Here is a 72,089-nt window from a genome sequence, read left to right as displayed (position 1 = left end):
TATCCCTGCTGGTCTTCACTCTTCGCTGGTTTAAGCTGTAATACTCGACCCCGAGCCCACCGGCTCCCCGCCTTATATAGCAACTCCCCCCTGAGGGGTGGGGCCGTGGGGGATCACAGCGCCGTCACAGGCCCCCAGGGCTAACCGTTGCGGACGTGGATGTAGGCACCCTTATATGTGCGGGCGCAAACACCCCCTGTGTGTTTGTTTGCCCTCCCATAACACCCCTACATCACCCCCCCCCTGTACAGCCCGCAGCCGTCCCGGCTGCAACAAAATTCAACAATAAAAGATGAAAACCCCCCAAAACCGTGTGTGCCTCGCATTAATAACAGCAACAACAACACCGAAAAAAAGACAACGTACCCCCAATAAATACCCCATCCCATAAAGAAACCAACATATATACAATACAAGTGTAGTACCGTCGAACACAGGTCGACACCCGGGGTTGAGGCACACTGATGTTTATTATAACTTCACACTCGGCACAGGGCAACGTATACTGGAGGGGGTAGCGGCCCCCTCACCCGGATAACTGGGGACACACCGCTGGCTATCCCTAACCTACCCCCGAGTCCTCCACTAACGGGCTAGGGGAGGCTATCTGGCCCGACACTGGCGAGTCGGGCTACGGTACCTGGAGTCCCAGAGTGCTGACTCTGGTTCACAGGACCCCGCCACTGGCTCTGACCTGCGTGGCCCTTACAAGGGCGGCGTTCCAGGGGAGACCAGGGCTCTCACTAGGCAGGTCTTCAGTATTCAAGAGTCACCACCACATTCTGCCTCGAGCCCTCCGGCTCATCCCCTTATATCTCGAACCCCTCCCCCCCGCTGGGGTACCATCTGCGGACGTCGGTGCGAGCACCCTCCCGTGTGCTCACTAAGCCCCGCCCACTGTGCTAGTTTCTCATAGGATCCCATACATATCACCCCTACACATCTCTCCTCCATAAGACCCCTACATCACCCCCCCCCTGTACAGCTCGCAGCCGTCCCGGCTGCAACATTGACAATAAAAGTTAAACCCCTCTCCATCCCCCAGCGTGTGCCTCATTTTTTTTTCAACAATAACGCAACGAGAAGAACAACAGGAAGGAAAAATAACCCGACGAACCCGACGAACCCCGCCCGAATAAATACGAAATCCGTAATACGAGCGTATATACACGTGTTTCTTAACCTGGAATCCCCCCCAGCACACCCAGAACACCCAGAACACACACACACAGCACGCCCAACAATCGTACAATGCAACGTGCCGGGAACACAGCACGGACGCCCCACACCGTGAGCACAACATGCGAATGAACATCGGAAAAGAGAAACCAAAAGAAATACCCCCATCAAAAATATTTTTTTTTTTCTAATTTCCTCACAAGAGTTTTCGCATTTTTGCGCGCGTCCTCGCCGCAGGCCCGTCACACGGGACAGGCCCGACCGGCAGGTCGTCGGCCGGCAGGTGTTCATCACCGAGTGAGTCTGTTGCTGACGTCGCAAGACCCTCAGCATTTCCTGTGGGGGTCGTCGGGCGTGAGCCCGTCACTCCCGGTGCACCTGTGGGTGGTACCGCCGGCAGCACGTTAGGCGAGAGAACCGGAGAAGACCTCCCTGAGTCGGACGCCCCCCCACATGTTTGGCCACGCGCGTGTGTAGTGGGACCTCGCACCGCAACGAAGGGTTTTAGCCTGGAGGGGTGTACAAACCACCGGCGCCTCCCCCATTGAATGCGCACGCACTGAGGTCTCAGGACCTCAACCACCTCGACGGGACCCCGCCATGGTCGCAGCAGTTTAGAGGAGGACGCGAGCGGTACCTGGGGACAGTGCAACCATGCCCTGTCCCCCGGCTTCCACTGTAGCACATGCGCGCGAGCCATTCTGAGGCGCTCATTAGCCCTCTGCCGCCTGTCAGAATTTTGCATGGCAGCATCCCGCGCTTCCGTTAATCTTTCCAGGTTGAATTTAACATGTTCGGCCAATTGAGTTTTTCCCTGAGGTGCTGGGATCTGCAGCTGGGCCTGAACAGGTGGCTCCGGTTCGCGGCCATACATAAGGAAAAAGGGGGAAAATCCCGTCGCAGCATGGGGGGCCAACCGGTATGCTGACAGGACCCCCTGGATTTTCAAATCCCAATCTGTCTGTGAGTCAGAAACGTGCTGCGACAACATCGACGTGATGGTACGATGCAACCGCTCGACCATCCCGTCGGTTTGTGGGTGATATGGAGAGGTGCGAATCTTTTTAGTGCCAAGGATCTCACAGACCTGTTTGAGCAATTTGCTTGAAAATTTTTTACCCTGGTCGGTCAGCAGCCGCTCGGGAGCACCTTTGTCAAGGACATAGCCCTGGACAAAGGCCTCCACGATGGCTGCCGCCGACTGGTTGGCCAGGGGCCAGGCCATAGGCCAGCGCGTGAAATATTCAACACCGGTTAGCAAATACCTATTTCCCCTGGGGGTGGCGGGGAACGGTCCTAGAATGTCCAGCGCGACGAGTTCGTTTACCCGGGAAACCCTGATAGATTTCAGGGGCGGGTTCGACTCCTTCGCTGGTGGTTTGCGCTGCGCACACTTAGGGCACGATCCTAATAGATCCCCGACATCCCTCGTCATGCCCGGCCAAAAGAAATCAAGTTGGAGCAAGGCCAGGGTCTTTTGGGTACCCAGGTGGAGGAGGCGCTCGTGAGCGGCCCACACCACCCTACCCCGTAACCCCGAAGGGACCACTAGCCGGTGTCTACGGGATTTCCCGTCCCAATGCATTAACAACCCACCGAGCATTTCCCATGCGTCGGCATCACCCCTCCCCCGCCCCCGGTCCCTGACGCGGCGGCGCAACGCAAGGAGGGAAGTATCTTCCATTTGCAACCGACCCCATTCCGTAGCAGGCAACCCCAACAGGGAATCAGAACCCTGTTGTGCGATGGAATTTGTCATTGGTGCTACGTCGTCAGTAGCCGCCAAGACCGGGACAGGCAATTCAGCAGGATGCCTGCACCGACCCGACCCCAGGAGGCATGCGCATTCGGGGGTGGTCGGCATGCGTGACAGGGCGTCCGCGTTGGTGTGGCGAACGCCCTTACGGTACGTGGTCTGAAAATCAAAATCCTGGAGAACCTCCAGCCATCGAGACAATTGACCCGATGGTTGTTGGACTCGCAGGGCGTACTGTAGCGCCGCATGGTCTGTACGGACGGTGAAACACTGTCCGTACAGATATGGCCGGTACTGCTGGATGAAGTAGACAATTGCCAGCAGTTCCCGACGCGTCACACAATATCGTTGCTCCGCTGGAGACAACACTCGGCTTCCGTACGCGACCACCCGTTCCACGCCATCAACCACCTGGGATAGCACGCCCCCAATACCTGTGTTGCTCGCGTCGGTATCGAGCACAAAGGGCTTCGAAAAATCGGGATAAACCAGGGGAGGGGCATTAACCAGAGCGTCCCGAAGTGAGCGGAACGCAGCCTCCTCCTCCTGTCCCCAATGGAAGCGGACCCCCTTTGACGTCAAAGCGTGCAGGGGCTTAGCAATGGTGGCAAAGTCCGCGACAAAGCGTCGGTAGTATGACGCAAAACCAACAAAGCTCCTGACCTCTCCCACCGAGGTGGGAGTCGGCCAGGAGCTGACACACTGCGTTTTGGCGGGATCGGTAGCAATACCCGAGCGCCCTACGATGTGCCCCAAATAACGTACCGATTCGCGCAACAAATGACACTTTTGTGGTTTAAATTTCAAATTAGCAGCCCGCATTTTGAGGAAAACGGCCCGTAACCTCTGGAGATGCTCATCAAATGTTCTGCTAAAGACGATAACGTCGTCCAAATAGATTAAACACGAATCCCACTGCAATCCAGCCAAAACCAATTCCATCAATCGCTGGAAAGTCGCCGGCGCCGAGTGTAATCCCATCGGCAACCGGTTAAATTGGAAGAGACCATGTGGCGTACGGAATGCGGTTTTAGGCTTAGATTCATCGTCCAGAGGAAGCTGCCAGAATCCCGAAAGCAAATCCAATGTGGAGAAGAATCGCGCCCCCGCCAAGGCGTCGAGCGATTCATCAATACAGGGAAGCGGGTATGCGTCAGCAAGGGAAATTTTGTTGAGGCGGCGAAAGTCGACGCAAAACCGCAACGATCCATCCTGTTTCTTTACCAGAACGATCGGTGCTCCCCACGGGCTGGTAGAGGGAGAAATGATATCGGCGGCTAACATGTCATCAACAGCCGATTTGACATGGTCCTTCTCGGCGGGACTCAGCCGGAAGGGATTTTGGCGTATGGGCGCGCTGTCACCAGTATCAATATGGTGACGCAGCAAATGGGTGCAGCCCAGATCGAATTTGTTTTGACTAAACACATCGGCAAATTCGCGCAATAGTGTCCTAAGTTTTTGACGCTCTACATCCGACAGGTCCGTCGATCCCGCACAAAGCGCCTCAAGCCACCCTTCATCGGTGTCCGAATGTGGAGTCGGCAGAGTGGCAGCGTGTACGTGATTTGCAACAGACTCCTCACAGGGCACCGGCGTTGCGTGAGCAAGCACGGTCCCTTGGGGAATGACCACGGCCTGCGACCCCACATTGAGGACCGCGATGAAGGGGTCCCCGTCCCCCCTTACAATGGTCTGAGCGGGCACCAAATGCGGCTCGCTAACCCCAGCCCTAGATGGCCCCAGCAGGACACCCTGGTCCCCAACACCCTTAGCGAAGGGCCTACGAAGCTTAAGGGGCACCAACATTTGTGCCCCCGGCGGCACTCGAACCGTTTGAACTACCAACGCGGGTACCGCCGCGAACGCCGAGCGATCCGTAGTAGGGGAAGGCAAAAACGCCATCCGTCGTCCCGACGGGAGTTCAATGCAACCCTGATTAATCATAATCCGAATCGGCATTTTGCCCAAGAAATCCGTCCCCAGCAGGCACGGAACCGCCAGCGAGGAGGAAACAAAAATAGGGCCGGACAATTTAATATCACCGATCGAAATTTGCGCGCGAATCTGACCCATGATACCCAGTGAGCCCCCGTTAGCAGCGTAGAATGGGACATCAACCGGTAGCAAGGGACGACTTTGGACAGGGAGAATGTTGTATATTAGTTCCGAAATGATGGTCGCCGACGCACCTGTATCGACGAGGATACGCACTTCGACCCCGTCAATATACCCTACTACGGCCGACGACCCCGACGGCGCAGCCAGAACGCGATGGGCCAACACGGACCACTGTGCGGGTTCGAATTGGGTCCCCATAGTGGTTCGTGTTGGCCCCGCGGTATGCAATGTTGGTCCCCCGTTCGTTGCGGTGTGTACATGTGTAACGGGTGTGTGCTTCGGCCAAACATGTGGGGTGCCGCGACTTGCCGGGTCATGTCGGTGGAGCTTGGGAGGAGGAGGCCCGTCGTCCCGGCGAGGCGTCGTCCCCCGCTGTCGAGGGGAGCGGCACCCCAAGGCGACGTGGCCCCGGACGCCGCAGTTATAGCAGCGCGGGAGCGTAGGCGGTGAAGACAGGCGGTCGGAGCGGACCGACCCATCCCGGTCCGCCCGTGCTCCCATCCGCTGCTGCTGTCGGAAGTCGGCGGCGTAGACCTCCTCCGTCGGTGGGGTGACGGCAGCCACCGTACGCCCGGCCGCTGCCCTGCTGGCCTTCCTTCGCTGCGACAGGAGGTTAGCGTGGAGGAGCCGCGCCGCTTGGAGGGAATCCATCTCTGCGTCCTCCTGCGCAACGATAGCGACATCCAGGTCGTCCGCCAGCAGAAGGATCTTCTCGGAGACCATGGCATCCACGCCTTGGTCATCCATGCGAGGGAAGGCCGTCTTGGCCAGCGCCAGAAGGCTCGTACGGTAGGCGAGGGGCGACTCCTTCGCACCCCGCTGGCGATCGTAGAATCGCTGCCTACACTCCGCCGAAGGCCCGTAGACCCCAGCCAGCAATTGCAGCGCCGTCTGAAGAGTAAAGCGCTTGTCCCTCGATGCGGACGTAAGAGCGGCGAGGGCGTCGCCGTCAAGGAGCGCTGGTAGCGCGCAGAGGGCTTCGTCATCTGACCACCCCGCCATTTCTTGATGCGCGAGGAAGCGCCGCTGAAATCCCCCCCAGTCGCCCTCCTCAGCCACGAACTCCTTCAGCGGGGGCAGCCTTTGGTGTAGCGCAGCGGCCGCCGTGGCGGCCCGCACTTTGCTGTCCCTGCAACTCGGCTGAGCGTCAGCACGAACGGCAGATGTAATCGCCTGTCGCGCAGATAGTGACGCTCCGTCCGAAGGTGGTGACGTGGCAGCCCCGGTAGAGCCGACGTGGGACCCCAGGTTGAGGTTGGCCACGCCCTCGGCAGCTGCTGCAGCGATGGTGGGATTTTCAAAAGTGGCGTCGGTAGAAATGGCGGGAAGGCGCAACGGCCGTTGGCCGTCCTCGCCCCGCGGTGGTCCCGCAGCCCCCAGCCGAGTAATGGTCTCGAGTGTGGCGGCAGCGGCGTATAGCAGCTCTGCCAACCTCGCGTGCGCCAGCCGAAGTCCGTCGGGCAGCGACTCCCCTTCCTCCCGGTGCCCCGGTAAGGATGCATTCTGTACCGGCTGCTCGTTGCCCCCATCAGCCGTCTCTGGTACCGCCATTTCCGCGGTGTCCTCCGCCTCTTGCACCCCGGACCGAGCCGTTCGGCGCGTGTCCATGTTCGTTATTTACTTCTGACGCCAGATGTAGTACCGTCGAACACAGGTCGACACCCGGGGTTGAGGCACACTGATGTTTATTATAACTTCACACTCGGCACAGGGCAACGTATACTGGAGGGGGTAGCGGCCCCCTCACCCGGATAACTGGGGACACACCGCTGGCTATCCCTAACCTACCCCCGAGTCCTCCACTAACGGGCTAGGGGAGGCTATCTGGCCCGACACTGGCGAGTCGGGCTACGGTACCTGGAGTCCCAGAGTGCTGACTCTGGTTCACAGGACCCCGCCACTGGCTCTGACCTGCGCGGCCCTTACAAGGGCGGCGTTCCAGGGGAGACCAGGGCTCTCACTAGGCAGGTCTTCAGTCTTCAAGAGTCACCACCACATTCTGCCTCGAGCCCTCCGGCTCATCCCCTTATATCTCGAACCCCTCCCCCCCGCTGGGGTACCATCTGCGGACGTCGGTGCGAGCACCCTCCCGTGTGCTCACTAAGCCCCGCCCACTGTGCTAGTTTCTCATAGGATCCCATACATATCACCCCTACACATCTCTCCTCCGTAAGACCCCTACACAAGTCTTCCCACCCTGAACGGATTTCCCCCGTGACCACAGCAAGGGCCGCACAAGAGGCCGGCCTCACAAAAGTCGGCGCGTTTTGGCGCGCGTTCTTGCAGCGGGACCGTCACAAGGGGCAACCCCGGTCGGCCCAGCAGTGGGTGTCAACAGTTCGGGTGCGAGAGCGTCTGGCTTCGCGGACGAGCGACCCCCGACCCCCCCGGGAGGGGTTGGCGGTTGCGAGCGCGTCAGTCCCGGTGCACCTGGAAGTGGAAGAGTCAGTGGTAAATCAGGCGCATGCAGTGAAGTCGGACTACGGGAGTCAGTGGACACCTGACATGTTCGGCCATGTGTGTGTGGAGTAGGAACATGGGGCACAACGAACGGTTTCAACCGCGAGGGGTGCACGAACCAAAGTCGCTTCCTCCACTGAATACGGACACATTGTCGCCGCAAGACCTGCACCACTTCCACGGGCCCCCTCCACGGCCGCAACAGTTTCGACGAGGTTGCCAGTGGAACTTGGGGACAGTGCAACCACGCTTTGTCGCCCGGTTTCCACCGGTGCACATGTACCCGGCCCAGCTTGAGCCTTTCATTCGCCTTTTGGCGGAGGTCTGAATTTTGGATGGCCGCCTCCCGCGCCTCTGCCAATTTAGAGATGTTGAACTTGACATGGTCGGCTAATTTGGATTTAGCATGCAGCGTGGAGACCCGCAGCTTGTTCGCGACAGGCGGTTCAGCCTCACGACCATACATTAAGAAGAAGGGCGAAAATCCAGTCACCGCATGAGGAGCCATCCTGTAGGCTGCCAAAACCCCCGGGATATGAAGGTCCCAATCGGTCTGGGAATTAGACACCTGGTGAGACAGCATGGACGTGATAGTCTGATGTAGACGCTCCACCATCCCATCAGTTTGCGGGTGATATGGGGAGGTACGAATCTTTTATATACCCAGGAGCTCGCACACCTTGTGGAGAAGTTTACCAGATACATTTTTCCCTTGGTCGGTCAGCAGCCGCTCCGGAGTGCCCTTGTCGAGGATGTAGCCCTGGACAAAGACCTCAGCGATGGCTGCTGCCGACTGGTTGACGAGGGGCCAGGCCATAGGCCATCGCGTAAAATATTCAACGCCAACCAATAGGTACTTATTACCCCTAGGTGTAGTAGGGAATGGACCCAAAATATCAAGTGCGACGAGTTCGTTAACCCGGGTAACCTTAATAGACTGCAGCGGTGGGTTGGACCCCTTTGCTGGTGGCTTCCATTGCGCGCACTGAGTACAGGACCCTAGGAGATCATCCACGTCCCTTACCATGCCCGGCCAAGAAAAATCCAGCTGGAGCATGGCAAGGGTTTTGTGAGTCCCCAGGTGCAGGAGCCACTCGTGAGCAGCCCACACCACCCTACCCCTCAGTGTGGAAGGCACCACCAGCCTGTGGCGGCGGGATCTCCCATCCCAATGCATCAGGAGACCCTGGTACAACCCCCATGAGTCGATATTCGGCGCACCCAGAACAGATCCCCCTATGCGACGGCGCAACGTGAGGAGGGAAGTGTCCTCCATTTGGAGGCGCCCCCACTCTGCAATGGACAACCCCAGCAAGGAATCCCTCCCCTCTTGCTCAATAGGACCCGCAATTGAAGGTGTATGAGCGGCGGCAGCAAGGACCAAATTAGAGTTCTCATTCGGAGGTCTGCAACGCCCCGAACCCAGGAGGCAAGCGCAATCGGAAGTGGGCAGCAAACGCGTTCGTGTGGTGAACACTCTTCCGATATGTAGTCTCGAAATCGAAATCTTGAAGAATCTCCAACCATCGAGATAATTGTCCCGAAGGCTGTTGAACCTGCAAGGCGTACTGTAATGCCGCATGATCTGTGCGGACGGTGAAGTGGCGACCGTACAGATATGGGTGATATTGTTGAATGAAGAAAACGATTGCCAATAGTTCTCGACGGGTGACACAGTACAGTACCTTTGCTCCGCCGGAGGCAAAACTCTACTGCCATATGCCACAACATTCTCTACGCCCCCAACAACCTGGGAAAGCACACCACCAATGCCCGTGTTGCTTGCGTCCGTATCGCGCAAGAAGGGTTGCGAAAAATCGGGATAACTTAATGGCGGGGCCCCCACTAGGGCATCCAGGAGGGAGTGAAAAGCAGACTCCTCCTCCTGGCCCCAGTGAAACTTGACCCCCTTCGATGTTAAGGCATGTAAGGGCTTAGCGATCATTGCGAAATCGGCGACAAACCGCCGGTAATACGACGCGAATCCAATGAAATTCCTGACCACCCCCACCAAGGTGGGAGTCGGCCTGGACCTGACACATTGTGTTTTGGCGGGATCTGTGGAAATACCTGACCATCCGACAATGTGACCCAAATACCGCACCGATTCGCGGAGCAAGTGACATTTTTGCGGCTTGAATTTCAAATTAGCAGCACGCATCTTGAGAAAAACAGCCCACAACCTCTGGAGGTGTTCCTCGAATGTTTTACTAAAGACGGTGATATCGTCTAGGTAAATCAGACAAGTATCCCATTGCAAGCCAGCAAGAACCAATTCCATTAAGCGCTGGAAGTTGCTGGAGCTGAGTGGAGCCCTATCGGCAAGCGGTTAAATTGGAATAGGCCGTGCGGCGTTCGGAAAGCCGTTTTTGGTTTAGATTCATCATCCAAAGGGAGCTGCCAGAACCCTGACAGCAAATACAATGTGGAGAAGAACCGTGCCCCAGCCAGGGCGTCAAGAGATTCATCCATCCGAGGGAGCGGGTATGCATCGGCCATCGAGATTTTGTTTAGGTGACGAAAATCGACACAGAATCGCAAAGAGCCATCGTGTTTTTTAATTAACACGATGGGTGCACCCTAAGGGCTGGTAGAAGGGGATATAATGTCTGCAGCTAGCATGTCATCTACAGCCGATTTGACATGATCCTTTTCGGCGGGACTCAACCGAAAAGGATTTTGGCGGATTGGCGTGCTGTCACCAGTGTCAATATGGTGTCGCAGTAGTTTAGTACAGCCAATATCATATTTGTGTTGACTAAAACATCGGAAAAATCGCGCAAAAGGGTTCGTAATTTGGCACGCTGTGAGTCGGACAGGTCCGATGATCCCGCACAAAGCACATCCAGCCACCCCTCATCACGGTCCAAATGCAGCTGCGATGGCGGAGCGGTGCTCGCCTGCCCAATGACTGGTTCCTCACAAGGTACCGGCGTTGCGTGTGCAAGCACGGTCCCTTGAGGAACCACAGCTGTTCGCAAGCCAACATTGAGGATTGCGATGAAGGGGTCCTTGTTCCCTTTAACAATCATCTGGGCCGCTATCAAATCGGGTCCATTGACCCCGGCCCTAGATGGTCCCAACAAAACACCCTGATCCTCAATCCCCTTAGCGAAGGGTCGACGCAGCCGAAGAGGCACGAGCATTTGAGCCCCCGGCGGTACGTGCACCATTCGCGTAACGAGCGCCTGTACCGTCGCAAATGCCATACGCACAGTAGCGGGGGAGGACAGGAACATCATACGTCGGCCCGAAGGGAGTTCGATGCATCCCTGGTCGATCAGTATTCTAATTGGCATTTGGCCAAAAAGTCCGTCCCCCACAGGCACGGGACTGCCAGAGAGGAGGAAACTAACACTGGCCCGGATAATTTGATGTCCCGAATACACATTTCTGCGCGGATCGGGCCAATAATGCCCAACGAGCCCCCGTTGGCAGCATAACACGGAACATCAACCTGGAGCAGAGGGCGGCTTTGAACGGGAAAAATGTTGTAAATTAAATCGGACACAATTGTTGCCGATGCTCCCGTATCAACCAAGACCCGTAACTCTACCCCATCGATATGTCCCACAACGACCGATGACCCCGCCGACTCGGCAACAACGCGGTGGGCCAACTCAGACCACTAGCCTGGTTGGAACGCCCTCCCCATCGCGGCACAGTTCGACACAACGACAGCCGATTTTCAAAACCCGTTCGTTGCATCACGTGAGTGAGTAGCAGGTGTGTGCGTAGGCCAAACATGTGGGGTGCCACGACTTGCCGGAGTTCGCTGCGGAGCCTTGGGAAGAGGAGCGTCGTCCGGCCGAAGTGTTGAACCGCGCTGCCGAGGAGCCCGGCATCCAGTTGTAGCACCGTGTGAGCGCCCCAGTCGGCTTGGGCTGATCCTGGTGGCTCGGCCCATCCCGAGCTGGTCGGTCACCGGATCTCCACTCCGTCAGGCGACCCACAGCGCAGACCTTTGCCGATGAGAGGGTGGTTGCAGCCACGGTGTGCCCGGCCGCCGCCTTGCTAGCTTTACGACGTTGGGACAGCAGGTTAGCATGGATGTGCCGTGCGGCCCGCAGGGAACACATCTCCTTGTCGTCCTGCGCCAAGACGACGATGTTGAAATCGTCAGCCAGCAACAAGATTTTCTCCGCCACCATAGCGTCCACTCCCTCTTCATCCATCCGTGGGAGGGCCGTCTTCGCCAGGGCCAGGAGAGCCGTGCGCTACGCCAGGGGCGATTCCTTCGTGCCCGGTTGTCGGTCGTAAAATAGTTGTCTGCAGTCGGAAGGTGGTCCGTAGACTGTAGGCAGGAGTTGAAGCGCCGACTGCAGTGTAGCGCGCGCCGATCTCGGCGCCGTAGTGAGGGTGGCGAGAGCGTCGCTGTCCAGCATCGCCGGGAGCGCGCGTAGCACCTCGTCATCCGTCCATCGTGACATTTCTTGGTGGGCGAAGAACCGTCTTTCAAACGCTCCCCAGTCGCCGTCGTCCGCCACAAACTCCTTCAGGACCGGCAACCGCTGCTGGAACGTGGACTCCGCCGCCGAAGATCGCCAGCCGCCATTCCCGCCATCCTGTACAGTATTTGAGGGAATGGCGGACGCCAACGGCGGTCGCACTGCTGGTGACGCGCTGCCGTTGATTGGCGCTCGCCACAGTCGGCTGTTTTTGATGACGCGGCGGCCGCTGAACGGAGGCAGCAGTGATCGGCCCTCGTTGATGACGTGGCGGCCACTGGTTGGTGACCATCGGCCACCTGATGTGCCCGGGCCCCGCCCTCAGCACTCACTGTACTGATGGCGGCAAATTCAACTTCCAGCCCCGTCGATATGGCAGGAACTGGCGTTGAGTGTCGCCCGTCGTCGCACCGTGCTGCTCCTCCAACCCCCAGGTGAGTAATTTCCTCTAGCGTGGCGGCTGTCGCATATAGTAGCTCCGCCAGGCGGGAGTGAGCCACCCGCGGCCCGTCAGCCCGTCAGCCGACGGTCCCCACCCGTCCGGCTGCTGTGGTGGTGGTGGACTCGGCAGCGGTTGCACGGGCTCGCCCTCGGCGAGTTCAGGCTCCGAGTCAGCCGAGGTGTCTTCCTCTCCAAGTACCCCAGTACGGGTCGTCCATCTTGTATCCATTGGTAACTTTTAGAAGACCACTTCTGACTACAGTTGTAGTGAGTTCAAGGTGACGTAGACGACGTAGTCGGAGGCACACTTATTTATTCAACCAAAGGGCAGAACACAATACTTGAAAGGGGTAACGGCCCCTTCACCCGTCTAACAGGGAGACACCCTTAGCACTAGCCCAGCTAGTCTGCTCCCAGCTTCTCCACTAGAGAGCTAGGGGAGGCTAGCTGATCCAGCTCTGGCCAAGCTAGGATCTCGGCACCCTTAGCCAACCAGACCGGCTCTTACAAGAGCATCGGCTCTGGGCTCTCAGGGCCGTGCCGCTGGCTTGCCCTGGTCGGTCCTAAGAAGGACAACGAGCCAGGGGAGTACCAGGGCCTATTCCTGCTGGTCTTCACTCTTCACTGGTTTAAGCTGTAATACTCGACCCCAAGCCCACCGGCTCCCCGCCTTATATAGCAACTCCCCCCCGAGGGGTGGGGCCGTGGGGGATCACAGCGCCGTCACAGCCCCCCAGGGCTAACCGTTGCGCACGTGGATGTAGGCACGTGGATGTAGGCACCCTTACGCGTGTGGGCGCAAACACCCCTTGTGTGTTTGTTTGCCCTCCCGTAACACCCCTACATAGCCAAGGAGATCTTCAGTGATAGGGAATCGCAGTTCAGGGTTGAAATGATGTTGGAGGTTTGCAGACTTTTGTCTGTAAAACAATTGCATACCACCCCATACAACCCCAAAATGTAACAGGTTGGTAGAGAGATTCAATGGGACACTAAAAGCTATGCTGAGACGAATGGCAAATGAGCAGTCACCTAGCTGGGACAGATATCTGCCTGCGCTGCTCGCCGCATATAGAGACACACTGCATGACGTCATACAACAAGCTAATGTTGAAGTGGATAGGGTCATATGTAGTCACTGATAAAGTTGGATTGGCTGACTACCGAATCAATGTTGAGGGTGCAGAATACTTGTACCATGTCAATATGCAAAAAAGTACGTGGAAATAGCAAACCCAAAGGCGAGAAAGAATGGAAATGTGAGAGGACTTGAAACCGAGGGTGAACCAATTGCAATAGCAATGGCAGGGAACATCCAATTGGCATATGAGGCTGAGAGTGGAGTGGAGTCACAGATTGGCTTGATGCCATTACCAAAGAATAAAGAGGAAAATTCGGCTGATGTTAAAATTAATCCCGAGTTGAGTCTTGAACAGCAGGAAGAAGTGAGGACACTTCTGCTGGCATATCAGGGTATTGCAAACAACCAAACCAGGAAGCACAGACCTAGCAACCTTCCAGTTAAATTTTGATTTAAAGCTTTCGTGACTGCAGGGATTCATATTCTTGGTTCTTTCGGTAAAGTCATGTAGAAGGGAAATAAGATTATTATTTTATTTTATTATTTCCCTTCTACGTGACTTTACCAAAAGAACCAAAAATATAACCTTCCATTTGGCAGTAACAGATCGGACACCCACTTTACAGGGGCCTTGCCCTGTACCACTCGCGGTAAAGGAGCAGGTCGAGTCAGAGATAGCCTCAATGAAAAAAATGTGGGTGATTGAACATTCTAACTTCCAATATGCAAGTGCAGTGGTTTGTGTGGGAAAACCAGGTGGGTCTATATGGTGTTGTGTAGACTATCGTCGACATAATAAAATAGCAGTTAGGGATGCAGAACCTATCTCCAACCAGGAGGTCCTATTTTCACAGTTGACAGGGTCACAGTACTTCACAAGGCTTGATTTAATGAAGGGATACTGGCAAAATCCCATCGACCCAAGCGATCGACGTAAATCGGCCTTCACAACCTATGATGGCCTATATCAATGGTGGACAATGCCATTTGGGTTGTGGTAAATGCTCCAGCGGCGTTCAGGGGGATGATGAGGCACCTACTGAAGGGGATCCCACAGGCTGTCAACTATATGGATGACATTGTAATCCACACACAACACCTAAAGGAGCTGGAGAGAGTCTTCCATAGACGTACAACAAGGCCAATAAAGTGTGAGGTTGGGATGACAGCAATCGACTGTCGGAGACATGAGTAAGAACGTGACATAGACGAAGCAGCGCCAGTGTACCATGTGTGGTGAGCCAATGGAGCATTGATTTCCCCATGGTGAGATGATGTCACATGGTATAATTATTTCCGAAAGGAAAATATAATGGGGAGGGTGTGGTCCACCTGTACAGGGAAAGGGAGTAATAGAAAATTATAAAAGCGTGCAGCAAACAAGGTGGGAGGGTTGACGGTTAGGGTTAATGGTTAGGGTCAGGGGTTAGGGTTAGAGATTAATATTTCAGGTTATAAATTGGACAAAGTTCTCCCTACAATCAATGGCGAAGCCCAGAAAGAGTTTGTTAAAAACAGAGATTCAGCTGACAATGTCAGGAGTCTGGTCTACCTCAAACGACAACCTGGACACTAACGCCTTTACCTTGGATGGGGAAAAGGTATTTGACAGGGTCAAATATGGGCCTTCCTGTTATGGGTGATGGACGAATTCGGCTTTTTTTCCCTCAACACGTGCAAACTCCTGTATGCTAATCCAACAGCCTCATTAGTTATAAATGTGTAGAGGTGGTACGTGCTGACGGGGAGGATCGTGAGACAGCGCGTAGTGGGTGGCTACATCACGGTCCGCAGGCAGGTGTCCACATCGCGGTCTGCATAGGCCCCGCCCCCTGGCGCGGAGGGCTATGTAAGGCGATGCGCAGCAGCGCTCGGGGAGTCGTCAACCAGTGAAGACAGAAGACGGAGCAAGAGATAGGGCCCTGAGACCCCTAGTCCCGCTGCCCTTGTAAGGGCCAGGACTCTGTGCGGCTCAGAGGCGAGACCTTGGGATTCACGGCCTGACGTCCTTGTAAGGGCCGGGCTGTGTGACCCAGAGGTCGAGACCCGTACCCTGGCTAGGACGGGTCCGATAGCCTCCCCTAGGAAGCACGTAGCCGAAGGGCCTGGGAACGTAGCCGAGTTAGGCACGCGTAGCATAGGCTGTATCTCGGCTGTACCTGTTACTGTTGTATTAGTGTTAATAAATAAGTGCTGCCCCGTCAACTCGTCTCCCGCCGTAATTGAGATATTACAACTGGCGTCAGAAGTGAAACTGTCTTCAAAATATGGATACTAGGAAGACTAATCGTACTCACGAGCGAGACCGGGAAGACGACCACGACGTACCGGGCCAGCAAGCTTCGGGAGGAGAGGAAGAGGAGATGCCGACACCGCAACACCTTTCGGGGACGCCCGACGCTCTGCTCGGGTCCGACACCGGACTCCAGGAAGCGCACTCTCGCCTGGCGGAGCTTCTACTTGCCGCGGCTTCCATTTTGGCGGAAATCACCGCATCTGGAGGAGGAAGGACGACGGCGAGCGTGGAGGAGGGAGACCGGGCGCAGGCTTGCGCCAGCACTGCCCCGCACGCCGAAGATTCCCGCCAGAATACGCTTCGCGCCTCGAATATTGAAAATGGTGCCATTTTTACAGATCGTCCGTCGATTGGCGGGAATCGCGACCACCATATGACCGGGGACCTCCACTCTTCGCCACCCGCATCATCGGTGCGCGCCAAAAGTCGCCACGAACCACCCATAGACGGGGCCGCCATTTCTCACAACGACGGCGCAGTGCGGGAAAATCATCTATCGGAAGACGACCAGGTGTTTCAACAGCGACTTCCTGCGTTGACGGCCTTCAAAGCTGAGGGGGGTGACTGGGGAGCCTTCCAGCGGAGATTCCTCGCCCATCAGGAAATGTCAGGGTGGTCTGACGCTACGGCGCTACGTGCGCTACCAGCGACGCTGGACGACGACGCGCTCGCGGCCTTCAGATCCACCCCAAGATCGGGCCGCTCCACACTCCAAGCCGTGCTACGCCTCATGGCCAGGGTGTATGGGCCACCCTCGGCCTGCCGCCACCAATTCTACGAGCGACGGAAAGGTGACACGGAAACTCCACTCGCCTACCGCACAGCGCTGCTTGCCCTCGCGGACGCCGCCTTTCCCCGCATGGATGAGGAGGGGAAGGACGCGATGGTGACGGAACAACTGCTGGCATTGGCTCAGGACCTGGGGGTCCCTATCAACATGGCGGACCAGGTAGACATTTGTTCCTTGCGGGTTGCTACGAGTATCCATGCACACGAGGTCCTGAAACGGAAGTGGACGGTCGTCTGTGCATCAGCCGCGGTTTCAACACCTACCTCGGCGGACGGCGACCCCCAAGTCGTTCTACCTCGGGAAGAGGCCTTCGCCATGGTGAGACTGGGGGACTGGAGGTCTGGAGGTCGTTCGCCCCTGCGATCGGCCCGCAAGCGTGAGCAACCGAAACCTGCGATGTCTCTCATCATGTGTTACAACTGCGGCCTTCGCGGCCACGTTGCGTCCGGGTGCCGGGCTCCGCGTCAGCGCACCACGGGACCTCGTCTCGACGACGACCAAGGCCCAAAGTCATCCCAGCTACCCCCGGCAAGTCGCGGCACTACACATGCTCGGTCCACATACACGTCGCACGCGGGTCGCCGCTTCGCGGCGGAGGGAACACGCATGGGGGCCGGGGATTCAGTTCGGCGAGGGGGGTTTGTACAGGGGCTGGGAGCGGTCCAATGGTCTGAGTTGGCCCACAGGATAGTGGCTGCGTCGGCCGGGTCGTCCGTAGTTACGGGGTTTATAGACGGAGTTGAGGTCCGGGTGCTGGTTGACACGGGCGCGTCGGCAACTATCATTTCAGACCTTATTTATAACATTCTCCCCGTCCAATGTTGACCCCTGCTCCCGGTAGACGTGCCATGTTATGCGGCGAACGGGGGCTCCTTGGGTATTGTCGGGCAGATTCGGGCGACCATTTGCATCGGGTATATTAAATTGGCGGGACCTGTTTTGGTCTCTTCTTCTCTGGCGGTTCCATGTTTATTGGGCACAGACTTTTTGGCTAAAATGCCGAGTAAAATTCTCGTCGATCAGGGTTGTATCGAGCTCCCATCGTGTCGCCGTATAACATTTTTATCGAGCCCTATGAAACTGCGCATGGTTTGTGCGACGGTCCAAGCGCTGGCAACCCAGACAGTGCACGTACCCCCGGGATCGCAGATGCTGGTACCCCTTCGGTTACGGAAACCCTTGGGGGTGGATACGGCGGGGCAGGGCGTGCTGTTGGGTCCGTCGAACAAAGCTGTTGGGGGTCTGGACTTGGCGGTGGCTCAGACGATGGTACGGGCGGACAGGGATCCATTCGTCATGGTTTTGAATGCGGGGTCGCGGCCAGCCGTCATTCCACAGGGCACCGTGCTTGCTCACGCGGCGCCGGTGCCCGTGGATGAGCAGCTCATTGCGCATGTTGATTCCACTCCGGGTCCGCATCTTCAATCGGGGGAAGATCAACAGTGGTTGGACTCATTGTGTGCGGGCTCCAGTAACCTGTCCAGTGTGCAATTGGGGGCGCTGCGCGCCCTGCTACTCGAATTTTCTGACGTGTTCAGCAAACATAAATATGATATTGGGTGCACTGACCTGTTACGCCACCACATTGAGACGGGTGATGCGGCCCCAATTCGGCAAAATCCTTTCCGGTTAAGCCCAGCCGAGAAGGAACATGTGCAATCGGCTGTTAATGACATGCTGACCGCCGACATCATTTCGCCCTCATCCAGTCCATGGGGAGCTCCCATCGTGCTTGTTAAAAAGCAGGACGGATCCTTGTGGTTTTGTGTTGATTTCCGCCGCCTTAATAAGATCTCGGTGGCTGACGCGTATCCGCTCCCCAGAATGGATGAATCTCTAGATGCCTTAGCGGGGGCACGTTTTTTTTCAACGCTAGACCTGCTATCGGGATTCTGGCAATTGCCCCTCGATGAGGAGTCCAAACCAAAGACCGCCTTCCGCACACCGGTAGGCCTATTTCAGTTTAATCGGTTGCCCATGGGACTTCATTCTGCTCCCGCGACGTTCCAGAGGCTAATGGAATTGGTTTTGTCGGGCCTCCAATGGGATACCTGCTTGATTTACCTTGATGACGTCATCGTTTTCAGTCGAACTGTTGAGGGGGGTGTTCCTCAGAATGTGATCTGCTAAATTAAAGTTTAAACCGGGAAAATGCCACCTACTTCGGGAATCGGTACGGTACTTGGGAATCATTGTGGGCCGTTCGGGGATCTCCACCGATCCCGCTAAGACACACTGTGTCAGTTCATGGCCGACGCCCACTTCAGTTACTGAGGTCCGCAGTTTCATTGGATTTGCCTCCTACTACCGCTGCTTCGTTGAGCACTTTGCCACCATAGCCAAACCCCTGCATGCTTTGACAGCGAAAGGGGTGAGGTTTCGCTGGGGGCCGGAGGAGGAGGCCGCGTTTTGTTCCCTTCGGAATGCCTTGGTGAGTGCTCCACCCTTGTGTTACCCTGATTTCGCCAAACCATTCCTGCTTGACACGGATGCCAGTAACACGGGTATTGGGGGGGTGCTCTCACAGGTGATTGGGGGAGTCGAACGGGTGGTCGCCTACGGTAGCAGGGTTTTGTCGCCAGCGGAACAGCGCTACTGTGTGACCCGTCGCGAGTTGCTAGCTATCGGTTTTTTTATCCAGCAAGTCAGACCGTATCTCTATGGCCGTCATTTTACTGTCCGTACGGACCACGCGGCGCTGCAATACGCGTTGCGTGTTGCCCAACCCTCGGGTCAATTATCACGATGGTTGGAGGTCCTCCAGGACTACCAATTCACGACCACTTACCGTAAGGGATTGCGCCACACCAACGCGGATGCCCTGTCGCGGTTGTCGCCTCGCTCGGAATGTGCATGTCTTCTGGGATCGGCGCGTTGTAAACCCCCTGTCGCCGTCCCCGCGGGAGTTTTGTTCGCCACCGCCGACGCGCCACGGGTCGACGTTTCCGCTGCTCCGACGAGCGGGGACTCGTTACTCGCATTGCCTCTTATTGAGTGGGGCCAACTCCAAATGGCCGACAGCTCCCTTCTCACATTGCGTCGTAAGGCAAAGGGTCCCGAGGGAGGGGAAAAGGAGGCCGGCTCCTGGGTGGTCAAACAGTGCCGTCTGCTATGCGGGGTAGAGTCGTTCTGGCCGCTCACGAACGGCTCTTGCATTTGGGAGTTCATAAAATGCTCGCCCTGCTCCAGCGGGACTACTATTGGCCGGGTATGGGGAGTGATGTGGCGAACATACTCAAGGGGTGTGTGGGGTGCGCTCAACGAAAACCGCCGCCCATTGCGGCTAATCCACCGCTACAGTCTATTCAAGTCTCACGCATGAACGAACTCGTTGCGCTGGATATCTTGGGGCCCTTTCCGGTAACGCCTAGGGGTAACAAGTACCTGCTGGTTGGCGTGGAATACTTCACTCGATGGCCCATGGCGTGGCCGCTCGCCAACCAGTCGGCGGCGGCCGTGGCGGACGCTTTTGTCCAGGGCTATGTCTTGGACAAGGGTGCCCCCGAATGCTTGCTGACCGACCAGGGAAAACATTTTTCGGGCGTTTTGTTACGTGAGGTGTGCGACCTTTGGGGTACAAAAAAAGTGCGTACCTCCCCGTACCACCCACAGACTGATGGGATGGTGGAGCGACTCCACAGAACGATTACTTCCATGTTATGCCAACAGGTGTGCGAGGCTCAGGTTGATTGGGACTTGCAGGTCCCTGGTGTCCTCGCCGTGTACAGGATGGCCCCCCACGCGGCGACAGGGTTTTCCCCATTTTATCTCATGTACGGTCGGGAGGCTGATCCGCCCATGGATGCCCAGCTGGGGATTTCCGAACCCCGTGCTAAATCCAAATTGGCCGACCATATCAAATTTAACATTGCCAAGCTGGCCGAGGCGCGGGAAGCGGCAAGGCTAAATTCGAGGTCCCGCCAGATTGCTAACGAGCGGTTGCGTGCACGGAGGGTGTACATGTACGAATGGAAACCGGGCGATAGGGCCTGGCTGCACTGCCCGCATGCGCCGTTGGCTACATCCCCGAAACTGCTGAGGCCATGGCGGGGACCCGTTGAAGTCGTGCGTGTTGCACGACCCCAGTGCATTCAAATAAAGTGGGGAAAACGCCGTTGGTACGTTCACCCCTCCCGGCTGAAACCTTTCGCGGCGCCACAGGGCCTTCCTTCATGTCGTAATGACTGAGCATGTGATGTGGCCGTCGACTCGGGGAGGGGAATGTCTCCGCCTGATCCTCACATGTCTCCGCCTGATCCGCTCCCAGGTGTCTCGGAACTGACGGCTGCTGACCGTCGGCAACCGGATCCCCGAGGCACGCGCGGATCACAGAAGCCTGCTCCGTGCCTTCCTGGACTGCCGGAGCCGTCTGACGGTCAAACACGTCCTGTGCCGTACGACGGGCCGGCCAGGCGGACCCGTGCTAGGTCGCGCCGCTTTTCCTGACTGGGGGGGGAGGAGGCAGTCCCGCTGGGTCACCTCGTCACAGCGTTCCCCTTCCGTCCGTTCTAATGTTCCGTTCGAGGGGCGAGCAGGGGTCGAGGGGACATCGCGGTCCGCATAGGCCCCGCCCCCTGGCACGGAGGGCTATGTAAGGCGATGCGCAGCAGCGCTCGGGGAGTCGTCAACCAGTGAAGACAGAAGACGGAGCAAGAGATAGGGCCCTGAGACCCCTAGTCCCGCTGCCCTTGTGTGGCTCAGAGGCGAGACCTTGGGATTCACGGCCTGACGTCCTTGTAAGGGCCGGGCTGTGACCCAGAGGTCGAGTACCCTGGCTAGGACGGGTCCGATAGCCTCCCCTAGGAAGCACGTAGCCGAAGGGCCTGGGAACGTAGCCGAGTTAGGCACGCGTAGCGTAGGCTGTATCTCGGCTGTACCTGTTACTGTTGTATTAGTGTTAATAAATAAGTGCTGCCCCATCAACTCGTCTCCCGCCGTAATTGAGATATTACAAATGTACCAATGAAGCAGCATCTTCCAACTTTGCACGAAGCAAAGGCACAAGGCAGGGTTGCACTCTTTAGACCATTGTTTTTTACTTTGGCCATGGAGGCATTTACAGAGAGTGTTAGGATACGTCAGTGGATGCCAGGAGTAGGATATTGCGCAGTAGAAAATAAAATCAACCTCTACACAGACGATGACCTTTTCACGTTTACAAACACGGAAGTCTCAATCCCCGTTCTTTTGGCCCGAGTTAGGGAGTATGGTGGAGCTTCGCGATACAGTACAAATGTGTAGTGACATCGTTGGATGTGACTGTGTGAAGCCAGCCTGGGAAAGGCACAGCGCGCAATGTATTGACATTGCTGACACCACTTGAATGTGGATGCATTGATAGATGGCACCACGCTCTGCGTGCAGTGCCAGCCCCTACGTGATAGAAGGCAAGAGTGCCGGGCACGGAACGGGTTGCAAGGGGCCATGGCACTCTGGTTTACCCCGGAGGACACGTGACCGGAGGTATCTACCCAGGGACCCCCAAAGGGGGGGCTGGGGTGATCACGTGTCCAGGTGGAGATCCTTCTCGAGGTTTGGAGGTGGGCGTGGCTAGGGGCGGAGCGAGCCCCGCCACGGAGCATATAAGCTGGTTCCCCCAGTGAGACCGGCTGCTGTTGTCATCCTGAAGAATCGACGTTCCACGTCCGACGTCCAAGAAGAGTCATCAACACGTGGACCTGGATCCAGGCTGGGTCCCGTCCATTGTCGATACTACGAGTGTAATTAGTGTAGTTAGCCTGGTGGACCACTGCCATAGGTTGTTATCTGGTGAATGGGCAGTTGCCTCTTCGTGATAGTGTGTTAACGTGTTAATGTTAATAAATGTGTTGCCTCCAAGAGTGCGTCTGCGAGTCAGTTTGAACCCAAATGTAACTAAGTCGAAATTAATGCCCCAATCACCGATATCCTCTAAATCTCCAGAGGCCTAGTTGCCCTTCAAGTGGTCTCCATCTCACATCAAATATCTCAGCGTCATGGTCCCTTCCTCACTGGCATTGCTCTTCCAGTAGAATTCCCTACCTCTCCCTGCTCCAGGAGATTGGTGCCTCTTTAGTGGCATGGGCAGATGTCCCACTCTCTCTTCATGGCAGGACACAATATCCTGATTCTCCATAAACTGTTATATCACTTAAGAATGATCGCTTCCCGCATCCTGAGGCCTTTTTCAAAGCACTTTATTCCCAAATTTACTAATTTATCTGGAATTACAAACTGGCACTGATTGGTTAGCCATCTCTTTCACTCCCAGAAAAGGAAGGTGGTTTGGCTCTCCCGAATTTACTGCACTACTATAGAGTGGTAGCCCTTCAGAATATCAAATGCTGGCTGGACCCTACGAAAGTTGTTATCTCCAAACGGTGGGAAGAGGATTCTGTAAGACCCTGGGGGATTAAACCGGTGTTGATGGTCTGTTCAACTATGGGAATTTACCGGGATGGGCGTAACCCCTTCCCCACTCCCTCATCATAGAAGATCACCACTCGCAGAATTTGTTCTCCCCTCGGTTCAGTGATCAGCGCTTTGCATTATGCTTGCGTTGAGTTGTAATAAAAACAATGAAAAGTTATATTTTACATTCAAAATAATTCCCGTTTCATGTCTGGGCTGGTGCAGGGTAATGTAAAACCGAAGGTGGGGGGGGGGGGGGATTGGCGTCATATTACGAGCCGTGAGCCAAACCACAGCTTTCTCCTTTGTGTCTGAATTTTTGGATAACGAATTTGCTGACTCCGCTATGGGCTAAGTTTTGCGGTAGAGCAGTGGTTCTCAGAGCATGGACTGCGATGCTCCTGTGGTGGTCCGCGGGGTTGAAAATGCAAGCTGATCCGGAAATAATGAACATTAATTAGCATCTTACTTATGATATGTAATTTTAAATTTAAGTTGGGTCAACCGCCCTGATTAAACTACGCTAACCCCAAGATCGAAATGCCAGTAATATGAATACCTTTGCATTACAGTATTCCCTTTTTTGATTTGAAACTTTCGTGACTGCAGGAATCCATACTCGTCGGTTCTTTTGGTAAAGTCACGTAGATAGAAAATTATCAATAGATCACGATGTTTTGATCGCAACACAAGCGACCGTCTTCAGGTGAGAGAAAGCTACTGAAACAATGTCTTATATAGTCCTGAGATGGGTGCAGCCTTAGGGTAAGCGATAGTCTGCCAGAGGCTGTGGAAGTGGCTATTGTATTGTGAGCATGGGAAATCTTTTTGGTAATCCCTGCTATGTATGATCTGAAATCGCTTCTATCCTCAAGAACGCTAAGAAACCCGTTAGCAACATTAGCAAGGACGAGCGTTTTGAACTTGCTCTATTGAAAAAGAGAGATGATATTGTCATCATCTCAGCCCATAAAAGCAATGCCACTGTCATCATGGATAAAACCATATACAACAACTAAATTCAGCACCTTCTTATAGATGGTAGCTTTACCAAAATCAATAAAGATCCTACCAACCGCTTGGTTGCAAAAACCAACAATGTCATCACTAACTCGACTTCTCTAATCGAACCAACCAAGCTGCTCTCTCTAAAACCTTCTGCTGATGGACCACCCAGATTTTATGGCCTTCCCAAAATCCACAAAGAAGGTACACTGCTCAGTCATAAGGATGGCAAGTTACCATTCCTGGATCTTTTGATCGAGAAGAGACCTGATGGCTCGTTGGGACATTCTGTCTACAGGAAAGCCACCTAAACGGATGCCTATCTAAAGCCTGACTCCCACCACCATCCAGCCCAGAAGAATTCCCTCACCAAGACACTACAATATAAGGTCCATTGCATCTCCGACCAGCACCACCTAGCCAGTGAGCTAGAGCACGTACACCCAGCCCTCAGGATGAATGGATATTCTGACCGTACAATCCGCAAAGCTGTCTCCCCAGCCATGGGGAGACAACCATTTGAGGACCCAATCAAAACCATCACCTTTCCATACATAGCAGAGGTAACAAAAAATATTTCCAATGCTCACAATACAATAGCCACTTCCACAGCCTCAGCCAGACCATCTCTAGCCCTGCCCTCTTACCCTGAGGCTGCACCCATCTCAGGCCTATATAAGACCTTGTTTCAGTAGCTTTCTCTCTCTCACCTGAAAACGGTCGCTTGTGTTGCGATCGAAACATCGTGATCTATTAATAATTTTATATCTACGTGACTTTACCGAATGAACCAAAGAGTATTCCCTTTTTATTCACAAACTTGCCATCCACGATTTTGATTTTCCACGAAATAGCTTAGTTACGTATTTATTAAAGATAGTTTAATAATTTCATTAATTGGCGAAATTTGATTGGAATTGAGCTTTTCCGGAAGGTATCCCTTGCGAATAATGAGAGAATACTGTACAACAAAAGTCATAAAGGTGTCGTTGTGGGTGCTCTGCGTGACTTTGCTTTCTCAATGGAGAGTCTGCATGTTTCTCTTTGACTCCTTATCGTATGTATGTTGAAATTATATCGCACCATACGTAGCCAGTCATGCTCGAACTTCATGAACGTAATTGAGAAACCACTTCAGCCATGATTTGTTTCGATTACATTCATTATCGTTAATTAAATCAAAAGTGACAATCATTGAAATGCACACTTCGCGGTGCACAGCTTCAAATTCTCACAAGGGGATGTATGTTGTATGGAGTGCGGACGTTGGACCGGTGGTCCATTTGTTAGCGCATTGCACTATGAACCCAGCGAAACAAGATCAATTCCCGACTGTAGCTGAGATCGGCGGTGAGTGATTGTTTTAATCGACCCAGGGCTCTGCGCCTTCCCCTAACAACTGCTGCTATTTACCAATAAATGGTGGTATCGTCACCACGGCACTTGTGCCGGCCTAGGTGCACTACGAGGCAGTCATGTGAAGTGACTGCTGACAGGAGAAGCGATAACAAGGTAATACCCATCGCTTTCACCATTCATTGGCTGCCACATTCTGATGAGCCCCCTCTCCCCCCCCCCCCCAACTTGCTTTTAAGGGATTGCATCTTGAATCATTGCCTCACTTGATGCAGCTAATCTGGCTGTGACGGTCCCACCTGATGACGGAGACTTGTGTTGCCTCCGAAACGTCGTGATTTTTATTTTATTTTACTTTCATTAATTTTAATGTTTTACCTACGTGACTTTACCGAAAAAACCTAAGAATGTGGTGACCATCTTTAAGGTTCAATGTGTAATGCGAGCGTAAGCGAGGTTTCGCCGCTCAGCTCTGGGCCAATCAGACGGCCCGGAGTATTGGGGGCGGGGCTCAGTAATGTGGGGTATATGGGAAGGTCCGCCGCCCACCTCCGGTCCAATCAGATGCCCGGAAGATCAGGGGCGGAGCCTAAGGGCGGAGCCGGGGGGGACGCTAAGTGAAGGGCGTAATCTGGAAGGTTCGGAAAGGGCGTGGTGGAAAGTGGAGACAGGATGACGTGGGGAGGGGAATATAAGGGGGATCCGGAAGAGGCTCGAGGTCAGTTGGCGTAGTCACAGAGTGGGACCACGTTGGGTCGTGGGAGGTCTCCTGCGCCATCAGCCACGTGGCTGGAGACGACTCCAAGCACACCGTCAGCCAACGGTGTGCGGGAGCAGGAAGGAGTGCGACTGACGGGAAGGGCGCGTGGGGCGCAAGAGGAACAGCCGGTCCACTGTCGGGACCAGCGGAGTGTGAGCGGCATAACAAAGAATAAAAGAGAGACGGAGACCAAGCTGTGTGTCGTCAATATCATTTATTACAAATGGAGAGCCAAATCTGCTGCTGCAAGGATGACCGGATATATCATAATAATAATATCCCCAGTTGACCCCAACACTTTTGCTGCCTATGCTGTCACACTGTCTGTACGTACTGTATATAGTGAACTTTTTGGCACCATACGTAGCTGACCGTGCTAATCGGAAGTGCAGAAGGACAAGGCTTTTCTGGAGCCGTGCGTTAAACCTTCAACAATGCGAGTGCAACCTTTCTTCACGAGGAAGCTTTGAGAGCTGAATGGCATTCAAAAGAACTCACAAACAAACAAACACCTCGTGAAAAACCCAACGCCGAAAATCTCCACTGCTACCCACCTGGGCCAAACTGTTTTTGTCTTTTTCCTGAATTTGCCGGTTGCATTACAGACACAGAGAGAGAGACAGAACAAGCTCATTTCTGTAGAACTGCTTTTTGTGTTTAGTTTGTTGTCTTTTCACTGCACCTCCTATTAACACGGTTAGCTACGTATTGTGCCAAAGAAGTTTAACACACCTACATACAGTTATTTTTTATTATGATATAGTTAGAGGCAGAAATAGTTTTCGCCTAACCAATGGACACTTTTCTACTGCTTCTGCTCCCGTAGCACATCAACTGAGGTCTCGCCATACAAGGGACAAGGCCTGAAGCCAAGCATCATGGGAAGTTTAAGCGCAAGGCAGTGGTGCATCAGCTGACACGTGGATCTCAGACACCTGCATGCCCTCGAACATGCCTCCCACTTGGTCGATGTTTGAACTCCCGTCCTCGAACGTCGTCGTCATTTTGGCAATCCAGGGGATGCTTCCGATGTAGCGCCGGCCGGTCACCATGTACGACACTGATTTCCCGGCTTGGACGTCGATTGTTGCCTCCAGCGAATCGGTCACCGACTTGGATTCGGTGATGGTCTTCTCCCATTGCCTCGTCAAGGTTGTGGACACCGTCACCTGGTTCTTAGCGATCAGCGGGATGCCCGCTTCAAAAGTCACCTCCACGCCAACCGCCAGCGATGTTGACACACTCCAAGATGAAGTCATCGTGACCGTCACGTCGATCTTCCGCTTCACGTTAAGCGGAGGACTGCCCGGGGGAGCACGACAATTCTCGGCGATGGTGCGTGTCGTGAGCTCCAGTGGGTCGACATTGCTCACCACCTGCGATGCGAAGTCGTAGATGAAGTTCATGAGCTGTACCTTGGCCACGGGAGCTCCAGTCTGCACCGACACGAACCGCGGGTTGAGGATGAATGACGGTGTGTCCATTGCGCCATGCCGCGTCACGGCCTTGAAGGTGTTGGCCGTCTGACCGCTGCCGACGGCTTTCCATATCGTGACGTCCTGCGCCGATCCCATCTTGGTGTCGTCGTAGACCCACTGCCAGTCACCCCGCACGACGTGTGAGGTGTTCACACAGCGCACCGTTTCCACTGAGGGGACGCGGCCATAGCTCCCTTCGGCGATAAAGCCGAGAGCATGGTACGATGGTGGGCAGATCGGCTTCCAGATGGAGACGTCCCAGTGCGCACCCGAGCCGCGATCAGTCCAGACACGCTCGAAAGACAGCGGATTTCTCAGCGTTCCGGGGATGATCTCTCTCAAGAGGATACCCTTAGGCCGGTTATAGTTGGGCATGGCAATGTCGCCCAGAGAGCAGCAGCCTTGCGCCCTCCAGATTGAAACGTCGTACTTCCCTCCGCTGCCTGCGATGACAGTCATGAACCCGATGAGAATTGTCAGCATTGGAGTTTCTGTGTTGTGAGTCTATGGGTCTATTTGTGTCTATCTGTGTGTCTATTAATTTATCTGTATGTCTAAGGGTATCTGTGTCTTTCTGTGTGTCTATGGGCATTTCTCTGTGTGTCTATGGATCTTTGCATGTCTATCTCTCTGTCTCTCTGTGTGTCTATCTGTCTGTCTATCTCTCTCTGTCTACTTGTGTCTATAGGGAGGCGGGGGGTGTGCCCCTACCATAGCCATATTATTCCAGATCTCCATCATGCCCTCCATGTTGTACAGGATCTCTCCCTGTGTCCATCTCTATGTGTATATCTCTATGTGTCTCTCTGTGTGTGTATATGGGTGTATATCTGCATGTGTCTATCTGTGTGTACACCCCGTACCACTATCGTTCCAGATCTCTGTCACACTGGCAGTATTGTACGGGATCTATCCCTGTGTGTCTATCTCTATGTGGCTATCGCTGTGTGTCTATCCATGCGTGTCTATCCCTGTGTGTCTGTCTGTGTATATAGGTGTTTATCTGTTTGTGTCTATTTTCGTGTGTTTAACTCTGTGTTTCTTTGTGTGTGTCAATGGGTGTCTATCTGCGTGTTTGCCTCTGGGTGTCTATCTGTGCGTGTATCAATGGCTGTCTATCTGTGTGTGTGTGTCTATCTATCTATGTATACACCCCGTACCTCTATCGTTCCACATCTCTGTCACTCTGTCCGTGTTGTACAGGACGAGAGCCACCTCTGACGAGGTCGGCAGGAACGCGGAGAGAATGGCTTTGTTCGCGTCCAGCACGACGGGCACGATGCGCAGGTCGCTGTGGCTCGCGTGAGAGATGAACGTCCCCGCCGTGATGCCTGCCGCCGTGAAGCCAAGCACCGAGGAAACAGGGAGCGGTGGTAGGACGAACAACAAAAAGTTACATTTTTTTTTGACGATTACTAAACGATTAAACTATTTTTATTTTACTAGGTAAGGCCTCTTTACCTGGCCATCGCGAATTATAGCGGATCTGCGAAGTGGCTGATCGCGTGGAATTTACAGAATCAGCCCAACACTCTAAATGCCTGATGTTGATTTTACATGTGCAGGGAGAAAAACCAGAGGAACCATTGAAAAATCCACGCGGACTCCAAATAAGCAACAGGCATCATCAAGGTCGCGGATTGAACCCACGCCCTCCAGCATCCCAGACAGGGCAGTTAACTAACGGGAGGGAGCCAGTGACTCTCTCCGCCCCAGGCCTCACCAGTCAACATCGGATCGTTCTCCACACTCCAGAAGCTGACGTCGTGCTTCGCCCTCGAGCCTCTGTCATTCCACACGAAGCTGAGGCGTCCCTGGGTCACGTGGCTCGAATTGACGCACCTTGGGGAGAGTGGAAGGGGAGGGAATGCCACGGTAGCCAGGTTAAGTTATCTCCCTTTTCTGGTAAGCAAGAGGTTGTGCTTTGATCCGAGCCCCTGCTGATGTATGTATGCACGTGCATTCAACTTCTTTCACACCATACATAGACAACCGTCCTAATCGGAGGTGCTGAAAGGACAACAAACTAAACGTAAAAATCTGTTCTAAAGAAATTAGTTTTCAATTTAGATGTAAAATCATAATAATTCAAATAAAATATTAATTTTACTGGAGTAATATGATCTTTTCATATATAAAAGTCTCCGCGTGCACGCTTGCGAGGGATTTGGCTCTCGAACGGTGGGTTTATGTCGAAAAAAAATTGCCAGCCGGCACGCCCTAAGCCCCGTGGTGGGAATAGGCTATTCCTTTTTCACGTCTGTCACCTCTAAATTAGTTAAATTAACGATTTGGTGGGATTGCGCTTCATTTATTTATTTATTGCGCGACATCAACCGTACCAACTCACGTCAATTGCGTGGGGGGGGGGGCGTACCCTGCCAAGTGATGCGCGTTCGGTCGAGCTCACGGGCGACATTTTCTTTTATGCGTTTAACATGCAATAAATATACACATAACGCTGCGGCTATTTCTTCACAGTGTCATGTCCTCTTCGTCCCCCCCCCCCCAACACGATGCGTGTAGTTACTGCTATAACTTCCGTAGATATTAATATTGTTACAGCGCTTAAATAGCATTATTGTAGTATTGTTGTTTACTATTATTAAACAAATACGTTGGCAGATATTACAATAATAATGTTTGTGTGCACAAAACTAATTTTTCATTATTAGGTTGCTAAATATTTCCTTTTTTAGCTGTGCTTTAATGACGCTGCGACGGTCTACTGCCAGTCTGTGATGTGGCCTGCTGCCTGCTGATTAATTAACGTCAGTGCACTGCCACTCTATTATCTACACTGCTCATTTTCCTTTTTACCATTATGAGTGTATGCCAGTCTATAATCTGTTGCCTGCTTCTTTACCTCACTCAGTGTACTGCCAGCCTTTCATGTCGACTGTATTCTGCTTTTTCAGCTGCTGCCCGTATTGCCAGCTTTTTATGTCGACTGTAGCAATGCTTATGTCATTGAGTCGGCATACTGGCAGTCTATAATCTAGACTGTAGCCTGCTTCTCAACTTACCTGTGCGTACTGCTGCTCTTTCATTTACACTTATTTCTGCCTATTTCTTCAATGCATTTCTATTGTTTCGATTGCTCACGTCACGCTATTTACTGATACGTAGTACTGCCATGCTCATAGCTGTGCCATCATCGGATTTTGCTGTGCACGTCGATGTGTGTGTGTTTGAGTCCATATGTGTGTGCGTGTAGGTCCATGCATGTGTTTAAGTCCATGTGTGTGTCTGTCTTTTTCGAACGGACAACGTCCGATGTGTGTGTGTATGTCGAAGTGTTTGTGTGTGTGTGTCAGTCCATTTGTGTGCGTATCAGTCGCTGTGTGTGTGTTAGTCCATGTGTGTGCATGGCTCCATCTGAGTGTGTAAGTCAATGTGCGTTTGTGTGTATGTGTGTCAGTCCATGTGTGTGTGTGTTAGTCCACATGTGTGTGTAAGTCCATACATGTGTGTGTGTCACTCGATGTGTGTGTGTAAGTCAATGCATGTGTGTGAGTCGATATGTGTGTTGATACATGTGTGTATCTAAAGTAGATGTCTGTGTCTCAAAGTCCATATGTGTATGTGTGTGTAGGGACATGTGTGTGTCAATCTATGTGTAATGTAGTAACTCGGCGGGAGACGACTTCACGGGTAACACACTCTTTATTTTATCAAACTCGTTCACAGGTGACTAACACCTACTTTGTATCTCGGGTGACAAACACCCACTTAGTATCTCGGGTGACAACCACCCACTTAGTATCTCGGGTGACAAACACCCACTTAGCTACTTGGCGACTAACGCCCACTGAGCTACTCGGATGACCAACATCCACTTAGCTACTCGGCGACTAACGCCACTGAGCTACTCGGGACACTCCCTGCCCGGGGTATCCGTCTCGACTGTGGGTCCCCAGCCCGACCCACGGGGGCGTCGGACCCCGGGTCCCACAGCCTCGCCTCCGAGCCACACAGGGCCCCGGTCCCCACAAGGACGGCGGGACTAGGGGTCTCGGGGCACTAGGTCTTCAGCTCCGTCTTCGGGTCTTCAACTGGGTAACTCTCCCCGAGTGCTCTCGCGCGTCCCCCTTTATACCCCACCTGCGGACGTCGCTGCGAGCACCCACTTATTCGACCAATCGCTGGGCGCTGGCTACGATCCTCTTTTCCCACATCTCATCGTGCCTCACCACCCACGCCGCGCCGCCCCGTCATCTGTCACTCCCGGCGCGCGCGTCCACACCACGCCCACAACGCGTGCCCAACCCCGCACCCCGCGCCGCCCCGTGATCCATCACTGTCACAGTCGGCGCACGTCAATACCACCACTACATCACCCCCTACCACATAGCTCGCAGCCGACCCGGCTGCTATAAAAATATACAAACCGCCCTGTGTGCCCCGTAACACAACACAACAACAAGAACAACAACTAACTTAACAACACAACACGACGCGAACACTACCATCCGCAACCCTCAACCAATGCCACCGCGACAATAGAACAATATATACAAACCGGCGAGTGACAATAGCAATGTGTATGCAAAAAGGAAAATAAATGGAAAAATCTTTTTTTTTTCTTTCGACTCGTGCAGTGTCCCATCCTTTCCGAGCGTCCCTACAACGGGACATTACCCCGGCAGAGGGGAACACCGGGCGAGCTCGGTGTTGAGAAAAAAAACGTCTTCATGAAAATTGTTGTGCCCTAGCCCGAGTCCGCCTTGCCGGTCCGTCGTACGGCACCAGACGCGGTTGAACGTCCGGTGGTGCCAGCGGTTCAGAAAGACATCGGCCAGGCATCGAGGACCCGTGCGTGCCCCGGGGTTCAGGCTCTCGACGGTCAGCAGCCGTCAAGCCCGAGGCACCTGGGGGTGGGTCAGGTGGAGACACGTGAGGATCAGCCTGCGACACCTCCCTCCCCGAGTCGACGGTCACATCACACGCCCGGTCGTCACGGCACAGAACGGGGTCACACGGTGCCGCATAGGGCTTCAGTCGGGAGGGGTGCACGTACCAACGGCGTTTCCCCCATTTAATCTGTATACTCTGGGGTCGTGCAACCCGCACAATTTCCACCGGTCCCCTCCAAGGTCTCAACAACTTGGGGGACGTAGCCAACGGTGCATGTGGACAATGCAGCCAGGCCTTATCGCCTGGTTTCCAATCATGCGTATGCACCCTCCGCTCATGCAATTTCTCGTTCGCAATTTGCCGCGACCGCGAATTCAACCTTGCCGCCTCCCGCGCTTCAGTCAATTTGGCGATATTAAATTTGATGTGGTCTGCCAATTTAGATTTTGCACGTGGCTGGGAAATCCCCAGTTGGACGTCCATGGCCGGATCGGCCTCCCGCCCATACATAAGAAAAAATGGGGAAAACCCCGTCGCCGCATGAGGGGCCATTCGATAGGCCGCAAGTACCCCACTTCTGACACCAGTTGTAATGTAGTAACTCGGCGGGAGACGACTTCACGGGTAACACACTCTTTATTTTATCAAACTCGTTCACAGGTGACTAACACCTACTTTGTATCTCGGGTGACAAACACCCACTTAGTATCTCGGGTGACAACCACCCACTTAGTATCTCGGGTGACAAACACCCACTTAGCTACTTGGCGACTAACGCCCACTGAGCTACTCGGATGACCAACATCCACTTAGTATCTCGGGTGACAAACACCCACTTAGCTACTCGGCGACTAACGCCACTGAGCTACTCGGATGACCAACATCCACTTAGCTACTCGGCGACTAACGCCACTGAGCTACTCGGGACACTCCCTGCCCGGGGTATCCGTCTCGACTGTGTGTCCCCAGCCCGACCCACGGGGGCGTCGGACCCCGGGTCCCACAGCCTCGCCTCCGAGCCACACAGGGCCCCGGTCCCCACAAGGACGGCGGGACTAGGGGTCTCGGGGCACTAGGTCTTCAGCTCCGTCTTCGGGTCTTCAACTGGGTAACTCTCCCCGAGTGCTCTCGCGCGTCCCCCTTTATACCCCACCTGCGGACGTCGCTGCGAGCACCCACTTATTCGACCAATCGCTGGGCGCTGGCTACGATCCTCTTTTCCCACATCTCATCGTGCCTCACCACCCACGCCGCGCCGCCCCGTCATCTGTCACTCCCGGCGCGCGCGTCCACACCACGCCCACAACGCGTGCCCAACCCCGCACCCCGCGCCGCCCCGTGATCCATCACTGTCACAGTCGGCGCACGTCAATACCACCACTACATATGTATATATGTGTGTGTAAGTCCATGTGTGTGTGTCTTAGTCGATGTGTGTGTGTAAGTACATATGTGTGTTTACGGGAATGTGTGTGTGAGTCCACATATGTCTGTGCGTGAGTCGATGTGTGTGTGTGAGTCGCTGTATGTGTGTATGTCGATATATGTGTGTGTAACTCCATGTGTGTGTATCTAAAGTGGATGCCTATGCGTTTGTGAGTCCATATGTGTGTGTGTGTAAGTCCATGTGTTTGTGTATGTAAGTCGATATGTCTGTGTGTCAGTCCATGGGCGTGTGTGTTAGTCGCTTTGTGTGCGTGGCTCCATGTGAGTCAGTGTAAGTCCATTTCTTTGCGTGTCTGTAGGTCACAGTGTGCGTGTGAGTGAATGTATGTGCTTTATTGACCTGCTCAAGGCCTATGATACCATCAGTAGGCCTGGCCTCTGGGTTGTTCTTCATGCTTTCGGAGTCCCTCACCCTTTGCTCACGATCCTTAAGGACCTTCATGATGGTGAGCGGCCCCGCGTCAAACTACATGGCCGTCAGTCAGAGCCATTCCCTCTACACCTTGCGGTGTGACAGGGACGTCCTCTGGCTCCCACATTATTTAACATATCTTTTGACCACGTAGTTCCTGAAGCCTTCAATGGCTGTACCGGAGGAATTACCATATGGTACAGATACAATGGGAGGCTGATCAATGTCTGGGTGCGGTCAAGGGATGGCTCCCGATTGCTCAACCATGTTATGTATGCCGATGCTCTGGTGATTGCTGCTCACTCAGAGGAGGAGTTGGAGGCATTGCCTCTGAACCTGGAGCTTGCCACTAAGAGGTGGGGCCTTACCATCAGCCCCACCAAAACTAAGCACCTGCCTGGGTATTTTGTACCATCGGACAATCCACCCCCACAACTCACAATTGGTGATGCGGCAGTTGTGGAAAGATTGGAGAGATTCCCATACCTGGCGAGTGTGCTCATGACCGCTTCGGTTTAACAGCAGAGGTCTCACTCGAAATCAGTCGAGCGCCATTATATTTTCATCGGCTGCGTTACGCTGTGTGGAAGCTACCTGGTCTCTCACTCCGCATGAAGCTCCAGGTCTTCTCGGCCACGGTAATTCCCTCCCTTCTCAACACTTGCGAAATGTGCACCCCCTAATGGAACATCTTCGCCAGTTAGAAACATTTAGGCTGGCCTGCTAACGATCCATCCTGGGTTTAACCATATGTGTTTGTGTGCGTGTAAGTTGATGTGTTTCTATGTGTGTGGGTTGATGTCTGTGTGTAAGTCCATGTGTGTGTCTGCCTTTTTCGCCCGGGCAACGCCGGGTACTTACCGCTAGTGATCTATAAAGTTACTTTTCAAAGATGTCTGATAGTCACAAATGTCCAATAGTCGCAGATGTCCAGTAGTGCATAGGTCAAGTGGCTTCCTAATCGCGGAAGGAAGAGCATTCCAGACGTGCATCTGCAGGTGTGCGATGCATTGACCATCTTTGTTTGATGGCTAGCCATGAGCCTCTGCTGCGAGAATGACTGGATGTATAAAACCCCCAAGTCAACCCCAACACCTTGACTGGCCATGCTGTCACCACATCTCTACTCCACCCATCTTCGACAATGCTGCAACCCTCTGGGAAATCGTGCAAATCGAATAAAACAATAGCCTTTACAATCACCAGAACCTCAATAACTTCCCTCATCATTGCTTGAAGTCACGTAAGCCCCTTTTGGGATCATGCATTAAACCGGAAACAATGCGAGCGAGTTCAAGCCCCAATGAAGCTTGTAGAGCTGAACGAAGTTCAAAGGTACTCGCAAAGAAACACCCTGTGAAAGACCCAACGCATAAATCCCTTGGGTTTGATCTTACACGAAGCTCACGGTCCACCCTAAACTACATCCACTGCACAACAATTGGCAGTAGATGAGGATTCCTGATGCACAAATGGAAAATTAAAAACTCCCTGGTGTATATTAACAGGTTAAATTTCTCACATTAACATAGCCACCTCGCTCACCGAGCTCGAGGTTGCTGCTCTGCGATATCCCAATAACATGCTAATCTCTTACATTAACGTAGCTGGCCGTGGAGGCCGTTCAACGATCTTACATTATTAACATGCTAATTTTTACTTGGCAGCCCTTTGATTGGTGGAAAACCCACGACCGTTGCGGTCACTGCCCACCACTTAAATTAACGTTGGCTGCTGACATTTGGGCTACGCCCATTTCAAACCTTTGTAATAACACGCTGGAGACGGCTTGCGGAATCGGACCTTTTATTTCACTTCTTGCAGTTCACAAACACTCCCCGTTGCTGGCAGGCAACGGGAAGCGGGCAGACAGCCACCAGAGACACACCGCCACGTGGCACCCGGAGCCCCACTCGCGCGTGGCCCCTCTCTCTCTTCTTTCCGTGTCTGACCACGTGTCTCTCCTCTCTCCCCTTATTTAACACCTGGGTCAGGTGGTACACTCCAGCCAATCCTCAATAGCGTGCGCCGAATGTTCCAGATTCCCCATCAACTCCCGGGACCACGCCCCTGACTTGTCTTCCCATTGGCTGAGGCCAAGACCAACGAAACCAATCACCTAGCTGACATCCCGTGATCACGCAAAGCCGATCACCACGTGAATCCGACATAGGCTCTTATTACACCTTTATAAACAGATTGCCTTTAGAAGCTAACCTTCTCTTCCTGATGACGAACGCTTGTGTTGCAATCGAAACGTCGCAGTTTTTTATTATTATTTTCTTTGAATCAATCTGCCTGACTTTACTGAAAGACCCAAAGAATATACATACAACATGCACACACACACAAAACACACAATGCACATAATCTACACACAACACAAGCATAACACACAACATACACTTAGCACGCATACAATGTACACACAACACACACATAATACACACACAACACACACGTATAGATAGATTGACGAGCTGCGCCCCTCACCTGTATACGTTGAGGCTGGGTGTCTGATACGTGGCCCAGGCACGTGAAGCCGTTCGACGGGTTGAGCTGGTACACTGTGACATCACGGTCAGCTCCACTGCCTCTGTCGTTCCACACCTCGCTGCAGGGCAACGTGGGAGGTGAGGAGGAGGATAGCCAACGGCATAAACGATGGTAAGATGGTCAGTCAATCGATCGATCAATTGTCAGTCAATCGATCAACCTTGATCAATAAAATAACTTCCACACAGCGTTACACAGCCGATGAAAAGGTAATGCAGCTCGACTGATTCGGAGTGAGAACTCTGCTGTAAAATTGGAGCTGGTAAAAATCACACTGGTCAGGTACGGAAACCTCTCCACTCTCTCCACAATTGCCTCGCTAAAGGGGAGTTTGGCAGGTGGAGTGTTTGGTTGCACATATTACCCAGGCAGGTGCTTAGTTTTGAAGCAGTGCTTCAAACGCCTTTGAGTGAGCAGCAATCACTAGATCATCAGCATACATAACATGGTTGACCAATAGGGAGCCATCCCTCAACCCCATCTGGGTATCGAGGAGCCTCCCATTGTATCTGTACCAGATGGATAATCCTCTGGTAACACCGTGGAGGCTTCTACGAAAGTGGTTTTAAATAATGTAGAAGCCAAAGAACATACCTGCTGCACCCAAGATGAACAGGGAATGGCTCTGACTGCCGGCCGCATAGCTTTACCCTAATGATTATTGGTGAGGTGCTGCAAATCGTTTTTTTACGAATAAAATCGTGATTGTGATCGCGACTCCATCTCCTCAGCAACCCATGACCAACACTCATCCTTGCATTGCCACATGGCTCTCCGAACCTTCGAGCGAAGCTCGCGGTAAGCCTCCTAATTCTCTGATGTCTAGCAGCCTACTACCATTATTATTGAGCTTATCTCACCCAGCCCAAGTCACCCAACAGGATTGACTATCGCGAGGAGTCACTTTAGCTAGCACCTGTGACAGGAGGTAAAAAAGGGATCTCACTCATCGGCCTTGCCTGCATCCCTCCACTGAAGTTCATCTTCGTTGTAGGCATAAACAACAACCACCAACATTTCTCGCCTCCGGATGATCGGGAGGCGAGAAACACACACAAAACCACACAGTAGTCTGGGGCTTACAGCGTCCTACAGCTCATCACCATGCCCCGTTCATTATTTTGTCATAAGAAAGAGCCACTCTCTGTTATTTGGCAGACTCCTGCCAGAGTCAGTCCAAGGAGCCTCCTGAATACCGCAGATATCCAGGGGGTACCAGTCTAACTCCCAAGAGAGGAGTGGCTTTCGGATATTCCACATGGCCACTTGCGGTAGCTTTTTGCCATTTCTGAAGGAACCCCGAGGGTACAAAATCAGTCTCCTAGTTCTGCCAAATGGGATTTGGCCAGGGGATGATGTCATAGGCGCCTGTCCCCTAGGGCCTCAGGAACATGCACAGTTCGATATTTTATACGTGTTTTTTTAATGGTAATTAAATCGAAAGGGGAGGGATTACCAACCCCTCACACCCATCCTGAGCCTGTGTTTGCCACTGTGATGGCTACGAGCGACATGAGGGGAAGAGTCGATTGTAATTGACCTTACGCCAATGGCATTGCTCACCACAGCGTTACCGTCTGGCACCACCATGGAGGTAGTGCGTTGTTTTGCCAACCCAATGACATACACACATACAGACACAAACAGACTCACACAGACTCACGTGACGCTGATGGGAGCTCGTACCAGCGAGTTCCCAGAGTCCCTCACTAGAATACTCGCGGACTTTGGTTGGTCATGCAGAGTAACCATGCCGTCTCCCAGCGGATAGAAGCCTGGGATAGCGAGAGACCCACGGAGTCCCACAGACATTATGATTATTATTACCAAGGCATGTTCATCATGGGACCTTTTTGCCAGCATCAAAGTATGAAAAATAAGAAGAGGGATTACCCTTTCTGGCACTAAAACCGGAGGTGTTAAGATGCTTGAACACCAAATAGATGTAATATGAAGAGATGCACTTGGGGGGTAACTGGGCTATAGTGATAGGCTCTGCCGGCCTCAGCCCGCAGCCAATGGGATGTCGAGCCAGGGGCGTAGCCTGTGGCTGCATGGCAACATCTGGAAGGCTCCAGGGGGCGAGGCTGATGATTGGCTGAGTGGTATCACGTGGGCCAGGTGTTATAAGGGGTGGAGAGAGACAGCTCCGGGTCAGTGTGGAGAAGGGCTGAGGAGGAACCACGTTTGTGTCACCGGCACGCCAGCGACCACGTGATGGTGTGTGTCTCCGACACAGACTCACGTGACACACACCATCAACCAGCAGTGTGGGGAAGGGAGGCAGCGAGCGGACGCCACGCTCGGGGAACGGAATAACGGGGAAAAGAGGAACCCAGCGTGTGAGGGAGCTGTGAATGAGGAACGAATAAAGAAAAGACAAAAGACACAGTCTCGTCTGGAGCGAATTTATTACATTGGTGTCAGAAGTGACTTTTGAGACCGCTTGGGCCAAGAACAACGATGTCCAGCCACCTCAAGAAGAAGAACCCACCGGATCCGCCGTCGGACGACGATGATGACTCCCTCGACCAGAGCTTGCTGCATCAGGGGGCGACAGCCCCGCTGGTGGCAACCGCTGCTGCGTCGGGCGCCGCGCTGCGCGGAGAGGCCGGCGTGGATGCGACTCCGGCTGCGGACGAGGGTTGGCGGCGGGTGGCGGAGCAGATTGAATCTCTCCGCACGGTGCAGCGTCGTCTGCTGCCCCGGGACGGCCTCGGGATGTGGTGCCGAGTGCGGACGACCAGGGCCTCCCTCGGGGGGTCTCGGAGGAGATGGCCGCCATTACGCCCGCCGCGTGGAGTGAGCCCGCCATCTTGGGCGTGGTCGCAGCAGTGCTGCCTGCGGCCGCCATTTCAGTGGTGCCGCGTGCCGCGCGGGTGGCAGGAGCGGGCACGCCCAGAGATGACGACGGTGGACGCAGCCATCGCCTTCCCAACATTAAGGAATTTGTTGCCGGTGGTGACTGGAGCGCCTTTACTTGGCGGTTTGAGTCCGCTTTTCGATCGGTGCGGTGGACGGAGGCCGAGGCGTTGGACGCTTTGCCCACACTGCTGGACGACGTGTCGTTGGCGGTGTTCGCTGAGATGGCAGAGGTTTACGAGCCGCCGTCAGCCGCTCATAGGAAATTTATGCAGCGGCGTCAGGGCCCCGAAGAAACGCCTCGGGGGAGTATCGCGGTGCGCTGTTGGCGCTCGCGATGACCGCCTACCCCGATTCCTCCGCCGACCTCTCATCCTTACGAGGATGGTCGAACTGTCGCAAGAAATGGGCATCTCGCTGCCTGTGTGCGGCCATAGGCCGCTGACGTCCCGCTGGGCGGCTCGGTGTTTGGACGCCAAGTTCAAATTGCGCCGTTGGGAGCAGATGGCTGTGTGGACAGGGGACCCGGACAAGGACGGTGAACCGCTGGGATGGGCCCCGTCTCGTGTCGTTCACGTTCCGGACAGGTCCAGCGACGACGACTTGGCGGCCACCGCTCCTCGCTGGGTACCGCAGCGCCTGCCAGGGTTGCGACACGACAGTGCCGGGATGCCACGGGCCGGTGCCAACGCGGCCGGCCGTTGGGCGGCCGCGACGTGCTTCAAGTGTGGCCACTTGGGCCACGTCGCTCGAGATTGTCGGCGCCGTTCCGGTCCTCCGCTGCCTCCGTCGACTCTCCCTCCATCCTCTCCCCCGGAAGCAGATCGCCATTCTGCTCGGGCAAGTCGGCATGCATCAGACACCCGATATATCTCGACACCTCATGCATCCCTTCATACCGCGGGGGGCCTATCTGATGATAATTGTGGACACGTAGATTCGGCACCGCGCACTATTACCCAGTGGAAGAAATTGGCTCGGCGGGTGGTCGCGGCTGCGTCGGGGTCTTCTACGGTGCCGGGCACCATTCAAGAGGTGGACGTTCGTATTTTGGTAGACACCGGAGCGTTGGCCACCATCATTTCCGATGTTATTTTTCACCTGCTGTCCATTCCTGCTGCGCGGGTTCAGCCGGCTTTTGACGCATGTATCACCGCGAATGGGGGTAGCATGGGTATCATTGGGCCGGTGGAGGTCCATATTGCCATAGGGAACATTACCGCATCAGGTTCGGTCCTTATCTCGTGGTCATTGGCGGTTCCCTGTCTGTTGGGCACCGATTTTCTTCGTCGGATGCCTGTTACGATCCTTGTGGATCAGGGCTATTTAGAAATGCCTGAAGGACGTAAACTGTGGTTCCTACTGTCCCTGTTGGGCCGCCCACCTCCAGAACCCGCCGTTCACGCGCTTGCTGATGTTGCGGTAGAGATCCCTCCTGGTACGCAGATGCTCATCCCATTGCGTTACCATAAATGGCTGGAGGTTGCGGATGGGATGGCGGGTGTTTTGCTATCCCCATCAAATTTCTTGGCTAAGGCTTTCTCTCTTGTCGCGGCTCAAACCATTGTTTGGGCCAGACAAGCCCCATTCACTCACCCACCCACTCACCCACCCACCCACTCACTCACCCACCCACCCACCCACCCACTCACTCACCCACCCACCCACTCACTCACCCACCCACCCACTCACTCACCCACCCACCCACTCACTCACCCACCCACCCACTCACTCACTCACCCACCCACCCACTCACCCACCCACCCACCCACCCACCCACTCACTCACTCACTCACCCACCCACCCACCCACCTCACCCACCCACTCACCCACCCACCCACCCACTCACTCACTCACCCACTCACCCACCTACTCACCCACTCACCCACCTACTCACCCACCCACCCACCCACCCACTCACTCACTCACCCACTCACTCACCCACTCACCCAATCACTCACTCACTCACTCACTCACTCACTCACCCACCCACCCACTCACCCACCCACTCACTCACCCACCCACCCACCCACCCACTCACCCACCCACCCACTCACTCACTCACCCACCCACTCACTCACCCACCCACCCACTCACCCACTCAATCAATCACTCAATCAATCAATCAATCACTCACCCATTCACTCACTCACTCACCCACCCACTCACCCACTCACTCACCCACCAACTCACTCACCCACCCACTCACTCACTCACCCACCCACCCACTTATTCACCCACCCACCCACTTATTCACCCACCCACCCACTCACCCACCCACCCACTCACCCACCCACTCACCCACCCACCCACCCACCCACCCACCCACTCACCCACCCACCCACCCACCCACCCACTCACCCACCTATCCACCCACCCACCCACTCACTCACTCACTCACCCACCCACTCACCCACTCACCCACCCACTCATTCACCCACTCACCCACCCACTCACCCACTCACCCACCCACTCACCCACCCACTCACCCACCCACTCACCCACCCACTCAATCACTCACCCACTCACTCACCCACTCACTCACCCACTCACTCACCCACTCACTCACCCACACACTCTCTCACCCACTCACTCACTCAATCAATCACTCACCCACTCACCCACTAACTCACTCACTCACCCACCCACTCACCCACCCACCCACCCACCCACTCACTCACTCACTCACTCACTCACCCACCCACCCACCCACCCACCCACTGACTCACTCACACACCCACTCACTCACCCACCCACCCACTCACCCACCCACCCACTCACCCACTCACCCACTCACCCACCCACTCACTCACCCACCCACTCACTCACCCACCTACTCACCCACCCACTCACTCACTCACTCACCCACTCAATCAATCACTCAATCAATCAATCACTCAATCAATCACTCACCCACTCACCCACTCACTCACTCACCCACTCACTCCAGCAGCTGCTCCAGCAGACCCACCTCTCACTCTGCCCCCCCCCCCCCTCTCTGTGTCTGTGTTGTCTCTCTCTGCTTGTGTGTCTGTCTGTGTGTCTCCGTGTCTGTGTTTTGTCTATCTCTCAAATTTAGTTCTACCTGATGACGGTTGCTTGTGTTGCAATCGCAACGTCGTACTCTATTATTTAATTTATTTTCTTTCTACGTGACTTTACAGAAAGAACCAGAGAGTAATTCCTGCAGTCACCAAAGCTTCAAATCAAGTTATAACCACAAACACCACAACCGCACATATAACCACAACCTACTCAACCACAATTATAACCACAACCAAAAACACCAAAGGCACCACAACCAGAGCAACCACAATTACAACCAACACTACAACCACCTATACAACCAAAACTAAAGCCAAGATTATAACCGCAACCAGAACAACAACCACCATAACTAAACAACGAAAACATTGATGCAGATACTACACAACCACTGCATAAAGGGTCTTTATCCCTCTGTGGGTGGGTGAGTGGGTAGGTGAATGACTGAGTGTGAAATGGACTCGAACCTGCACCTCTGCATTGCAAGTGCAGTGAGCTGACGCCCCCCGCGTGTGGAGGGGTAAAGTTGTGGGTACACCCACCCCGCTTCAACGGGTCTGGACCAGCGTGGAAGAGTAGACCAAATACCCCACATCGCGGCCTCTAGTGGAGGCCATTTCTGCCACGACAACAAATCCGTCCCTCCAGATACAAAAAAACTAAATTTAACTCATCCCATCAGCCACAATCTGGCAGTGCCTCTCATCATCAGCAGGGCCGCGCTCTGCTTGGAGCAGCGCCGTGAACTCAGCAGGCGCCCAGAACGTAACGGCTGTGAGCCAGGCGCCTCCTCTGCCTCCCCTCTCCACCACCTCCACTGCTGATGTGTCCACACCATGCAAGGTTCTCACCTTCTTCGGGCTGAGTCGATGTAGAGGAGGACCAGCCAGCGAGCCGCCGCTTCAGCAGCTCGCGAGCCACCGATGGTGGCCGCGAGCGGGAATCCAAATCAGCCGCTCGCCACCCACAATGCACAGCGCTGCCTCCACTCGCCCCGGCCTCAGCGGGGAGAGGGGCGGGGAAGAGGGGGCGGGCCGAGGGGGGTGAAGAGGTGGGGCCAGGGGGTGGGCATGGGGGGGAGGCTCGGGTGAGGGGCTCAGGGCTCTACGTCTCGGTGGGCGTGGTCACCTGGTACTGCCCCCTCGTCTCGAGTCACGCGCTTCCCCCTGACAGTTTGTCCGTTAGAGAGGCGGGGAGAAACTCTGGCGAAGGTGAGGAGTGGATCCTAGCTGTGGGTGGGTGGTGCGGTGGTGTGAGTCTGTGTGTGTGGTGTGAGTCTGTGTTTGTGTGAGTCCGTGTGTGTTTGTATCCGTGTGTGAGTCTGTGTGTGTGTGGAGTGGTTAACGCGCTGTCAACACCAGTGACGATTATATGAACCGGTCCTGGGCCTCCCCTAGGTCGACTCAGCCTCAAATGAGTACCTGGTGTGGTGTGTAAATATCGCCACTCGGAGACAAAGGCGTGGTGTTGGCCACCCACGCCCTCGTGTGCTTTTCCGGCCTTCATAGGTGATGCTGGCTAACAGCACTTGCCCCAACAGTTTATTTCAGCTATAAGAGGGATATTTATATTTGTTGTTCGTGGTGGTGTTGTTGGTGGTGTTGATGGTGGTGGTGTTGATGGTGGTGTTGTTGGTGTTGATGGTGGTGTTGATGGTGGTGCTATTGGTGTTGTTGGTGGTGGTGCTGTTGGTGTTGTTGGTGGTGCTGGTGACGGTGTTGATGATGGTGATATTCTTGTTGGTGGTGGTACTGGTGTTGTTGGTGGTGATGTTGATGGTGTTAGTGGTGTTGGTGGTGGTGTCGGTGGTGGTTCCAACGAGCCATCCTGGGTTTAACCTAGCTGGATTGTGTGAGGAGCTCACAAATCCTTGAAGGATCTGGACACATTCCCACCAGTAAGCTCCTCCGGCAGGCAAGGCTGCGTTTGCTGGGTCTTGTAGCCCGCATACCCAAGCAGTTTCTTTTTGGCTGCATAAAGGGGGCTAAACGGCCACGACATGGGCTGTCGAAAATATGGACTGATGCTGTATGGGAGGATGTTGAGTTGAGTAGACTTGTGAAAGACTGGTACCAGCGGTGTAAATAGCATCCTTCACGAGGAAGCTCGTGATAGAGGCTACTGGACAGTTGGAAGCAGACTGCCTCCTACAACAACTGAGGGCAGAGGAGTGACGCTGACGAGTGGCGGATAAAATTCGGTAAGTTGGCACAGTTGGGCATACAGCTGGTGTATCTACCAATCATCTCAGCCAACCTTTGGAACCTGGGTCTGTCCCGTGACGTCTTGTCAGCGAGCCTTCGACACTTCGTGTGGCCTGAAAGTGCACCTGGCCTGGCAAAGGCGCCGTGGTGACATCATCGCTACTAAGTGGCGAATGTCGGTTGTTGTTTTTGTGTTTCGTGTTGTGAGTGATTGGTGATGATGTGAGTCTGTGTTGATGATGTGGGTTCATGGTGTGAGTCCGCATTGTGACTTGACTCGTGTTGAGATGTGGGTGCCGTCACACCCCCTCGACTCTATGTGATCCTCGGCTTCGTCTCCTGCTTCGCACGCAGAGACCTGGACTGCGCGAGAGACGCTGTTAGTTCTGTGCACCCTGCTCTGCAATTGGCCACCATGGAGGTACATGTGGCTCTTCGACTCGTGTGGTGAAGTATTAATGGACGTGTGCTCTCCACTCCGCGTGTGGCTACCTGTCACCTATCCATACACCTAAGTGTGCATCTGCTTGGCTGCCTGAGTGTGTGTGCATCTATCAGAGTATCTCCCCAAGATCCTCTCTGTGTACCTGCCTTTCTACGTTTTAATAATCTACTGTACTTTTATCTATCCACTACTGGATGAAGGCCTCCTTCCTTGAGACCCTGCTACCCCTCACGATCATGCGATGGAATAATCCACCAAGCACCGATTTTGTCGCTCCATCTTTCTAGCAGCCGTCCTCTCAGACGTGTTCCGATACTTGGCTGCACCTCCGTTATTGTTCTAGACCAGGGGTCTGCAACCTTTAAGACATAAAGAGCCACTTGGACCCGTTTCCGAAGGAAAAAATAAACTGGGAGCCGCAAAACCATTGCAACATTTAAAACAAATATAACACTGCATATATTGTTTCTTACCTTATTGCTATATACAGGATCGTGCAGTCAGCTGTCAATCTGAATAAAAAAAGGACTTTTTCACTTAACAATGTAAAATATATTTTTGCAAATTAATAGCTAAATTACCTGGTTAATGGGATTTTTGCTCCTGAACCTCAGTGCACAGTGTCTGCACATCAGGGCTGTAAGACGTCACCTTCATTTTCACACAGGCTTGCAAGCTGTCATCTGTGAGGCGTGATCGATGTTTGTTTTTAATATAGTTCATGTTGGAGAAGACCTGCTCACATACATATGTGGAGCCGAAGATCGACAGGACTCCAAATGCATACTTTTTCATGTTTATATAAGTGTTGGGGATGGCATTCCATGTTTCGAATACAAGTTTGTCCTGTTTGGGAAGGTTTTCAATATCACTCCATTTATGATTCTGAGCCAGAATGGCCTTCTGACGGGCAACATCCTCAAGAGTAGCGGTCAAGCATTTGAACTTGGACACCCATATATCTTTGTCGGCTATATCGGCCAGTTCCATCTCAAGATCAGGTTGACTTACACCTGCAAATGCAGTCATATTCAATAGGGATGGATCGATCGCCAGGGGAGTGACAGGGAAGGATAATGTAGTTTTTTCCTCTCTGAACTCACAGAATCGTTTCCCAAACGAACTTTGTATTGTGGTGATTGCAGACTTGAAATATTCCAAATTTATCGTATCATGACTTTGTTTGAACTCTCTCAAAGAGGGAAAGTGAGACAGTGTACCTCTCTGTAAATCTTTGACAAACACTGTCAACTTGTGCTCGAATGCCAAAACCTCCTCCAGCATGTGCAGGGCTGTGCCTCCTTTCCCCTGAAGGGTTGTATTTAGCGTGTTTAGATGTGCTGTCATGTCTACCATAAAATGTAATTTTTCCAGCCACTCTGGCTGTTCCAGCTCAGCAAAGGTGAGCTCTTTGCTGCCCAGGAAGGTTTTTACTTCTTCCAAACATGTGACAAAGCAACGGCAACGTTATTGCCTGTCACCGGGCGGGCAGTGTGGAGCGGAGCGGCGACCTGTCAGCAGCGGCAACGCCACAGCAGGTGTCACAGTGCGCCTCCTCCCCTCGCTAGCATCCGCCCCGGAGCCGCGGTCAAGGTTCAAAAGAGCCGCATGCGGCTCCGGAGCCGCAGGTTGCCGACCCCTGTTCTAGACCTTCAACCATCGTTGTTCCTCGTGGCCGTGGCATGTCCTGGCCCAGCCCTACTTCTCTTAACAGTTTGAAGGATGCCATTAACCTGCGTGTGTCCTTTAAATACACACGTGTCTCATTGTTAATCCAAGTGTGACATCTGACATTGGCCAAATATCCGAACGCTGAGAACTGACATCTCAGCAGGACCCTCCTGAATGTGGAGCCCAGGATCTCAGAGATCCTGGCTCAGTGCTCGCCGCTTGCACTATCCCCCACATCTTGCTAAAGCCTATGTGGTGGACCTTTGTCTTTGTGTGTGTGTAGATGAGCCAATCTGGAGAGGCGAGGAATAAGGGCGAATTTTGTACCACGTGGAGGGCGCTGTCCTCAGAGGGCACCGCCTCCATCTGCATCAAATCACCGCAAGGTAAGAACAGGAATGAGGGATGTCACAGAGGGCCATGGTGAATGGTGGAACATCACGATGGCCATGTTGCATGGTGGATGTCACAGTGGCCATGATTCATTGAAGATTTCATAGTGGCCATGATGCATGAGTGATATCCAGGTGGCCAAGTTGCATGGGGGACTTCATGTTGGCAGTGTTGTATGGGGGACTTAATGGTAGCCATGTTGCATGGGGGACTGCATGATGGTGGCCCTGTTGCATGGGGATGATTATTTGTGCTCTGGCCCCAGCACATCACACGCTTTCAGATGCGCTTCCGATATTAGGAAGCCACTGGAGCTATACACTTTTAAATCATCTAGATTGAAAACTAATTTCTTGAGAACTTATTTGGGGCATCAAGTCCGATTTAGTTACATTTAATTTGTATCCCAAAGCACCTCCATATTCCGTCACTAAGGCCAGAACGGCGGGGAATGAGGCCTTCGAATTTGGGTGATGAGCAGGCGTCGCCACCCCACGCCAGCAGGGGGCGGCATAAGGGTAGCCGGTTCGTGAAGACCCGGCCCACGTCGCCTGGAACCCCCCTCCCACCTTCTCGGAGCTCCGGACCCCAGCAAGCCTCCCGAGGAAGATGCTGAAGGAAAGCGCTGGTGCGTTCACGGAGGATCGCAGCTTCCCAGGTCCGCGCTGCCAGGGTCACCTTGTAGGGGAAGTGTGGCCACCGAATGGAGAACTTGGCAACTTGTGAGGAGACGGAGCATTGTAGGAGAGGAGCGCAGGGAGGGGGATGGAGGTCAGACGTTGCACGAGAGGAGGCGAGTCACGTCTGAATGCCTACGGGATGGAGGAGAGCACCGGCCTCGCTGAAACCGGGGGCTTCCATGCAAAAGAATCGACGAGATTAAAAAAAAACAAGGAAAAAAATCGAGCGTGTTGTGAGGATTTATAGACAGTGGAGAAGTATCAAGAGGCGTGATTAGGGAGGGTGGCTTGCTACAAGGGGTAGGAGTTGTCCCTTCATCGCGCCTTCTTCTCTCGTGATTAGACTGCTCTTTCTCTCCATCGCGACGCTCAATGTTTACTTTCAGCTGGAACGCTCCGGATCGCTTACACCGGGAATAATTTTGCACTCGCACTCACCAGCATGGTGAAATATGATCAAATGACCCCCATTGTTAACGCGACGTACGGGAGGGGCCTTCATCCGTTGTTGTGCTGAGAATGACTGGAATGGATTTTATTTTTGACGCATGCTGCAGTATCCTGCATTTGGGGAGTGGCGGTGCAGTGATTGGTGGTCTCAAGCTGCATTTCCAAGAGGGTCCTGAGGGCAGGAGCTGAATTGGTCGTCGTGTGTGGCAGGAAACTGGAATGCCCGAACAAAGCCTACGTATATGGAGGGGCTAACACCCAAGGAACTAATTTTATTTTTGTTCATCAGACAGCCCCAAAGACCCACACACACAAAACAGCCAGCAAAAAACATGACTATTAAATGTGTCACCGATAAAGAGATAATAAGTGTCTTGAATCGAGCACGGTTATAGGAATATTGGAAATACAGGGGGTAAAGTTTACGTGTGGCTGTGCGTATATTGTGTCGTGTCGGATGTGTGAGGAATTCCACTTCAGCCTTTGCAGTCTGTCACGAGAATTATGAAATGCTCCACATGACACCCAAGTTTTCAACAAAAGCTGGTAACGAGACAACGACGCACACATCTGCAGCCTGCTCTCTCAAGTGATATAATTTTGCTAAGTTCATTCCGAGCCTACGTTGATCCCCCATTGCGGCGTCTCCCAAGAACTTTAAACAGCCCGCCGAGCCCTCCCAAACACCGTCGTGTTCCGATCGAGCCTGGCGACACGTGGCTCGGCAACGCGAGCCTTCGATTGATAACGGGGCGCAGGAGCTCACTCAGCAGACTCCCTCGCGGCATCGCGGCGATGACTACAGCCTCAAGCTAAACAAGCGCAGAACCTGCAGATCGCTGTGACATGTAAAGATGAAACCGTGGGAGCGCAGTGTGCGTTGTGCACATTTTCCGAGGAGTAGCCCTCGTTTACAGGAAAACATAACTACGTGGAATGCACGTACAGGAAAACATACGTCCGTGTCACTCGACCACTTCGAGCATGCTGTTTAAGGAACTACCCTCCTCACGGTGTGTATTAATTTATAAAAATGTCAGGATAATTTTTCATCTGGTCTTGTGCACGAGTGGTTTAAGTCAAATCCATTGGTGCTAAACTAGTTTTGCGTTGCCAGACGTGACATGTTGCCTCCACCACGAGCAGCTTCCATTTGGGAAAGATGAGTGCACAGACACTCCTGGGCTTAAACACGTTTATGGCCAAGTAATGGCAGTGGTGCCTAAACGCGGAACAAAAACACAACATTAATTTATAATACCGGTCCCTCCTTCATAGCGGGGATAGCCTGGTGGGACAGTGGGTTTTTGGATTATTAGATCAGCTGGTCGTGAGTCTGAGCCTAGCTGGCAAGGTTATAGGGTCATTTGGTGGATCAGTATTTTGGCAGTAAGTTACCAGGTTAGAGTGTTTATTGGATCAGTAGGTCAGCTGGTGATCCGGTGGATAGGCTCGAAGTCAAATGGGTCGATTGATGGGTCAGAGTTTCACCAAGTCGGTGTATTGTATTGGCCTCGGTGTCTTATAGAGTCAGAGGGTGGGCAAGTCGGGTGTCGGGTTCATATATATTGTTGCGAAAGTATTTTATTGGGTCATAGGATGGGGTGGCGAATTATCGGTCTGTAAGTTATTTGGTCAGTGTGTCAGGATGATGTGTGTTGGGTCATTTACTCGGTGGGGGTACCCGTGGGCTGGCGGTCGGGTGGGGGTCGTCCGTCGGGTTGGTGGTTTGGCCGTTCGGTGACCGCGACGTCATCCGGCCATCCGTGCAAGCGTGGGTGGAGCAGCCCGTCGGCGAGACGGCTCTTCTCCTGCTCGTACCTCTGTACCAGCTGCCTGCCGGAGTTGACTAGAGCCTCGGCTCGCACTGCCATCTCCTCCTCGTAGCGCTCGCTCAAGCTGCGGAGAGACACCAGTGCCGGCTTCACAAGCGTGGTGGCACCAGCAGTACCCCGAACCGAGCAGAGCCCGGACTCGACACGCACTTGGGCCGACCGGACCAGGCCCCGACTTTAATAAACAAAACAAAACTAGCTTCGACCCTAACTGCACGATTGGTAATCACGCCACGCGATACGCACCTGATAAAAGCGCCGAGTTGCATGCGTGAGAAGTTATTATTTCCAATCGTTCAATATATTTGACATTTAGGCCCATGGTGGTGATTGGTCAATGTGACACCGGTGCGGCAGGTTGGTTTGCGAGCCACCCCTACCACGCGAGACCGCAGCTAACAGAGCACACAAAACTTAATAAGTTATTACATTTCATCGTTAAACGGAGAATAATTGAGAAACAATACGAATGATAACAAGACCATACAAATTATACGATCCGGAACCGAATAGTGGCCTCGCAATGAGAGTAGTTGAGTTGCTGGGGAGGGAGTGGGGTGGAATGCCGGCCCCTTGTGAACACCACAAGAAGCCGAGGGCAGAATAAAAGCACGATACTGCCGTCGGTAGCGTCAGCGCAACAGACTTCACGACCAAGACCACACCTCATAGGCTGTGATCGACTGCGAAGATTTCATAGCAATTGTTGTCAACAATCATCACTGGCAATAGTTTCCACAGAATGTTCCTGTGGTGCAACCGTAGTGGAGAAACTCGGCCGGCGCTGCTCTCTCCTCGCACACCTCCACACGCACATGAACCCCCACTAAAGACTCACATGCACCCCCACTAAACACGCACACGCACCCCCACTAAACACACACATGCACCCCCACTAAACACGCACACGCACCTCCACTAAACACGCACACGCACCCCCACTAAAAAAGCACATTAACCTCCACTAAACACGTACACGCACCCCCACTAAACACTCACATGCACCCCCACTAAACACGCACATGCACCCCCACTAAACACGCACATGCACCCCCACTAAACACGCACATGCACCCCCACTAAACACACACATGCACCCCCACTAAACACGCACATGCACCCCCACTAAACACGCACATGCACCCCCACTAAACACTCACATGCACCCCCACTAAACACGCACATGCACCCCCACTAAACACTCACATGCACCCCCACTAAACACTCACCCCCACTAAACACTCACATGCACCCCCACTAAACACTCACATGCACCCCCACTAAACACTCACATGCACCCCCACTAAACACACATGCACCCCCACTAAACACTCACATGCACCCCCACTAAACACTCACATGCACCCCCACTAAACACACACATGCACCCCACTAAACACTCACACGCACCTCCACTAAACACGCACATGCACCCCACTAAACACATGCACCCCCCACTAAACACTCACATGCACCCCCACTAAGCACACGCATGCACCCCCACTAAACACACGCACCCCCACTAAACACTCACATGCACCCCCACTAAACACACACATGCACCCCCACTAAACACTCACATGCACCCCCACTAAACACGCACATGCACCCCCACTAAACACGCACATGCACCCCCACTAAACACACGCACCCCCACTAAACACTCACACGCACCCCCACTAAACACACACATGCACCCCCACTAAACACTCACATGCACCCCCACTAAACACTCACATGCACCCCCACTAAACACACACATGCACCCCACTAAACACTCACACGCGCCTCCACTAAACACGCACATGCACCCCACTAAACACATGCACCCCCCACTAAACACTCACATGCACCCCCACTAAGCACACGCATGCACCCCCACTAAACACACGCACCCCCACTAAACACTCACATGCACCCCCACTAAACACACGCACACCTCCACTAAACACTCACATGCACCCCCACCAAACACACGCACACCTCCACTAAACACTCACATGCACCCCCACTAAACACACACATGCACCCCTACTAAACACTCACATGCACCCCCACTAAACACTCACATGCACCCCCACTAAACACTCACATGCACCCCCACTAAACACTCACATGCACCCCCACTAAACACGCACACGCACCCGCACTAAACACTCACATGCACCCCCACTAAACACTCACCCCCACTAAACACGCACATGCACCCCCACTAAACACTCACATGCACCCCCACGAAACACTGACATGCACCCCCACTAAACACTCACACACACCCCCACTAAACACACTCACATGCACCCCCACTAAACACTCACATGCACCCCCACTAAACACACACATGCACCCCCACTAAACACTCACATGCACCCCCACTAAACACATACACGCACCCCCACTAAACAACACACATGGACCCCCACTAAACACTCACATGCACCCCCACTAAACACACGCACACCTCCACTAAACACTCACATGCACCTCCACTAAACACTCACATGCACCTACACTAAACACTCACATGAACCCCCACTAAACACACACACGCCACCCCCACTAAACACTCACACCCCCACTAAACACACACATGCACCCCCACTAAACACACACACGCACCCCCACTAAACACACGCACCCCCACTAAACACTCACATGCACCCCCACTAAACACTCACATGCACCCCCACTAAACACGCACATGCACCCCCACTAAACACACGCACACCTCCACTAAACACTCACGCACACCTCCACTAAACACTCACGCACACCTCCACTAAACACTCACATGCACCTCCACTAAACACTCACATGCACCTCCACTAAACACTCACATGAACCCCCACTAAACACACACACGCCACCCCCACTAAACACTCACACCCCCACTAAACACACACATGCACCCCCACTAAACACACACACGCACCCCCACTAAACACACGCACCCCCACTAAACACTCACATGCACCCCCACTAAACACTCACATGCACCCCCACTAAACACGCACATGCACCCCCACTAAACACACGCACACCTCCACTAAACACTCACGCACACCTCCACTAAACACTCACGCACACCTCCACTAAACACTCACATGCACCTCCACTAAACACTCACATGCACCTCCACAAAACACTCACATGCACCCCCACTAAACACTCACATGCACCCCACTAAACACACGCACACGTTTATTTCAGAATCCGAAAAAGTTCATTCCCCGAGTGAACTCCATTGAGCTGAGACCCGAAGAATTCCACAATCACACTCACTCATCCACAAAGACAAAGACCCCCCCCCCCCCGTATAGCCTTAACAGACTGTTGGGGCAAGTGTTGTTAGCGAGCACCTCTGAATGCCAGCACGGCACACGAGGGGGTGGGTGGTCAGCACCACGCCCGGCCGGGGGTGGGGGACGTTGCGTGAGTGCGCAGAGTCATTAATTAGATCCCGACAGCTGTGAGCGGAGATTTAAAGTGTTACGTGATCGGCGCGGTTCGCTAGTGCAGGCGCGCTTGTTGTGGGGGGCACGCGTGTTGTGGGGGGCACGCGTGTTGTGGGGGGCACGCGTGTTGTGGGGGGCGCACGTGTTGTGGGGGGCACGCGTGTAGTGGGGGGCGCGCGTGTTGTGGGGGCGCGCGTGTTGTGGGGGGCACGCGTGTTATGGGGGGCGCACGTGTTGTGGGGGGCGCACGCGCAATAACCCCCTAGGCGGTGTCTGACAGGCGCTGGTGCGGGGGGGGCGGTCCCCCACCCGATCGGCGGGGGCCCGGGGGGCCCAGCGAGACGCGGCCGAGGAGGGGGCCGGGTGGAGGGGGCGGACTTCGCGCCCCGCCCGCTCGCGGGGAGGGGGCATCAGCCCCCACAGCTGTGTCGGGTGGTGGTGGCGGGGTTAACGACACATTTAGATGTTTACGCGATCTATCCCAAAAGGCCTGTATCATGGACGACATTGGTCGCGAAAGCGTTAAACTCTCAAGACATTCGCCCTCTCACGACCCGGCTCTCGTTATCTCGGTCTGACGTCATCGGCGCCCAACGCCAGTGGGGAGGTGTCCCCCGCTCGTGACGCATTGTAACCACGTGCCTCCGCGTGACGTCACTCCTGCTTCTTTCCTAAACCTTATTTGTGCATAGACACGCCAAAATCTAAAGTATAAACTTCATAGTATCATCAGTATACTAAATATACTCTCCAATAAGCTGAGCTACTAACAGTAAGTAATACATTACAATTCTATGTCGCAAAAAATATAATATGCTTCCAGATAAACTTTTTTCCCTTACATCACACAGGTCTACCTCGTACTATATGCTGCCATAGACAAACCCAACATTAAATTATATACTGTATTACTATACACCACCCTATACCTTAGAATAATACATAGTGTAATATTACACTATGTATTATTCTATTCACCCTACTGTATTTCAAACTGCTGTATATTCACTATACAATTACGATACTATATATTGCCTTATACATTGTATTAAACATTACAATTTTATACTATTTATTATTATACAATCTGCTATACACTATACCATTGACCGTCGAGTGAAAGATACTAAGAGGAAGCAAAATGAAACACCACCATGCTTGGAGCGTATATTTAAGCTGGGTTGGATGGGGGGAAGGGCGCCTTGACAAAATAATTTTCATATCAAGAGGAATTTAGCATAGATGTAGGGGTGTTAGAGAGAGAGCCCGTTATGCATGGCAGCTTAGGGCAAACAAACACAGTGGGCGGGGCTACGTGAGTGCACGGGGAGGTGCTCTCTACGACGTCCGCGCCAGGCACCCCGGGGGGGCCCCACCCCTCAGCGGGGGGTTGGGTATAAAAGGGGATGTATCGGAGGGCTCGGGGTTCTTGTTAAGCTAACCAGTGAAGACTGAAGACGTCTTAGCTAGAGCCCTGGACTCCCCTGGTTCGCCGTCCTTATCAGGGCCGAACAGGACCGAGCCAGCGGCGTGGTCCCGAGATCCAGAGCCGGTGCTCCTGTCAGCACTGGTCTGGGACTCAGGGTACCGGGCCCGACTTCCCAGTGTCGGGCCAGATAGCCTCCCCTAGCCCGTTAGAGGAGGACTAGGAGGCAGGCTAGAAAGTAGCTAGCGCGTGTATCCCCAGCGAGCCGGGTGAGGGGGCCGACACCCCCTCTAGAGTTGTATGCCACAACCGTGCTGTGTGTAATAAACCCGTGTGCCTCCAACTCCGGCGTCCAAGAGTCGTGAACTCTACTACATATTTATGGGAAATGCAGGTATGTGATTAGTACTACTTGTGAAATGCGTAGGAGGTGGACGGGGGGTTTTCAAAGTCATATTATGCCCGTGCATTATACAGGATTAGCAACATCAAAGGGAGGGGATATGGGTAGCATTAATAAAGGGTAGGAATGTTAATAGTATGTAGCTGCAGTAACTAAACAACCACGTAAAAAAGCTAAAGTATAAACTTCATAATATCATCAGTATACTAAATATACTCTCCAATAAGCTGAGCTACTAACAGTAAGTAATACATTACAATTCTATGTCGCAAAAAAATATAATATGCTTCCAGCTAAACTTTTTTCCTTACATCACACAGGCAGCTGTAGACTAACAGTGACATTCACGTAGAGAGAGACACAGCGAGACAGGAGACAGCTGTAGACTAACAGTGATACTCACGTAGAGAGAGACACAGCGAGACAGGCAGCTGGAGACTAACAGTGACACTCACGTAGAGAGAGACACAGCGAGACAGGCAGCTGTAGACTAACAGTGACACTCACGTAGAGAGAGACACAGCGAGACAGGCAGCTGTAGACTAACAGTGACACTACGTAGAGAGAGACACAGCGAGACAGGAGGCAGCTGTAGACTAAAAGTGACACTCACGTAGAGAGAGACACAGCGAGACAGGAGGCAGCTGTAGACTAACAGTGACACTCACGTAGAGAGAGACACAGCGAGACAGGAGGCAGCTGTAGACTAACAGTGACACTCACGAAGTGAGAGGCACATCGAGACAGGAGACAGCTGTAGACTAACAGTGCCACTACGTAGAGAGAGACACAGCGAGACAGGAGGCAGCTGTAGACTAACAGTGACACTCACGAAGTGAGAGGCACAGCGAGACAGGAGACAGCTGTAGACTAACAGTGACACTCACGTAGAGAGAGACACAGCGAGACAGGCAGCTGGAGACTAACAGTGACACTCACGTAGAGAGAGACACAGCGAGGCAGGAGGCAGCTGTAGACTAACAGTGACACTACGTAGAGAGAGAGACAGCGAGACAGGAGGCAGCTGTAGACTAACAGTGACACTATGTAGAGAGAGACACAGCGAGACAGGAGGCAGCTGTAGACTAACAGTGCCTCTCACGTAGAGAGAGACACAGCGAGACACGAGACAGCTGTAGACTAACAGTGACACTCACGTAGAGAGAGACACAGCGAGACAGGAGGCAGCTGTAGACTAACAGTGACACTCACGAAGTGAGAGGCACAGCGAGACAGGAGACAGCTGTAGACTAACAGTGCCACTACGTAGAGAGAGACACAGCGAGACAGGAGGCAGCTGTAGACTAACAGTGACACTCACGAAGTGAGAGGCACAGCGAGACAGGAGACAGCTGTAGACCAACAGTGACACTACGTAGAGAGAGACACAGCGAGACAGGAGACAGCTGTAGACTAACAGTGACACTACGTAGAGAGAGACACAGCGAGGCAGGAGGCAGCTGTAGACTAACAGTGACACTACGTAGAGAGAGAGACAGCGAGACAGGAGGCAGCTGTAGACTAACAGTGACACTCACGTAGAGAGAGACACAGCGAGACAGGAGACAGCTGTAGACTAACAGTGCCTCTCACGTAGAGAGAGACTCAGCGAGACACGAGACAGCTGTAGACTAACAGTGACACTACGTAGAGACACAGCGAGACAGGAGACAGCTGTAGACTAACAGTGACACTCACGTAGAGAGAGACACAGCGAGACAGGAGGCAGCTGTAGACTAACAGTGACACTACGCTCACCGCCATTGAATAGTTAGACTAACAGTGACACTCACGTAGAGAGAGACTCAGCGAGACAGGAGACAGCTGTCTCGACGGTCAATGGTATAGTGTATAGCAGATTGTATAATAATAAATAGTATAAAATTGTAATGTTTAATACAATGTATAAGGCAATATATAGTATCGTAATTGTATAGTGAATATACAGCAGTGTGATATACAGTAGGGTGGATAGAATAATACATAGTGTAATATTACACGATGTATTATTCTAAGGTATAGGGTGGTGTATAGTAATACAGTATATAATTTAATGTTGGGTTTGTCTATGGCAGCATATAGTACGGGGTGAGTGTGAAATGGACTCGAACCTGCACCTCTGCATTGCAAGTGCAGTGAGCTGACGCCCCCCGCGTGTGGAGGGGTAAAGTTGTGGGTACACCCACCTTGCTCCAATGGGTCTGGACCAGCGTGGAAGAGTAGACCAAATACTCCACATCGCGGCCTCTAGTGGAGGCCATTTCTGCCACGACAACAACTCCGTCCCTCCAGATACAAAAAAACTAAATTTAACTCATCCCATCAGCCACAATCTGGCAGTGCCTCTCATCATCAGCAGGGCCGCGCTCTGCTTGGAGCAGCGCCGTGAACTCAGCAGGCGCCCAGAACGTAACGGCTGTGAGCCAGGCGCCTCCTCTGCCTCCCCTCTCCACCACCGCCACTGCTGATGTGTCCACACCGTGCAAGGTTCTCACCTTCTTCGGGCTGAGTCGATGTAGAGGAGGACCAGCCAGCGAGAAGCCGCTTCAGCAGCGACGGTGGCCGCGAGCGGGAATCCAAATCAGCCGCTCGCCACCCACAATGCACAGCGCTGCCTCCACTCGCCCCAGCCTCGGCGGGGGGAGGGGCGGGGGAGAGGGGGCGGGGCGAGGGGGTGGGCATGGGGGGGCTCCGGTGAGGGGCTCAGGGCTCGACGTCTCGGTGGGCGTGGTCACCTGGTACCGCCCCCTCGTCTCGAGTCACGCGCTTCCCCCTGGCAGTTTGTCCGTTAGAGAGACGGGAAGAAACTCTGGCGAAGGTGAGGAGTGGATCCTAGCTGTGGGTGGGTGGTGCGGTGGTGTGAGTCTGTGTTTGTGTGAGTCCGTGTGTGTTTGTATCGTGTGTGAGTCTGTGTGTGTGGAGTGGTTAACGCGCTGCGCTATGAACCCGGTGACCCAGAATTGGATCCCCGTTCAAGGTCAACACCAGTGACGATTATATGAATCGGTCCTGGGCCTCCCCTAGGTCGACTCAGCCTCAAATGAGTACCTGGTGTGGTGTGTAAATATCGCCACTCGGAGACAAAGGCGGCCGGGCGCGGTGTTGGCCACCCACGCCCTCGTGTGCTGTTCCGGCCTTCATAGGTGATGCTGGCTAACAGCACTTGCCCCAACAGTTTATTTCAGCTATAAGGGGGATCTTTATCTTTGATGTTCGTGGTGGTGTTGGTGGTGGTGTTGATGGTGGTGTTGTTGGTGTTGATGGTGGTGGTGGTGGTGTTGTTGTTGGTGGTGGTGACAGTGTTGATGATGGTGATATTCTTGTTGGTGGTGGTACTGGTGTTGTTGGTGGTGATGTTGATGGTGTTAGTGGTGTTGGTGGTGGTGTCGGTGGTGGTTCCAACGATCCATCCTGGGTTTAACCTAGCTGGATTGTGTGAGGAGCTCACAAATCCTTGAAGGATCTGGACACATTCCCACCAGTAAGCTCCTCCGGCAGGCAAGGCTGCGTTGGCTGGGTCTTGTAGCCCGCATACCCAAGCAGTTTCTTTTTGGCCGCATAAAGGGGGCTAAACGGCCACGACATGGGCTGTCGAAAATATGGACTGATGCTGTATGGGAAGATGTTGAGTTGAGTGGACTTGTGAAAGACTGGTACCAGTGGTGTAAATAGCATCCTTCACGAGGAAGCTCGTGAAGGAGGCTACTGGACAGTTGGAGGCAGTCTGCCTCCAACAACAACTGAGGGCAGAGGAGTGACGCTCACAACGAGTGGCGGATAAAATTCGGCAAGTTGGCACAGTTGGGCATACAGCTGGTGTATCTACCAAGCATCTCAGCCAACCTTTGGAACCTGGGTCTGTCCCGTGACGTCTTGTCAGCGAGCCTTCGACACTTCGCGTGGCCTGAAAGTGCACCTGGCCTGGCACAGGCACCGTGGTGACATCATCGCTACTTAGTGGCGAATGTCGGTTGTTGTTTTTGTGTTTCGTGTTGTGAGTGATTGGTGATGATGTGAGTCTGTGTTGATGATGTGGGTTCATGGTGTGAGTCCGCATTGTGACTTGATTCGTGTTGAGATGTGGGTGCCGTCACACCCCCTCGACTCTATGTGATCCTCGGCTTCGTCTCCTGCTTCGCACGCAGAGACCTGGACTGCGCGAGAGACACTGTTAGTTCTGTGCACCCTGCTCTGCAAGTTTCCACCATGGAGGTACGTGTAGCTCTTCGACTCGTGTGGTGAAGTATTAATGGACGTGTGCTCTCCACTCCGCGTGTGGCTACCTGTCACCTATCCATACACCTAAGTGTGCATCTGCTTGGCTGCCTGAGTGTGTGTGCATCTATCAGAGTATCTCCCCAAGATCCTCTCTGTGTACCTGCCTTTCTACGTTTTAATAATCTACTGTACTTTTATCTATCCACTACTGGATAAAGGCCTCCTTCCTTGAGACCCTGCTACCCCTCACGATCCTGCGATGGAATAATCCACCAAGCACCGATTTTGTCGCTCCATCTTTCTGGCAGCCGTCCTCTCAGACGTGTTCTGATACTTGGCTGCACCTCCGTTATTGTTCTAGACCAGGGGTCGGCAACCTACGGCTCCGGAGCCGCATGCGGCTCTTTACGGGCTGCTTCTTGACAATATGTACAGTATGTACTCAGATGCATTGCGGCTCTTGAAGTACTGAATTTTGTACCGAATTGGAAAGAAATGGCTCTTCTTGTTATTTTGGTTGCCGACCCCTGTTCTAGACCATCAACCATCGTTGTTCCTCGTGGCCGTGGCATGTCCTGGCCCAGCCCTACTTCTCTTAACAGTTTGAAGGATGCCATTAACCTGCGTGTGTCCTTTAAATACACACGTGTCTCATTGTTAATCCAAGTGTGACATCTGACATTAGCCAAATATCCGAACGCTGAGAACTGACATCTCAGCAGGACCCTCCTGAATGTGGAGCCCAGGATCTCAAAGATCCTGGCTCAGTGCTCGCCGCTTGCACTATCCCCCACATCTTGCTAAAGCCTATGTGGTGGACCTTTGTCTTTGTGTGTGTGTAGATGAGCCAATCTGGAGAGGCGAGGAATAAGGGCGAATCTTGTACCACGTGGAGGGCACTGTCCTCAGAGGGCACCGCCTCCATCTGCATCAAATCACCGCAAGGTAAGAACAGGAATGAGGGATGTCACAGAGGGCCATGGTGAATGGTGGAACATCACGATGGCCATGTTGCATGGTGGATGTCACAGTGGCTATGATGCATTGAAGATTTCATAGTGGCCATGATGCATGGGTGATATCCAGGTGGCCAAGTTGCATGGGGGACTTCATGTTGGCAGTGTTGTATGGGGGACTTAATGGTAGCCATGTTGCATGGGGGACTGCATCATGGTGGCCATGTTGCATGGAGATGATTATTTGTGCTCTGGCCTCAGCACATCACACGCTTTCAGATGCGCTTCCGATATTAGGAAGCCACTGGAGCGATACACTTTTAAATCATCTAGATTGAAAACTAATTTCTTGAGAACTTATTTGGGGAATTAAGTCCGATTTAGTTACATTTAATTTGTATCCCGAAGCACCTCCATATTCCGTCACTAAGGCCAGAAAGGCGGGGAATGAGGCCTCCGAATTTGGGAGATGAACAGGCGTCGCCACCCCACGCCAGCAGGGGGCGGCATAAGGGTAGCCGGTTCGTGAAGACCCGGCCCACGCCGCCTGGAACAGTGGAGAAGTATCAAGAAGCATGATAAGGGAGGGTGGCTTGCTACAAGGGGTAGGAGTGGTCCCTTCATCGCGCCTTCTTCTCTCGTGATTAGACTGCTCTTTCTCTCCATCGCGACGCTCAATGTTTACTTTCAGCCAGAACGCTCCGGATCGCTACACCGGGAATAATTTTGCACTCGCACTCACCAGCGTGGTGAAATATGATCAAATGACCCCCATTGTTAACGCGACGTATGGGAACGGCCTTCATCCGTTGTTGTGCTGAGAATGACTGGAATGGATTTTATTTTTGACGCATGCTGCAGTATCCTGCATTTGGGGAGTGGCGGTGCAGTGATTGGTGGTCTCAAGCTGCATTTCCAAGAGGGTCCTGAGGGTAGGAGCTGAATTGGTCGTCGTGTGGCAGGAAACTGGAGTGCCCGAACAAAGCCTACGTATATGGAGGGGCTAACACTCAAGGAACTCATTTTATTTTTGTTCATCAGACAGCCCCAAAGACCCACACACACAAAACAGCCAGCAAAAAACATGACTATTAAAGGTGTCACCGATAAAGAGATAATAAGTGTTGTTGTATGTGTTGGAATTATGAAATTTTGATGAAAATAATAAAAATTAATAATTTTCCGAAAAATGCGCAAATCGCATTAATTATGTTAATGTGTGTATTAACATGCATAAATTATGATAATGCGTGTAATGATATGCATAAATTATGATGGTGTGAGGAATCGTATGCATAAACTATGATAATCGCGGAGATAATCGTAGTAATTTATGCGGATGCTTGCGATGATGTTAATGTGAGCAGTTGTGGTAATTAGGCTCAGCTTCGTTTATCCAGAGTTATGTCAATCAGGATAACACGATGATCAATGATTAAACGTTTACCGATTATCCTAGTGTGTGTTATGATATTTAGGTCTCCATTTTCATATCTCATCACAGGATACAGTTATCAAAAATAAGATGGTTTTGCATGGACTTGGAAAGAATCACTCGAACAGTTGGTGTTAAGCAATTTTATTCTAACAAGCATGTGACATTCTATCATGCAGGTCGAACATGCGTCAATAATTCATGAATAACCAAACACTTATGCATTTGCGATATCAAGCATTCGATTAATATGGATAACTAAAATTCTTATGCAATTACGAGATTAAGCATTGACTAAAATGAATGAATAAACACTTATGCATTTACTAAATTGAATAACTCAAAACTCTTATGCATTTTCGATATTGTGCATTTAACGAACTGAATGACCAAAAATTATTATGCAATCGTAACCTCTACCTCTCCACCAGGCATCTCATTAGTTCGTTTTTGTATCGATCACAATCGGCGACTGGCCGAGTTTGAAAACAAGCATGACACATTTCGTTTTGCGGTAATAAAAGCACTTATTGTATCCCCGAGGCGAAAGTATATGTCAATAGATTCATCGGCAAGTGTGAAATCCTTTTAATGGAAGGTTGGAGTCAATGGTGGGTGAGGCGTGTTGCGGGAGAGCGAATTTGGCTCGGTTTTAATTAATTCTTCCGCGAGATTCTAAGACAAAGAAAACTGGTTTGACAAGATTTTCTCTGTGTTTCCTCGAGTCTGTATGTGGGGAGCGATACAACCTCTCTGCCGTCTGTGCGAGTTGCAGCTGACACTTTCTCCGCGATGAGGTGAGCGGCGGCGATCGTGCAGAAGACTTTGACTCTTTTTCTCCACGGCGGGATGACGAGTCGGTTTTGGTTGATGCGGGTCGATCTGGGTGTCGCTCGTTGTCGCTCGGTGGCGCGCGGTGGCGCTTGCTTGGCGCTCGCTTGGCGCAAGGTGGCGCACGGTGGCGCAAGGTGGCGCACGGTGGCGCAAGGTGGCGCAAGGTGGCGCACGGTGTCGCTCGTTCAGCGATCTCCGCCTTTCCTGCGGCTGTTTGCTGGTCGTCACTCTGACGAGGAGCGATGCTTCGTTCGTGGCAGGGTGGACGTTGGCGTCTTTGTTGGCTTCACTCGCAGCTCGGCGACTCAGGGTAGCGATTCTTCTCAGGTGGTGCAGACCTCGGCTTGTAGCAGCACGTCGCTACCTCGCGATTCTCGTCATGCTGGATGACGAAAACTTCTTGACGATCTGTGGTGGAGTCGAAGCCCTGGCGACGAGATGGGGCTCAGAGCCCTGGCGATCTGTGTTGGGGCCCGTGGCCCGGATGATCTGTGGTGGTGGGGCCCGTGGCCCAGACGATCTGTGGTGGGGGGCCAGGCCCCTGACGAAGTGAGTTGAATGGATTTTTCCCCGGCTTATATTGAGAAAATGCCCTCCGTTTCCCGAGTTGTTCAAAGTCTGTCATAAACCTTCCTGTGTGTGTGTGTCCGTCCGTGTGTTTCGCTTGCGTGTTTGTCCGTGTGTTTATTAGCTCTGAAGACACAGCTGTTGTCGTTCTGGAAGGGGGGGGGGCTCGTGACGGCGCCAACGAAGATATCCATTAGCCAGACCGATGATTCGCGTCGAGTTGTATATATATAAAAGAGATATTCGAATCCATGTTTTTGTTACTGAATAATATTTGTCGCGACAACCTACGCGTTAAGCGAGCTTAATTATTTCCGCCCTCGCTCGGGGATCATATCTTTTGTCTCACACAGCTTAAGTTGTTTTGGTTTGGAAGTTGAAATGCGACTTATTCCATTATGCCCCAGTTATGCCGAAACCGTGTTCCCGATGTTTCATCGTGACCCGATCTCTCATGGAGATGTTATTACTTGCGTGTGCAATTTTTTGCTGTCCGTGTTGTGGGAAGACAAAGACGGTTGTTTCCACGGTGGAAGCGCCCGGCGCATGCGCTTATTTATTTATTTCTGAGAGCGTGTTAATTTCCTTTGAGCCATTGCCCGGGAGTTTTATTGGTGTAATTTCCCGGCTTTGTGCCTGCGTGTGGAGATCCTCTCGGAAAGACAAAGACGGTCGTGTTGCTGCTGTTGTTTTCAGGGGGTTGTTGTGTTTGGTTAATTTTGAGAGCCTTATTCACCGTTAGCTCCTAGGATATTCACTTTAATTCCGTACTTATTATTTGACTTCTTGTGATTATTTAATCTGATATCCCGGCTAGGAATTTTGTTTTGGAGCGAAATAGATGCCATAATTGTTCTTCGATGCTTCGGCCCGGCCGTGTAGAAATTCTATGAAGGTAAATAATGTCAGTATTTAATTAACAATGATGGGTCGCGATTCTGGTGCAGACTGTAGTCTGATTTTCAATTGTAGTGAGGATGGATACTGTTTGCTTACTTCATGGCTAAGTTGTACTAGTTTGTCTAACATGGTTCAAAACCCGTTTGTGTTTTTTTTTATCGTTAATGTTGTTCCTTTGTTAAGAATATAATTATATATTTCGTGGCCTGGTTTTGTACTTATCAAAGGGTTTTTTTTCTTTACGAAAGGATGTTTCTTTCAGAACCCCCCGGCTACCATTCCCCCCTCCCTTGTTCCTCTTGTGTGAAATTCGGGGAGTTTTTATGATCTTGATTACCCTTCTTTCATGCCCTCTTTCCTTTGAAATGAGGTGTGCGCACATCTGTGTTAGTGTGTGGGGACCTCTGTGGGAGTGTGGGGGCGTGTCCGTTCTCACGTTGCCCCGTGTCTATTAAAAAAACGATATTATCTATGTTGGCAGAATAATTCTAAAAAAAAAATTAATTTTAAAATTAAAAAGGGGGGCATATATCCAACAGTGTCTTGAATCGAGCACGGTTATAGGAATATTGGAAATACAGGGGGTAAAGTTTACGTGTGTCTGTGCGTATATTGTGTCGTCTCGGATGTGTGAGGAATTCCACTTCAGCCTTTGCAGTCTGTCACGAGAATGATAAAATGCACCACGTGACACCCAAGTGTTCAACAAAAGCTGGTAACGAGACAACAACACACACATCTGCAGCCTTCTCTCTCAAGTGATATAATTTTGCTAAGTTCATTCCGAGCCTACGTTGATCCCCCATTGCGGCGTCTCCCAAGAACTTTAAACAGTTACACTATGAGATCTCTTTTACCAGTGGCAAAATATAATGGTAGGTTTTTACCCTTTTAACTGGTACAAAACTGACACCTTTATTCAAGGCATCATGTTTGCAATGACCACAACACAAGTAGTCAATAAAGCAAACAAAAAGAAGCAACTCTGATAAGGATAATACAGTGCATATTATTATCCTTATCAGAGTTGCTTCTTTTTGTTTGCTTTATTGACTACTTGTGTTGTGGTCATTGCAAACATGATGCCTTGAATAAAGGTGTCAGTTTTGTACCAGTTAAAAGGGTAAAAACCTACCATTAAACTTTAAACAGCCCGCCGAGCCCTCCCAGCCACCGTCGTGTTCCGATCGAGCCTGGCGACACGTGGCTCGGCAACGCGAGCCTTCGATTGATAACGGGGCGCAGGAGCTCACTCAGCAGACTCCCTCGCGGCATCGCGGCGATGACTACAGCCTCAAGCTAAAACAAGTGCAGAACCTGCAGATCGCTGTGACATGAAAAGCGCAGTTCATTGTAATGATGAAACCGTGGGAGTGCAGCGTGCGTTGTGCACATTTTCCTAGGAGTAGCCCTCGTTTACAGGAGAACATAACTACGTGGAATGCACGTACAGGAGAACATACGTCCGTGTCACTCGACCACTTCGAGCATGCTGTTTAAGGAACTACCCTCCTCACGGTGTGTATTAATTTATAAAAATGTCAGGATAATTTTTCAACTGGTCTTGTGCACGAGTGGTTTTAGTCAAATCCATTGGTGCTAAACTAGTTTTGCGTTGCCAGACGTGACATGTTGCCTCCACCACGAGCAGCTTCCATTTGGGAAACATGAGTCCACAGACACTCCTGGGCTTAAACACGTTTATGGCCAAGTAATGGCAGTGGTGCCTAAACGCGGAACAAAAACACAACATTAATTTATAATACCGGTCCCTCCTTCATAGCGGGGATAGCCTGGTGGGACAGTGGGTTTTTGGATTATTAGATCAGCCTAGCTGGCAAGGTTATAGGGTCATTTGGTGGATCAGTATTTTGGCAGTAAGTTACCAGGTTAGAGTGTTTATTGGATCAGTAGGTCAGCTGGTGATCCGGTGGATAGGCTCGAAGTCAAATGGGTCGATTGATGGGTCAGAGTTTCACCAAGTCGGTGTATTGTATTGGCCTCGGTGTCTTATAGAGTCAGAGGGTGGGCAAGTCGGGTGTCGGGTTCATATATATTGTTGCGAAAGTATTTTATTGGGTCATAGGATGGGGTGGCGAATTATCGGTCTGTAAGTTATTTGGTCAGTGTGTCAGGATGATGTGTGTTGGGTCATTTACTCGGTGGGGGTACCCGTGGGCTGGCGGTCGGGTGGGGGTCGTCCGTCGGGTTGGTGGTTTGGCCGTTCGGTGGCCGCGACGTCATCCGGCCATCCGTGCAAGCGTGGGTGGAGTAGCCCGTCGGCGAGACGGCTCTTCTCCTGCTCGTACCTCTGTACCAGCTGCCTGCCGGAGTTGACTAGAGCCTCGGCTCGCACCGCCATCTTCTCCTCGTAGCGCTCGCTCAAGCTGCGGAGAGACACCAGTGCCGGCGTCACAAGCGTGGTGGCACCAGCAGTACCCCGAACCGAGCAGAGCCTGGACTCGACACGCACTTGGGCCGACCGGAGCATGACCCCGATTTTAATAAACAAAACAAAACTAGCTTCGACCCTAACTGCACGATTGTTAATCACGCCACGCGATACGCACCTGATAAAAGCGCCTAGTTGCATGCGTGAGAAGTTATTATTTCCAATCGTTCAATATATTTGACATTTAGGCCCATGGTGGTGATGGTCAATGTGACACCGGTGTGGCAGGTTGGTTTGCGAGCCACCCCTACCACGCGAGACCGCGGCTAACAGAGCACACAAAACGTAATAAGTTATTACATTTCATCGTTAAACGGAGAATAATTGAGAAACAATACGAATGATAACAAGACCATACAAATTATCTGATCAGGAATCGAATAGTGGCCTCGCCATGAGAGGTAGTTGAGTTGCTGGGGAGGGAGTGGGGTGGAATGCCGGCCCCTTGTGAACACCACAAGAAGCCGAGGGCAGAATAAAAGCGCGATACTGCCGTCAGTAGCGTCAGCGCAACAGACTTCACGACCAAGACCACATCTCATGGGCTGCTTCCACTCGCTCAAGAGGATGCTGATCGTTTCTTGACAGTCTAATTGGGGACAGTGAAAACACAGGGGTTGTCAGATATTGCCACACTCGGAATGAGGAAACAGAGAAGTGATGGGATGTAGTGGAGGTGGAGGGCATTTATTACCAAAGAGGATGTCGCCGATACGTTCCACGTCCTCATTGGGGTTTCCTTCTGGCTCCCCGTGCGCGACCGTGAGGCTGAGCTCGCCCGAGTCCTGGGCCATGCGACCCGCACTCTGTGGTGGCGACATGTGGGCAGAGAGCCGCGTCACTCAAACAATTGCTCAGTCACCAACTCAAGAGGACAGAGATCCCTCCCATCGCCTCAAGAGACCGCCGGGGCAAATGTTGCGAGCGAACATCTGCTAAGGCCGGGACGGCACATGAGGGGGTGAAGTGGCCAGCACGGAGTGGGCGGCCAGAACTAGGCCCGGCTCACTCTGTCTCCCCAGTGACCAATCCTTGCCTCCATTCGGACGAATGGCCAAGTGAGGGAACAGCTGATGGCCAGGGTGGATGAGTTCTGAACATGTTGCAGGTTGGTGTGTAGAGACAAGGGTTAAAGGGTGACTGATAATAACAAAATGTGAAAGCTGCCTTCTGTTTACCCAGGAGAACCTTACTGAGTCTTAAGACATTATCAGGAGGCTCCCGCTACATTGGAATGTTTGGCCAATTGCATGGAGTGGTGCGTGTGGGAGGAAACGGTACCAAGTAGAACGCCATGCATATGACACGGATGCACCTCAATGATACGGATAGATGGAATCAAGAATCCATCGATGCATGCCTTCGACTAGTCATCTTGTGGCCTAAGCCCACAACACCTGGTATTCCCAGGGAGTCTCCCATCTAAGCACTAAGCTCAGGCCTGCTTACTCTCCCAGAGCCAATGAGATTGTGTGGTGTATTCAAAGCCATTGGGCTGAAGGCAATCGACAGGCAGAGCGAGTGGTGGGCGCGTGGATGGCAGTACAAGCGGCCGATGTAGACCGCTCTGATTGGATAGAGGTGATCGAGCCAGATGATTGCGTAAGGAGTAGCGGAGTGGTGCATCGTGGCCGTGATCGCACATCGAGTCGTCAAGCAGGTATTGTGTGCAATGCAGTAGAAACCAGTTCTGAACTGTCACACCGGTGGTGAGAGGCTGCTGACTTGCTCCAGCTCCAATTCCGAGTTGGGCCAACTGTAAGAAGGGAGGACGCGCACTCGAACTTGGGCCGGCCGTGACCATTTTACCAGTGGTCGAGATCCTCCCGCGAGCTCAGCTAAGCCGGCTCGGGGCGCTGGCACTGCAAGTCGGCCACGGCGAGGGTCTGAAAGTATGGGGATGTCCACTGCGGGCAGCCGCCAGACGGGACGCCGGGTCGCTGTGCGGCAACAACGACGATGGGGAGGACGATAATGAGGGCGACGGGTGCGAGCAGCAGGGGCAACAACTGCGACAGAAAAAACTGATGAGGCATTGGCGCTCACATAGCGGATAGCGCACCACGTTCCAGACCTGGCGAGCCGAGTTCGAGTCAATCTCACGGTTAAGAATGGCAACAGCAAACATTAGAACCGATTTCCCATCTTCCTGTGCGATTCTGGTGATCACCTGGCTTATAATAGTTGCGCATTTACAAATGTACCAACTTACTTAGATTCAGATGAATACGAGAACCTGGTGTGGTATGTAGTGAACGTCAGCACGGGGGAGACGAAGGCAGCCGGCCATGGCTCTGGTCACACCACATCCCTTGTGTGCAGTGCCGTTCTTCATAGGTGCGCACTTGACCTCATATTCAGTGTAGGCTACAAGTGTGCAAGTGTGTATATACAATGGAGTGTAGAGAGTGGAAAGTGGAGAGTTTTCTATATCTGGGCAGTGTGCTTATGATCAGCTCCGGTTTGACAGCAGAGGTCTCACTCTGAATCAGTCAGGCAGCATTATATATTAATCGGCTGTCTATACTTGTGAAATATGGACCCCTGTCATGGAACATCTGCGCTGGTTAGAAACATTTAGGCTGGCCTCTACAATCCATCCTTGGTTTAACCAGGCTGGATTGTGTGAGGAGCTCACAAATCCTTGAAAGATCTGGACACAGTCCCATCAATTAGCTCCTCCAGCAGGCAACGCTGCATTCGCTGGGTCATGTAGCCCTCATGCCCCACCACCCTTTTAGCCCAAGGGCTAAAAGGGCAAGAAATGGGCTGGAGTAGAGATGGACTGATGCAGGACTGGAGGATGTGGAGCTGAGTGGACTTGCTGAAGACCGGTACCAGCGGTGTCAAGATCGGCCTCTGTGGAGGAGGCTCGTGAAGGACGCTACTGGGCAGTTGGAGGCAGTCGCCCTCCAGCAACAACGGAGGGCGGAGGAGCGACGCTCACAACAACGAGCGGAGCGATGGGTGGCTAAAGCACAGCAAGTTGGCACAGTAGGGGGCACAGGTGGTGCATCAGCCAGTCATCTCGGTCATCTCAGTCAGTCGACCCGTGGCACCTGGGTCTGCCCCGTGACCTGCCAGCAGGTGTTCGACACTTCACGTGGCCTCAAGGTGCACATGGCCTGGCACAAGCGTCGTGGTGACGTCACCGCCACTTAGTGGCGAATGGCGGTTGTTGTTGTTATTGTTGTGACTATGGATCTCTATGTAAATCTTCGTGACTCTATGGGTGTCTCTTGGAGGAGAGTAACAAGAGCAGGGGGGGTTCTTACCGTAGGCAGCTAGAGACGAAGTCTACCAAGGTGGGGTCGTGAATGGCGATCGCCTCGTGGAGCGGGTAGTTCCCTGAGAATATTCTCTCATTCCAAGGCATCCCCGAGCCGTCTGTGGGAATGACGAGATACAGGAGGAACACTGTCACAAACCACGTCAGCCTCGCACAGCCGCCAGTGCAGAAATGCAAAACATTTAGCATGATGACTCGGCGTGGGGTTGGGATCCGCCACACCACCCTGGGTTTTGACTGCGGTATTAATTTTTACCGTGAAATATTTTGAGCCGTTTGATTTGCAAGTGCCAGTTAAATACCCCCGTAACATCATTCCAAAGGAGTAGACCGTTGTGTGCCAACGTCATGGTCCGAATTAGAACATTTACACTGCCAATTACTTAATTGGGACGAGACATGGCGACATTAACCCTGCAATTACTTCGGGCTTCGTCTGTGATTTCCCAAACCTCCGATTAGCACTGTTGGTTTTGTATGGTGCGAAATAAACTAAACGTACATATATAGCTGTAAACTTTCAGAAGAATGCACATACTAAATACGCTACATTTTTATTAACCATTATGTTAAACCCTATAGGATCAATACATGGGTTTTATTAACTTTAATTTTAATTCACAATTCATATTTACCGTTTGAAACCTATAGCCCCGACAACCAACGTGAATCACAATGGTGCATTATATATCATAAGGCATGGTTGGTCGGAAATAATTCATGATCTATTAATATTTTTTTCGTCGGGCCAAGATCTGTCCAATTTTGTGTCGTAATACCCTCCACCATCCAACGCAGCCAAACAAAACAAATGGTCATGACGTGTTGTATAAGCGTTTGATGGCGACTTCCTGGATTTTGTTCTGACTTATGACCTCGTCTTCTGAATATGTTTGATGCAGTGTCGAGCGAAGCGTCATTATCTCGTTGGCAAATTTGGTTGTTGTGAGGATTTCTCTTCAACGTGTCCCAGTGGTTGAGTTTAAACGACCATAATTGGTGTGTCGTTTCAAAGCTTGTGCATGTGGCCATTGAATTTGTTTTGGCTTTTCGGGTGGCAGATGGTCCTAAGGACACAAACATGATCAGCTATCACCCTCCGCTGCAACTCACCAAAGTATAAATCCTTGCAGGGAGCAATATCACACACAAACCCAGGAGGCACCCTAGGACCTACACACGAGGCAGACAAAGACAAAGGTCCCCCATAAAACCTTAACAGATTTTTGCAGAAATTGCTATTAGCAATCACCACATTAGGTACTCGTTTCAGGCTGCGCCAATCTTGAGGAGACCCACGACTGGTTTAGATAATCGTAACTGACGTTGATAGTCAGTGGAAATGGAACTTGGGTCGTGCAGTGAGCACTACGCTACCGTTTCCCACGTATTAGGCACAAGCAGCGTTAATGGCACGGTTCGACCTCAGGCCATTCGCCACGAATTTCAGCGGTTATAATCTGGTGGCTGTTCTGGATAATTCTAGGATTTGTATTATTAACTGTAAAATACTCTGCACTATCTACTTCATTCACAGCGCGGGTTGGAGACCCCATGATGTCACTGGAAATTAGTCAGCGATTGTGGTCCCGCGTCACAGCCCAAATTCGCCAAGTTACTCGCAAATTAATAAACTGTGGTTACACAGCTGCAGCCGCAGCAATCATTGCTTTATACTGGCAGGCTGACACCCGTTTGTAGGCTAACTTCTGGCTCGTATTGTGCCATACAGGAACA

At 52.7% G+C, this 72,089-nt stretch overlaps 1 protein-coding gene and 3 long non-coding RNA genes across 4 annotated transcripts; 2 read left to right on the top strand and 2 right to left on the bottom strand.

Moving 5' to 3' along the window:
* Positions 1–26,278: 26,278 nt before the first annotated feature.
* LOC144737908 (uncharacterized) lies at positions 26,279–36,789 on the bottom strand. Its single transcript, XM_078620792.1, has 4 exons — positions 36,770–36,789; positions 29,285–29,403; positions 28,722–28,892; positions 26,279–28,004 (listed from the first exon to the last, which is right to left on the bottom strand). The coding sequence occupies exons 2-4, from the start codon at positions 29,292–29,294 to the stop codon at positions 26,971–26,973; spliced, it is 1,215 nt and encodes a 404-aa protein (XP_078476918.1). The 5' UTR covers positions 29,295–29,403; positions 36,770–36,789; the 3' UTR covers positions 26,279–26,970.
* Positions 36,790–36,797: 8 nt separating this feature from the next.
* LOC144737906 (uncharacterized) lies at positions 36,798–58,307 on the bottom strand. The gene is made up of 5 exons (XR_013589105.1): positions 58,197–58,307; positions 50,254–50,481; positions 43,591–43,738; positions 38,496–38,607; positions 36,798–36,890 (listed from the first exon to the last, which is right to left on the bottom strand). It is a non-coding gene; the product is annotated as an uncharacterized LOC144737906 (long non-coding RNA).
* Positions 43,881–47,991, top strand: LOC144737907 (uncharacterized). Its single transcript, XR_013589106.1, has 3 exons — positions 43,881–43,950; positions 45,298–45,364; positions 47,343–47,991. It is a non-coding gene; the product is annotated as an uncharacterized LOC144737907 (long non-coding RNA).
* Positions 58,308–58,444: 137 nt separating the features above from the next.
* Positions 58,445–61,075, top strand: LOC144737898 (uncharacterized). The gene is made up of 3 exons (XR_013589102.1): positions 58,445–58,519; positions 59,847–59,913; positions 60,762–61,075. It is a non-coding gene; the product is annotated as an uncharacterized LOC144737898 (long non-coding RNA).
* Positions 61,076–72,089: the final 11,014 nt, after the last annotated feature.

The sequence above is a fragment of the Lampetra planeri genome, chromosome 75 (assembly GCF_965212315.1).
Source record: "Lampetra planeri chromosome 75, kcLamPlan1.2.h2, whole genome shotgun sequence".
Classification (NCBI taxonomy): domain Eukaryota; kingdom Metazoa; phylum Chordata; class Hyperoartia; order Petromyzontiformes; family Petromyzontidae; genus Lampetra; species Lampetra planeri.
The sequence above is the reverse complement of the archived record's forward strand: the minus strand, read 5'-3'. Positions and strand labels throughout refer to the sequence as shown.

Excerpts from the sequence above, each read along its gene's own strand:
- LOC144737908 (XM_078620792.1), bottom strand. Across the intron at positions 28,005-28,721 it reads AGAGATGTGGAACGATAGAG|GCAGCGGAGGGAAGTACGAC; the intron begins GTACGGGGTGTA and ends CTGTCATCGCAG.